Source organism: Rutidosis leptorrhynchoides, chromosome 3 (assembly GCF_046630445.1).
Source record: "Rutidosis leptorrhynchoides isolate AG116_Rl617_1_P2 chromosome 3, CSIRO_AGI_Rlap_v1, whole genome shotgun sequence".
Classification (NCBI taxonomy): Eukaryota; Viridiplantae; Streptophyta; class Magnoliopsida; order Asterales; family Asteraceae; genus Rutidosis; species Rutidosis leptorrhynchoides.
The window spans coordinates 615,152,224-615,224,312 of NC_092335.1; the positions used below are offsets into that span (position 1 = coordinate 615,152,224).

Consider the following 72,089-nt stretch of genomic DNA (forward strand, 5'->3'; position numbering starts at 1 on the left):
ATTCTAATTATATAGAGCAAAAGGTTTCGTAGATTACGGAGGAATTTACGAAATATGTCAGTCAAAGTTTACAGTAACAGATACGCTAAGATATGAATTAGCAGATACGCTAAGATATGAATTTTGTCTATACACCATTCATGCAATCAATGCAATAAGATGTGTCTAGACTAAGAATGATAAGCAGGTAATTTCTGACAAAAATGATGAGCAAAACTTTTGACATGCAAACACGGTCGAAGTCCAGAATCACTAATGCATCCTAACGACTATCAGTTAGACACACTAATGCAGACCTGGTTCGCTAAGACCACCGCTCTGATACCAACTGAAAGGACCCGTTCATATACATTATAAACGATTCACAATAGTTGATTACATCGCGAGGTATTTGACCTCTATATGATACGTTTTACAAACATTGCATTCGTTTTTAAAAGACAAACTTTCTTTACATCAAAAATTGACGGCATGCATACCATTTCATATTACATCCAACTATAATTGACTTAATATTAATCTTGATGAACTCAACGACTCGAATGCAACGTCTTTCAAAGTATGTCTTGAATGACTCCAAGTAATATCCTTAAAATGAGCTAATGCACAGCAGAAGATTTCTTTAATACCTGAGAATAAACATGCTTTAAAGTGTCAACCAAAAGGTTGGTGAGTTCATTAGTTTATCATAATCCATCATTTTCGTAATAGTAATAGACCACAAGATTTCAGTTTCTATAAATATCCGTACACTCGCAAGTGTATAAAAGTATTCTATAAGTTGTAGGCACCCGGTAACAAGCCTTAACGTTCATGTTTTACCCTCTGAAGTACACCAGATCAGGTGTGTTTAAAATAACCTCGAAGTACTAAAGCATCCCATAGTCAGGATGGGGTTTGTCAGACCCAATAGATCTATCTTTAGGATTCGCGCCTACCGTACATAGACAAGTAGTTTAATGTTACCAAGCTAAGGGTATATTTCTGGTTTAAACCCACATAGAATTAGTTTTAGTACTTGTGCCTATTTCGTAAAACATTTATAAATCAGCGCATGTATTCTCAGACCAAAAATATATATAAAAAGGGAGCAAATGAAACTCACAATACTGTATTTCGTAGCAATTATGTATATGACGGCACTAAACAAGTGCAGGGTTTGTCTCGGATTCACGAACGTATCAATATTGTGATTCAATATTGCAGGAAAGTACGTAGACGCAACAAAAATGATAAACGTTAGGTTGACCTCACGAGCAATACCCTCGATCAATACCCATAACCTTCATAGCTATAACCCATAATTTCCTTAGCTATATCCCATTTGAAAACTTATTTTGAAATCGTCTGAATATAACTCCGTCGTAGTATTTTATGTACACTAATAATATCTTGAAATAGTACTAAGTAAATATATATATATGTAATTCGATTGAGAGAGTTTAGAGAAATATATTTTCAAGTTTCTATGAAATAATGAAACCTATTGAATTCTATTTATAATAGATTTTTGAATTATTAAAGTGAATTATTAAAGTATGAATTATTAAAGTGAATTATTAAAGTATGAATTATTAAAGTGAATTATTAAAGTATGAATTATTAAAGTGAATTATTAAAGTATGAATTATTAAAGTTAAAGTAAAGTAAAAGTAAAGTAAAGGTAAAGTTAAAATATAGTAAAAGTATAAAACTATGTACGTATAATACGCGTATAAAAATATATAATATTAATTTAAATCGTTATATATATTTAATAAAATAAAATATAAATATCGTTATCTTTATCATACTGGTTAAGTAATGAGTTGTCAAAAAGAATAGATTTCTTAAATCACAGTGGACCTCATAACATAGGCCCGTAATCATATCATAATGTATCTGATAATTCAATCATTTGATATTATCTCTTAATTCTGTCGATAAATATATCGAAACAAATATGTTCATGTAAAGTATCATATATCTAATACTTTGTTAATGTTTTCAGTTAATATTATATATTATATATACATATCTATATACACATAATTGTTCGTGAATCGTCGAACACGGTCAAAGGGTAATTGATTACATGAATGTAGTTCCAAACTTTTTAAGATTCAACATTACAAATTCTGCTTATCGTGTCGAAAACATATAAAGGTTAAGTTTAAATTTGGTCGGAAATTTCCGGGTCGTCATAGCGAGCTTAACAGATTACAAGTACTTCAACTTCAGAACAACAATTTGTTTGGTGAGATCCCATACGAATTTGGCAATTTACGGATTCTGGAAAAACTGAATATGAGTTCGAATTCGTTGAATGGTTCCCTTCCATCGTCGCTTTCAAGGTTACGAAAGCTAACGAATCTTGAGTTACAATACAACGAGCTAATCGGTGAAATCCCTGATTCGTTTGCTGATATGAACTCGTTATTGGAGCTTCAACTTGGTAGCAATAAACTGGGGGGTGTTATAAGATTACTACCAACTAAGTTGCAGATTGCTTTAAATCTTAGTCACAACAACTTTTTCAGGTCGATACCGAATTCTCTAGCTAGATTACAAGATTTGGAAGTTTTGGATCTTTCGAACAATAAATTCTCGGGTGATATTCCGGGTTTTTTGGTTCAAATGAGAAGCTTGACGACTATAGTTCTTTCTAACAATTTGCTTACAGGGACAGTTCCACGATTTGATTCCAATGTTGTCGTGTCGACAGAAGGTAATAATGTGTCAAATGTGACCCAAAACTCTTTTAAACGCGACAAACCGAATATTCAAAAGCCCGTTTTTGTAGGAATTATTGTGGCTTCAACAGTAGCGGTTGTAGCGCTTACGATCGTTGGAGTTGTGGCCCTTGTTGTGAACCCAAAATCCTCTCAACTGCGAGTGATCAAAAGCAAATTGTTGACCCTAAGGGCCTGTTTACTTGTTATCTCATTAAGTCACGTATGGATAAAAATGGCAGAATGTATATAGAATGACCATATCCATTAATCAGTGAATGAATGATCATGTTTACTTTTTGTGCTGAATAAATCGTCTGAATGATAAAAAGGACTATTATACCCTCGGACAAAATAATTGGAGCATTAATTTAATTTTTAAATGCTATAAAAATGATTACAAATGTAATAACGTCACAGTTTGGTATCTTTTAATCAGCATAAATAAATATGTGTCCATATTCCATAATAATTACTCCGTATAAACAATGAAGCTCTTCCAAGAATCAATCTATTTTCATTTCTATACGGAACCATGTGAAGAAAAACAAGATCCAATTTCAATTTTCACAGCAAGAATCGCAAAAACAAGAATCACAAATCAATTTTCAAAACATCAAAACAGAACTAAAGATACACCAAATCACAAATCGACTGTTGCGTATTCTATGTGGACTGATGCGTATTCTTTAAGATTAATATGGTGAAGAAGATTATACCAGTAGATGATAATGATACATGTAAAAAATAAGGGATTTTAGTGATAGTTCAAACCCAGGACAGTCCTTAGCTGTTCAAAAAGCGAATGAACACCTTTATCACCGTTTTCATCTCCAATTTCTTCACTTTATTCTTCGTTTTCTTTTCTAACTGAGATTTGTCACGTTTTTCGGTAACCGCCGGTGACACATCCATCATCGGAAAACACTCGCCGATTTCGGTCATCGGTGTACTTTCATCTTCAAATTCCAGTTTTCTTAATCAAGTCGGAGTACTCATTCTTTTATGATTAACACGAACAAAAGATGAAAAAAGGATAGAAAAAAAAAGATGGAAAGAAGATAAAAGGGTAAAGGTGGGAACATGAGTGGCTGTATGGGGAGTACATGGGTTTTTGTGGTGTCCCAGACATCCCCTTGGCTAGTTAAAATTAATAATTAAGGTGAAAGTAAACACCTAAGATTTCTTACCGAATAATTTTTTCAACCAAATAAGTCCATTAAGTTATAAGTAAACAGGCCCTAAATGTGATTCATAGAACTTATCTTGACTTTACAAAGTCAGTCGAGGCTACGATTCATGCGTCTAATATTGTCTTGAAAACAAGGCTTTCGACGTATTATAAAGCTGCTATGCCGTCAGGTAGGATCTACTTTGTTAAAAAGGTTAACTGGAGGGACAAGATGGTCCAACTTGGTAGCCATTTGTTTGAACAAGAACTAGATATTATTGGAAGCTTGAGAAATTCAAGTATGATGATCCCTTTAGGGTATGCGTTAACTACCAATAGTGCGTATATGTTATATGAATATAGCGAAAAAGGAAATCTTTTTTATGCTCTTCATGGAAGTTTAGGTAGTGAATTGGATTGGACAAATCGGTACAGCATTGCAATTGGTATCGCTAACGGACTGGATTTTCTTCACGAAGTCCCGTCAGGTCCAATTATACTTCTTGATCTTTCAAGTAAAGTGATTATGTTGAAGTCGTTGAACGAGCCTTTGATTGGAGATATAGAGTTATCTAAAGTTATCGATCCTTCAAAGAGTACAGGCAACCTTACTGTTCTTGCTGGTTCTGTTGGTTATGTTCCTCCAGGTATCCTTTTTCTTGTTTTACTAAGGCAGTTGTGGTCATTTTGACCCAATTTAAGTACTGGGTTGGATTTGGTTTGGTTGTGTGCCTTTCATCTCAAAGAGGTCAAAGAAAAAAAATTAAACACTGAACTTGTCAAATGGGTTTCAAAATTTTCCCAAAGTGAAATATAATACATACAACTTTTTGTATATGTACGTCTGCTATTATGTCTAAAATTGTGACTGATGTTACGTCCAATATCACGTACGTATGAACACTTATCTTTTGAAGCTACTGCATAGTTTTTTAAAGTGTTCTAGTATAAGCTCTCTTTTTGTGCAATTATATCCTGCAATTGTGTTTTTGGGTTTCAGAGTACGCATACACAATGAGGGTGACGACGGCAGGAAATGTGTACAGTTTTGGTGTGATTTTACTTGAACTATTGACAGGAAAGACAGCACTTAGTGAAGGATCTGAATTAGCCAAGTGGGTGTGTAGCCACTTAGATAACGTGGACGAGGTACTTGACCCAACCGTAAGCCAGACATCAGAAGCTACAAGATCGATGATGTTGATGGTCCTAAAGGTTGCTTTAGCCTGTGTAGATGTCTCTCCTGACGCAAGACCCGAAATGAAGAGTGTGCTATGCATGCTACTCGATGCACGAAACTGAGCCCACCCTCAACAAATTTTGGCCATATTAGTTAGTATTTCAAACTTATTGTCTAGCCGAACGCTTGTGTTCTTTAGCGAAATACAACTATATATATGCACAAAGGCAATGAATATAAAGCATATACATGGATTCAATAACAAACTTCATAAATATCATGCTAATATAATTCGGTAATGTGAATACGCAATTATCAGAAAAGGTAACAGAGCCATTTTTCTGCATAAACAACAGAAGAAACACTACCATATCAACGTAAACACGTCGATGAATCACAGCTTCCACCAGTTCTGTTTCGTTAGCAATCAAAACAAGCAACTATTGAAATCAAATTCATAATGGGTAATATTATGTAAAGAAATTAGAAACAATTAGCGAACTTGTTGTTGTTAATTTACCTTTTCGGGAAGCTGAAACCATTACAGAAATAAAATTAGGGTTTCTTCCAATCATCGATAATTACTGGAAGCAGAACAAAGAAGATGAAAATTGAAAGAGGTAAGTGACGTTGATGGAAGCAGAACAATGAAATTGAAGATTGAAAGAGGTAATTGATGCCCTAAATTTAGGTAAGGAATCGACATGTAACAGGAGTGACGTTAATTAACAAATTAACCTTTTCGTTGTAATAATCTGAATAAAACGCGGGAACACGGAAATAGGTGCACCAAGGGAAGGTGGATGGTAGTTTTCATTTATTTACTTATCAACAAAAAATGGAAACTGTAACAAAATAGTAACCGAGACAGAAATAAAACTATCTAAATGGTGATGAGACAATGGCGTGTTGAGGGTTAAGGTGACGTGTTGAGGTCGTGTTAAAATATGAAATGTGAAAAAACATATAAAAATAAGAAATGATCAAACTGAAAATGATATGTGACAACCCGCCACATTTTTTTTTCGTGCCACTAACAAGTGCCACCAACACGCTGCACTAGAGGCCAATGGCGTGTAGCGACTGTAACGACCCGGAAATTTCCGATCAAATTTAAACCTTAATCTTTATATGATTCCGACACGATAAGCAAAATCTGTAATGTTGAGTCTCGAAAATTTTGAAATTTATATTCATAAAATCAGTTACCCTTTGACCATTCCCGACGATTCACGAGCCACTATTCATAAATAGATATATATATATATATATATATAGATCTTAATTTGGAGTTATAATTTAATTATGACTTAAATATTATTATTATTAATTCTATATTTATTATTATTAATTAATTATAATTATTAAATATTGTTATATAATTTCATACGTATCTTTACCAATTCACATTTGTTAAACATCTCAATTCAACTATTTTAAATTGGTACTTTCTGTCTCCAAGAATCTGTATTATAACAAACTTCAATTCAGATATAGCCAAAAACAGATTACTAGTCGATTTCTTCCTTTACTTTATTCATTTTTTTTTTTTTTTTTTTCTTTCTCTGATCATAATTTAACAAAGCTGTCAAAAATCCTTTGGCTATAAATGACTTCGTTCATGTAACTATCACACAACATTACTCTAGCGATTAACAATCACCTAAAACCCATAACCAAACTACCACCCTTACCACATCTCTCTCTTATCTTTCTCCTGGTAATCGAAACATATGAACAACCATCATCATCTTGTCTCCATTCGTCAACACCCAAAAGCAATCACCATAACCGTCCCACTCAAACACCATTAACGAACTACCTTAGTGACCTACTCCACTCGACAACTATCACCGCTTACATCAAACCTTGATTACCATTAGACCGAACGATAGTGTTATTGTTTCTGCCCGAAACCCAACTCAATACCATCCTTCTTGTTTTTCATACGCCCATCCTCAACAACACCCATTTCAACCACCATAACTGCTCTACAGTTTATTAACCTACACAAATATCCTCTTTGTCTTATCAATTACACGTATAGAGATAATCATATGAAACGGCTATCTTTCTACTGTGATTTCCTATACGGCTAATTAAAGTAAGGCATCTATCTTCGGTTATAACCCAAAACCTTTCTTGTTGGATTACTTGTTGTTTCGATCCTGTTCAAATCAAAAACCCATAATCGAATCCTTTAGAAAACTACTACCAATATACGTTCCTTTTATCTTTAACTTGATTCTTTTACGGGTAAACGATGATTAGGAGGAAAAAGATAAACAAGGACAAATTATGGTGATGATCTTGACATACCTGCTGCTGCTACGCTGTTACTCTCGTCTGCTACAAATGTTATATCATCAATCCCTTCGGTAATTATATTTATAAAAAAAAAACATTAAGATATGATTATGAATGAGTTATGTCGAAGTCCCTTTTTGCTACTGGTTAAAAATCGAAGTCCCCACACATTATCTTTTGATTGCCGACACAACTTATCGCAGCTGGATGTTATTTCAATGAGGGCCGAGATTTGTTTTATGTTTGGCCGAAATTCTGTTTTGATTTGTTGGGCCGTAACTGTTGGGCCGTAAGGGAAACTGGGCCAATTTATAATGAGGATACGGGTTATATAGATTAATCAGGGTATTAAAACAGATAACGGGAATTAGAGGAATGGTTAGGGCTGTTTGAGTTGAACAAGAGGTCTCGGGTTCGATCCCGGGCATAGATATTATTTTTGATCCTTTTCTTGAGGTAGTTTTACTTAATAATCTCATTAAGTATTAATATGTATTAGGTATTAGTTTTATTATTGTTATTATCATCATTATAAAACTTATCAATTTTATTAAAAACTATTATTATTATTAAAAATATCATTTTTATTAAATTAGCATTTTAAAAATTATTATTATTATTATTATTATTATTATTATTATTATTATTATTATTATTAAAGGCATTAAAACTATCATTTGTATTAAAATTTAACATTTTAAATAAGATTGCCCTTATTATTAAATCTATCATTTTTATTAAAAATTATTATTATTATTATCATCATTTTTATGACAAATAAATACTATGTACATAAACACATATATTTTTCATATAATTATATATTAACATATTTTATATAAAAGATACATATAACAAATTATATATTATATAATTAATAGATGAAGTTACCTGAGTACATTAGGTATATTTTAATTAAAACACTTTATATATATAATTAGATAACTAAATTATTTATTAATAATTATTAAAACTTGTTAATTGTTATTATATGTGTTAATATATATATACCTGATATAGGTTCGTGAATCCGAGGCCAACCCTATATGTGTTCAGTGATGTTATATGTATTTTTACTACAAAATACATTAGGTGAGTATATAGTCCCACTTTTAAACTCTAAATATTTCGGGATGAGAATACATGTATTTTATGTTTTACGATATGGACACAAGTAACTGAAAAATATATTCTACGTTGAGTTGTACCACTGGCATACTTCCCTGTAGCTTGGTAACTGTTATTTACAGCGGTATTGTAAACGCGAATCCTGTTGATAGATCTATCGGGCCTGACAACCCCAACCGGACTGGACGACCAGTATTCAACGGTTGCACAGTACTTCGTTTCGTGACTACACTTGGTACAGTGTAGTAAGATTTCATATTAAAGGGAATATGCGACGTGATTAAATGTTAAGTATGGTTACCAAGTGCTCAACCACTTAGAATATTTTTATTAAAATGTTTATATATAAAATCTTGTGTTCCATTGTTATAACGCTGCTAGCATCAAACCTATATATCTCACCAACTTTATGTTGACGTTTTAAAGCATGTTATTCTCAGGTACGAATTAAGTCTTCCGCTGTGCATTTGCTCATGTTAAGGACATATCTTGGAATCGATCATTGCAATGGAACCAAATGTTGATGACTTCGTCCAGGAGGATTAGGACGGGTCCTCACAGGTGGTATCAGAGCGTTGGTCTTAGTGAACCAGGTCTCCCATTAGTGTGTCTAACTGATAGTTGTTAGGATACATTAGCGAGTCTGGACTTTGACCGTGTCTGCCTGTCAAAAGTTTTGCTTATCATTTCTAGTCGGAAATCATCTGCTTATCATCCTTAGGAAATTGTCTGCCTATCATTCTCAAGTCTAGACACATCCTACTGCACTTAGTGCATCGATAGTGTATAGACGAAATTCATATCTTAGCGTATCTGATAATTCATATCTTAGTGCATCTGTAGATTTGCTTGTCACATGTCGTAAGATCCTCTGTAGGCTACAAAATCTTTATTATTATAGATATTCTATGAAGTTAGAATATCATTCTATATTCGAAAATCATTTCACGTTAAAGATTCTTCTCAAATTGCCCTTCTGGCGATGAACCTGAAAGCACTTACCGGCAAACCTGTTCGAGAAACCATTTACCCTCTCATTTCCAGAATATCCCGTCACGATTATATATTATCCTATATTTCGAATCTTACTCAGCCGCTCGTCTCAACCGTCAATCATGCCGTAGTACTAGAAGAAGTTAATGAACTACGCGCTCGTGTGACGACTTTGGAGAACCTGGTGCGAAGGTTACGAATACCAGCAGCAGCACCAGCAGCATAATCAGTACCACCATTATCGACGTCGACAGTACCCTTATTATCCCTAAACCATAATCGCGCCGTAACTCTCAACATCACAACCTATACCTCGAATATCAACATTTCACGCCTCAATATCACCATCTGTACTTCGAGTATGAACTTCGATCTACATCAATTATCTTCACTTTACGTATCATTTTACCTCATTTTTCCTCGTTCGACATGGTGATTATGTAATTTCTAAAGTTTTAGAGATTATGTAATCTAGTATTAACGATAAATTAAATTGTTTTTAACTCATTAAATTCATAATTACATCTGACGAAAATATATATGCAAGTATATTTTTATAAAGATTGTAATTAAAAATTCTTTTGTACAAACTGTTAATGATGAAAATATTTTAACGGGTGGGTAGTACCCGAGGAATATTTAGAATTCACATTAATAAGTTACACTGTACATTCTTCGAATCTGATTCAACGATCATTTACTATCCTATTTACAACTACCGATATACGTATCCGTTCACCACAAAATAACTATTTCTTTTCAAATTTCATATTTGGATTTTGACCTATCAGAATCCAACAAGTGGCATAACGAAGAAAACATTGGACAAAAATAAAAAGTGTTAGAAACAAACGAATTAATTAATTGGAATTGTGATAGGATTTCACGCTAACTGTTCCGGCTAACTGTTCCCAGCTAACTGATTAACATTTAATTTATCACAATTTACATTCTCGCAATTTTATTTATCGTCATTTAATTTCTGTTATTTACTTTTACGCACTTTAAATAACGGGACACGTATGCAAGGTTTCGACTTATCATATCGACCCATCTATATATATATTTCGGAACAACCGTAGACACTCTATATGTGAAGGTGGGAGTTGGCTATACAGGGTCGGAGTTGATTCCAAAATATATATATACTTTGAGTTGTGATCGATACTGAGACCGGTACACGGGTAACGATACGTATTAATTAATTTGAATATTATGTATTTAATTTATGAAATTATTGGACCATTGGACAATCGGACTATTAGACTGCTAACTTTGGACAAGTAAAATGAATTAAAATATTGATTATAACATATGAAACTAAACTAATCTTCAAGTTTGCCACTTGATTTCATCTTAAACCTCATTTGTACCTCGACAATTATAATCCTCGTTCAAATTTTTTTCATGATTCTTGAAAACACCTCGATCGAGAAGTTGAACTCGCCGCACCTCGTTTACGGAAGAAAGATTTATGCATACAGTTATACAACTGAAAAACTCTCGAACCTAAATTCTTAGTTCAACACGTACCCGTGTTGAATCCTTTACCATTCATTAGCAAAAACAACCTTATGATTCCTTTTCAAAGTCGCCAATTTTGTCACAGCTCCAGCAAGTTAACCTCGATTTCTCAGCAAGACTAGTCTTATTATAACCTCGACATATACGTTATCCTTTCGCCATCGTTACCAGGGAACCTTTCATATTCCGCGACATCGTTAACAGATGTACCAACAGCTCGTTATCTCTTTGGCAGAACCCGCAATCAGTATTTTGAAAATTAGCAGAACCTCTCTAGTTATACTTATAACATCTATCCCTAAGAATTTCATATTCCGAATGTGAAGTTTCTGAAAAACACCTTGAACTATGAAGTAGTTCTTGAAATGCTGACTTCATCATCATCTTATCTTAGATATTATAAAATATCTTCATATCTTCTGTTATACATATTCTCCATATTTCTGGAGATAATTTCACAACTATTCCTATCTGCGATCATTTATCTCTTCGTAATATCTGCGTTACAATATAAAAGAAGTTGTGTTAGTTTCTAAATTCTGAAACCTTCGAGTTTAAAATAGGAATGTTTTGAAGTAGTGTTGGGAATTGATACATGAACTAGTATAATATAATGAAACTTGATCAACTTCATTATATTACATTAAGCCATGTTGAGATTCTAATGAGGCATGATGATTCTCAGTACCGTCATCATGTGCCATGTTACACGGCTCTTACATTCTATTCAATCTTCAAACATATTAGGAATATATCATCTTGATAGTTCTATTTTTCTAGGGTATTTTGGTAATCTAACGAATCAAAATCGTACCAATACCATTTCTTTCTAAAGAGCATTAACTATGTTCATTTCAAATCTCATATCTACGAATTTCGGACCATTACAAAAGATGCTTAGTTGAAGAGGAGGAAAAGAAAAAGAATGAAGCTCTGAAATAAAAATTGTAGTAAAAATCGCAGCAACTAGGAAAGAACATTAACTGTGGATGACAATGATTACAGAAAATAAAAGCAAGGATATTGAAGTATAAGGAAAGATATAAACCCAACAACCACCCAGAATTTACAAACCATGTATATCGAAACAAATAGCAATATAAAGACACGGGAGAATTAGAAACACTATAAACACAAGAGTATAGTAGAAGTAAATAGATTCTTCTGGTGGTAAATGAAAAAGAAGAATAATAGAGGTGAAAATTTAGAGTATATCAAGGATCAGAATGGGGTGATACTCTAAGGTATGAATTGGGGATAGAAGATGTGGGAAGTAAGAAAGGGAAGGAGGTAAATTTATAGTGAAATATCCGACAAAGAAATCAAAACAGATTGCCGCGTTAAATCAAAGAAGATCCTGATCGCCGCAGAACCAAATCTTATTACATAAGATTTTCTTTAAAACCCTTAAATCCCGGAAATCAATCATAACCACGTCATCGGTTAGAACGAATCCATATTTACTCATTTCACTCTTTTATGATAACTTCATTCGTGCGATTCATAGGATCGAATCGTTTTATCCATATTTTCCAATAATGATAAAACTCTACTAATACCTCATATTCGTCATGAAAACATTCCTATTGTTATTTATGACAACCTCTACCAAATTTCGGGGACGAAATTTCTTTAACGGGGGGGTACTGTAACGACCCGGAAATTTCCGATCAAATTTAAACCTTAATCTTTATATGATTCCGACACGATAAGCAAAATCTGTAATGTTGAGTCTCGAAAATTTTGAAATTTATATTCATAAAATCAGTTACCCTTTGACCATTCCCGACGATTCACGAGCCACTATTCATAAATAGATATATATATATATATATATATATATATAGATCTTAATTTGGAGTTATAATTTAATTATGACTTAAATATTATTATTATTAATTCTATATTTATTATTATTAATTAATTATAATTATTAAATATTGTTATATAATTTCATACGTATCTTTACCAATTCACATTTGTTAAACATCTCAATTCAACTATTTTAAATTGGTACTTTCTGTCTCCAAGAATCTGTATTATAACAAACTTCAATTCAGATATAGCCAAAAACAGATTACTAGTCGATTTCTTCCTTTACTTTATTCATTTTTTTTTTTTTTTTTTTCTTTCTCTGATCATAATTTAACAAAGCTGTCAAAAATCCTTTGGCTATAAATGACTTCGTTCATGTAACTATCACACAACATTACTCTAGCGATTAACAATCACCTAAAACCCATAACCAAACTACCACCCTTACCACATCTCTCTCTTATCTTTCTCCTGGTAATCGAAACATATGAACAACCATCATCATCTTGTCTCCATTCGTCAACACCCAAAAGCAATCACCATAACCGTCCCACTCAAACACCATTAACGAACTACCTTAGTGACCTACTCCACTCGACAACTATCACCGCTTACATCAAACCTTGATTACCATTAGACCGAACGATAGTGTTATTGTTTCTGCCCGAAACCCAACTCAATACCATCCTTCTTGTTTTTCATACGCCCATCCTCAACAACACCCATTTCAACCACCATAACTGCTCTACAGTTTATTAACCTACACAAACATCCTCTTTGTCTTATCAATTACACGTATAGAGATAATCATATGAAACGGCTATCTTTCTACTGTGATTTCCTATACGGCTAATTAAAGTAAGGCATCTATCTTCGGTTATAACCCAAAACCTTTCTTGTTGGATTACTTGTTGTTTCGATCCTGTTCAAATCAAAAACCCATAATCGAATCCTTTAGAAAACTACTACCAATATACGTTCCTTTTATCTTTAACTTGATTCTTTTACGGGTAAACGATGATTAGGAGGAAAAAGATAAACAAGGACAAATTATGGTGATGATCTTGACATACCTGCTGCTGCTACGCTGTTACTCTCGTCTGCTACAAATGTTATATCATCAATCCCTTCGGTAATTATATTTATAAAAAAAAAACATTAAGATATGATTATGAATGAGTTATGTCGAAGTCCCTTTTTGCTACTGGTTAAAAATCGAAGTCCCCACACATTATCTTTTGATTGCCGACACAACTTATCGCAGCTGGATGTTATTTCAATGAGGGCCGAGATTTGTTTTATGTTTGGCCGAAATTCTGTTTTGATTTGTTGGGCCGTAACTGTTGGGCCGTAAGGGAAACTGGGCCAATTTATAATGAGGATACGGGTTATATAGATTAATCAGGGTATTAAAACAGATAACGGGAATTAGAGGAATGGTTAGGGCTGTTTGAGTTGAACAAGAGGTCTCGGGTTCGATCCCGGGCATAGATATTATTTTTGATCCTTTTCTTGAGGTAGTTTTACTTAATAATCTCATTAAGTATTAATATGTATTAGGTATTAGTTTTATTATTGTTATTATCATCATTATAAAACTTATCAATTTTATTAAAAACTATTATTATTATTAAAAATATCATTTTTATTAAATTAGCATTTTAAAAATTATTATTATTATTATTATTATTATTATTATTATTATTATTATTATTATTATTATTATTAAAGGCATTAAAACTATCATTTGTATTAAAATTTAACATTTTAAATAAGATTGCCCTTATTATTAAATATATCATTTTTATTAAAAATTATTATTATTATTATCATCATTTTTATGACAAATAAATACTATGTACATAAACACATATATTTTTCATATAATTATATATTAACATATTTTATATAAAAGATACATATAACAAATTATATATTATATAATTAATAGATGAAGTTACCTGAGTACATTAGGTATATTTTAATTAAAACACTTTATATATATAATTAGATAACTAAATTATTTATTAATAATTATTAAAACTTGTTAATTGTTATTATATGTGTTAATATATATATACCTGATATAGGTTCGTGAATCCGAGGCCAACCCTATATGTGTTCAGTGATGTTATATGTATTTTTACTACAAAATACATTAGGTGAGTATATAGTCCCACTTTTAAACTCTAAATATTTCGGGATGAGAATACATGTATTTTATGTTTTACGATATGGACACAAGTAACTGAAAAATATATTCTACGTTGAGTTGTACCACTGGCATACTTCCCTGTAGCTTGGTAACTGTTATTTACAGCGGTATTGTAAACGCGAATCCTGTTGATAGATCTATCGGGCCTGACAACCCCAACCGGACTGGACGACCAGTATTCAACGGTTGCACAGTACTTCGTTTCGTGACTACACTTGGTACAGTGTAGTAAGATTTCATATTAAAGGGAATATGCGACGTGATTAAATGTTAAGTATGGTTACCAAGTGCTCAACCACTTAGAATATTTTTATTAAAATGTTTATATATAAAATCTTGTGTTCCATTGTTATAACGCTGCTAGCATCAAACCTATATATCTCACCAACTTTATGTTGACGTTTTAAAGCATGTTATTCTCAGGTACGAATTAAGTCTTCCGCTGTGCATTTGCTCATGTTAAGGACATATCTTGGAATCGATCATTGCAATGGAACCAAATGTTGATGACTTCGTCCAGGAGGATTAGGACGGGTCCTCACAGCGACCCCGACAAATCGTCAAATGACGGCGTCATCTACGTATGGTCCCATTACATGGTCGTAAGTCTTTATAACAAAGTTTGACCGAAAAGTATGTCGCATTCATTTCATAAATAAGGGTGTTTCAAAGTTTACAAAAGTAGTTTCCATAACAAGTACATAACAATGTTTAAAGTTTGTATGAAACACATGCGACACGATTAAAAGTAGTCAAAAAGACGCTCCACGTATGCAAGTATACTCGACATCCAATGCAAGTATCAAATAGTATGAGCGGAAGCATGTATCACCTAAGTTCAAGGACCTGAGAAAAACATAGAGAATCTGTCAACGAAAACGTTGGTGAAATCATAGGTTTAAACAAGTAAATGAGTAATAGTAAGTTGAACCACAAGATTTGCAACATCGATAAAGCCATAGTACATTCTAAAAGTTAATATTCACGAGCACCCAATTATCAAAGCTTAACGTTCCGTCCGTTGAATACCCCATCAATTAGTGCTAGAACAACACTGTTCCCGAAAATATATTTCATTCGTAAACGGTAGCGAACCGTTTGAATGAGGGTTTGTCAAACCCATATGGCCATATAACATAAGTTCTCGCTTACACCATCTGATGTAACTAATGATAATCGGATTGAGGATTTTCGTTCTAAACTCGTATGTAGAATGTTTGTTTTCCCGTTCTTGTGTTCACTTAGTTCAAAAGAATCGTTTATGTTTTCTCATCCCAAAAGTAAGTTTAAAAGAGTAAAAGTGGGACTATGATCTCACCTTGTATGCACGAACCAAAAAGTACTTCGACAAGTAACGTGTGCAAAGAACAATGCTAGTCTTGACCTAAACAAATAGGTTGTATTAATAACGGTAAACACGATAGGTCAAAGATGTTCAATTAGTCCTATGGCTCGTTACGACTCGATTATTTAGCATGTGAAATCAAATTGTCAAGTTTCATGCAAGATACAAGTATATAAACAAGTTAGGAAGGTTGCAAAAATCATTTGGTTAAGTTTGACAAAAAGTCAAACTTTGGTCGGTCAAAGTCAACGAAAAAGTCAACACGCTCGGGTCGTGTCCCGAACTATTTTTCTGAGGTTTTTAATCATGTATGAGCATGCTAGGACAAGTTACATGTGAATCGGAGGTGCGTAGCATAGCAAACATTATTCGAAAATTGACCAAATTGGACAGACCCAATCGGCGCGCCGCGCGGGGGGTATGGCGCGCCGCGCCACCCTGCTGCTTCAGCTATTTTTCTGCTTTTTAAATGTGCACGAACCAAAACCAATTCTAACACAATTCTTGACCCGCAAACGCTTATAACGCCTATCATACATCGTTGGAAGGGTATTTTGACAAGGAATGCAACTAAACACATATCATCAATCAAGCTTGCACTTATGACAAACAAAACCGCATTTAATGTTCCATAATCAATGCATTCAAGTCAATATTGCAATTTAATGATTTGGCAACCAAATTACATGTACAATATGCCGTTTCGAAGGTAATTAAGCATACAACACAACCTAACACTTACAATTAACACCTCATGTCATTTAATGCATCAAAAATCCATTCCTAGTTCGTGAAACCCTGACCAAAAGTCACCAAATTTCATAATCAAGTTTAAGGGGTTTCTTGATCAATCTTTACATCATAATGGAGCTAGTAACACTAAGAACAAGATTAAAACATGAAGTCTTAGCATCTAACAACATATGAACACTTAAAACTCAAGATTAAGCATGTTAACTTTCCATATGAACTAGTTACACCAAAATGGCAAGAACAAGCATACAAATCACATAAACAAACTAGACTTGAGCCATAGACACTAATTAACAACCTTTTAACTCAAAAATCTCAAGAACACATAAAATTAGTGATTTTAGAAAGTTACCCAAATGTAATGAGGTTGGTATGGAATCGAAGAGGAGATCACGAGGAGTTCAAATACGTAATTTGTTTGGCAAGATAATCACTAGCTCGATTTAAGATGATGATTCTTTGATGGAGCAAATTTAAGGAAAATGTGAAAGTAGGAGAAATAAAGGAAAATGAAATGAAAATGTGAATGAGTGGATAGAAAGGGTGTTGACCACCACTTTGACCTAGTGGTTTCTTTGACACTTTGACAAGTTTAGTCCCTCATGTTTTAATCGGGTGCGTTAAGTTACCTAAACAAGATAATTTGAAACGCGTATCAACGAGACGTGTTATAAACATATAACGGAACATAAATAGTTAAACGGAAAAGTAAACGGAAAAAGGCGGGATGTTACATTACCTACACCTTAAAAGAAATTTCGTCCCGAAATTTAAGTAGGCGTAGTAGTCGTTGTTTCTTCCTCGAGATCTTGCGTTTCCGAATTCACGAATAGATGAGGATACTTCCTTTGCATTTGATCTTGTCTTTCCCAAGTAAACTCGGGTCCTCTTTTGGCATTCCAACGAACCTTGACAATCGGAATTCGGCTTTGTTTCAATGTCTTGACGGAGGTGTCTACAATTTCAACCGGTTCCTCCACAAAATGAAGTTTGTCATCGATAGTAAGTTCTTCGAGAGGGATGACGATATCGGGTTCGGCAAGACACTTTTTCAAGTTAGATACATGGAAGGTAGGATGAACGGAGTTCAATTGAGGCGGAAGATCTAAACGATAAGCAACGGTTCCAATACGCTCCAAGATTTCGAAAGGACCAATATACCGCGGATTTAGCTTCCCGCGTTTCCCAAAACGGATTACACCTTTCCAAGGCGCGACTTTTAACATTACTCGGTCACCGACTTGAAATTCCAGATCGTTGCGTCGTTTGTCGGTATAGCTCTTTTGACGACTTCGGGCCGTCCTAAGCCCATCTCGGATTTGAACGATTTTCTCGGTGGTTTCGTGAATGAGTTCGGGTCAGGTGATTTGCACGTCGCCTACCTCGGCCCAACAAAGAGGTGAACGACATTTGCGGCCATATAGCGCTTCAAAAGGTGCGGCTTTAATACTCGCGTGATAACTATTGTTGTAAGAGAACTCGGCGAGAGGTAAGTGCTTGTCCCAAGCTTTTCCGAAATCAACCACGCAAGCTCGTAACATGTCTTCTAAGGTTTGAATTGTACGTTCGCTTTGTCCATCGGTTTGAGGATGATATGCGGTGCTCATGTCTAAACGCGTTCCCAACGCTTCTTGCAATGTACGCCAAAATCTAGAAACGAAACGGCCATCTCGGTCGGAGATAATCGATAAAGGTACACCGTGTCGGGCTACGATCTCCTTAATGTAAAGTTGTGCAAGTTTCTCCATTTTGTCCGTTTCTTTCATGGCAAGGAAGTGTGCGGATTTGGTGAGACGGTCAACAATAACCCAAATGGTATCATAGCCGCCCGTCGTTTTTGGTAGCTTGGTGATAAAATCCATCGTTATCCTTTCCCACTTCCATTGCGGGATCTCGGGTTGTTGAAGTAGTCCGGACGGTCTTTGGTGTTCGGCTTTGACTTTGGAACATGTCAAACACTTGGAAACATAAGTAGCCACGTCCCTTTTGATGTTCGGCCACCAATATAGTTGTTTAAGGTCGTGGTACATCTTATTGGCACCGGGGTGAATCGAGTATCGTGACTTATGGGCTTCATCTAAAATAAGGCTTCGTAGGTCCCCATAACTAGGCACCCAAATCCTTCCGGCGTAATATCGGAGTCCGGTCTCCCTAATTTCGAATCGAGAGACGAGAATGTTCAAGAGCTCGTGTGAAAGGTTTTCATCCTTGAGAGCCTCATCTTGGGCTACCCGAATTTGGCTATTAAGGTTTGTGTGGATGGTGATGTTTAAGGCTCGGACACGAAGAGGCACCGCTCTTTCTTTTCGACTTAAAGCATCGGATACTACATTTGCCTTCCCAGGATGGTAACGAAGCTCGCAATCGTAATCGTTTAAGGTTTCAATCCACCTTCGTTGTCTCATGTTTAGTTGCTTTTGATCGAAAATGTGTTGAAGGCTTTTGTGATCGGTGAAGATAGTACTCTTGGTTCCATAAAGATAGTGTCTCCACATTTTAAGTGCAAAGACAACGGCTCCGAGTTCGAGATCATGTGTCGTATAGTTTCGTTCATGAATTTTGAGTTGTCGAGAAGCATAAGCAATGACTTTCGTTCGTTGCATCAATACACACCCAAAACCATGTTTTGAGGCATCGCAATATACAACAAAGTCATCATTGCCTTCGGGAAGTGACAAGATAGGAGCGGTGGTTAGCTTCGTTTTCAAGATTTGGAATGCGGATTCATGTTCGGTCGCCCAAATGAATTTCTTTCCCTTGTGAGTCAATGCGGTTAGAGGACGTGCAACCAAAGAGAAATTTTCGATGAATCTACGATAGTACCCGGCGAGACCCAAAAATTGACGAATGTGAGTAGGAGTAGTAGGAGTCTCCCATTTGCTAATGGCTTCGATTTTCGTTGGATCGACTTTAATACCTTGGTCACTTACAACATGACCAAGAAATTGAACTTCCTTTAACCAAAATTCACACTTGGAGAATTTGGCATAGAGTTGTTCTTGTCTTAAAAGTTCAAGCACAAGTCGGAGATGTTGTTCGTGCTCTTCTTCATTTTTAGAATAGATCAATATGTCATCAATGAACACAATAACGAATTTATCGAGATACGGTTTGCACACGCGGTTCATAAGATCCATGAACACCGCCGGTGCGTTAGTGAGACCAAATGGCATGACAAGGAATTCATAACTACCATAACGAGTTCGGAAAGCGGTTTTGGAGACATCTTCCCCCTTAACCCTCAATTGATGATAACCCGAGCGGAGATCGATTTTCGAATATACACAAGACCCTTGTAGTTGATCAAAGAGGTCATCGATGCGAGGAAGAGGATATCGGTTCTTAACCGTCAATTTATTTAGTTCACGATAATCAATGCACATTCGTAGGGATCCGTCTTTCTTTTTAACAAACAAAATCGGAGCGCCCCAAGGTGAATGGCTAGGTTGGATGAAACCACGATCAAGTAGTTCTTGGATTTGACTTTGCAATTCTTGCATTTCAGATGGAGCGAGTCTATATGGTGCACGCGCTACGGGTGCGGCTCCTGGAATAAGATCGATTTGAAATTCAACCGGTCGATGAGGTGGAAGACCCGGTAATTCGTCGGGAAATACATCGGAAAAGTCACTAACAATTGGCACATCTTCGATACGCTTTTCGTCGGCCTCGACTTTCTTAACGTGAGCAAGAATCGCGAAACAACCCTTGCGAAGTAGCTTTCGAACTTTAAGGCACGAAACGAAATTGAGTCCGGTGCAATTTTTGTCGCCATAGACAATCAATGGTTCACCATTCTCGATAGGAATTCGAATTGCGTGAAGATCGCAAAGAATGTGAGATTTATTTTTGACCATCCAATTCATACCGATTATTACATCAAAACTCCCTAATTCCATGGGTATCAAGTCAATTTCAAACTCTTTACCCAAAATGTTCAAAGTACACCCCCGGTAATATTTGTCGGCACTTAAGAGTTTTCCGTCGGCCACTTCGATGGAGTAAGTAGTATCTAAAAGGTGTGGTGGAGTGCAAAGGGTAGGAGCTAAAGTCTTGGACACAAAACATTTATCGGCACCCGAATCGAATAAGCAAGTAACATAAGAGTTGTTGAGAAGAAACGTACCCGTGACTAGTTCATTGTCATCTCGGGCTTCCTCGGTGTTGATGTTAAAGGCTCGGCCTCGGTTGTTGGGGTTGGTTTTCTTTTTCGGGCATTCGTTCTTATAATGGCCCGTTTGGCCACACTCGTAACAAGTGACCGTTTTTTGAGGATTGGGCCCCTTTCGAGCGACGGGGGCGGTGCTTGTGCAATTGTTGGCCCTATGACCAACTCCTTGGCAACGGTGACAAATTAGCTTGTTACATTCGCCGTAATGATGTTTGTGGCACTTGTTGCACAAAGGTAAGTTTCCGACATAACCCTTCTTGCCGTCGTTGTTGAAGGGCTTTTTGGTGAAGGTGTTGTTGTTGTAGTTAGTTGATGGAGTGGCTTCCCATTTCCTTTTGTTGCCACCCGACTTGTCCTCGGCCTTAGGAGCCGGCACTACGACTTCGTCAACCGTTTCGATTAATTGACGAGCCATGTTCATAGCGGCTTGATGAGTAGCGGGTTTGGATGACATCACCCCTTGTTTGATGCTTTTTGGAAGACCGAGCATGTAGAGCTCAATCCTTTGAGATTCGGGGTTAACAAGGTTAGGACACATTAAGGATAGTTCGGCGAAGCGTTGATTATAAGCCTTAAGATCGTTTCCGACCGCTTTCAAAGCTCTTAGTTCTTCCTCGAGCTTTCGGGTTTCTTCGCGCGGAAAGTATTCGACAATCATCTTTTCCTTCAAATCGGCCCAAGAGAGGGCATGAGCTTCATCGGTACCCACCGATTGAACATAGGTGTTCCACCAAGTGAGAGCAACACCGGAGAACGTGTGGGTGGAGTATTTGACCTTGTCTTGATCCCGACAACCGCTTATGCTAAAGACGGCCTCGGTTTGTTCAAACCAACGAGTAAGCACAACCGGTCCACCGGTTCCATCATAAGTGTGAGGTTTGCACCCCATGAAAGCTTTGTAGGAGCATCCCTCGTTTGAGTTACCGGCCCCATTGTTGTTGTTGTTGTTGTTGTTGTTGTTGTGGTTGTTGTTATTGTTATTGTTGTTGGAAGAGTGACCGGCCATGGCCGCATCTACGGCGGTAGCTATCATCCGTTCGAGAGCTTGTTCGGGAGTTTCATTGCGGCGTACACGACGAGGAGCCATTGTTCCTTCAAAACAAAATAATACCGTTGGTTAGTATTCTAAATAATACTAACCGTGATATGGGATAAAGATAGAGAGAAAATTATCCTTGACCCGCCTTAAATTCTTTATGTCATAATGTCGGTATGTTCATATGAGTCACCGTAATATAATTTCCGGGAATTATATTACCCTAATTCATATGTGCATTCGACATTACGTCATATAGTCAAGGTGGCGTGTCAATTAAATTATACAACGCAAGATTTAGATAGGATAAGAGTAGATATGAGTAAGAGAGTTCGAGTATAAATGCACAAATAGTCAAGTAATTCCTACGTCAAGTCTATATGCCGGTTGTAGTCTAGACTCACCAATGTACCCTAAGACTCGGGGTTGACACCAATGAACTCTAAATCCCTACAACCAAAGCTCTGATACCACTTGTAGCGACCCCGACAAATCGTCAAATGACGGCGTCATCTACGTATGGTCCCATTACATGGTCGTAAGTCTTTATAACAAAGTTTGACCGAAAAGTATGTCGCATTCATTTCATAAATAAGGGTGTTTCAAAGTTTACAAAAGTAGTTTCCATAACAAGTACATAACAATGTTTAAAGTTTGTATGAAACACATGCGACACGATTAAAAGTAGTCAAAAAGACGCTCCACGTATGCAAGTATACTCGACATCCAATGCAAGTATCAAATAGTATGAGCGGAAGCATGTATCACCTAAGTTCAAGGACCTGAGAAAAACATAGAGAATCTGTCAACGAAAACGTTGGTGAAATCATAGGTTTAAACAAGTAAATGAGTAATAGTAAGTTGAACCACAAGATTTGCAACATCGATAAAGCCATAGTACATTCTAAAAGTTAATATTCACGAGCACCCAATTATCAAAGCTTAACGTTCCGTCCGTTGAATACCCCATCAATTAGTGCTAGAACAACACTGTTCCCGAAAATATATTTCATTCGTAAACGGTAGCGAACCGTTTGAATGAGGGTTTGTCAAACCCATATGGCCATATAACATAAGTTCTCGCTTACACCATCTGATGTAACTAATGATAATCGGATTGAGGATTTTCGTTCTAAACTCGTATGTAGAATGTTTGTTTTCCCGTTCTTGTGTTCACTTAGTTCAAAAGAATCGTTTATGTTTTCTCATCCCAAAAGTAAGTTTAAAAGAGTAAAAGTGGGACTATGATCTCACCTTGTATGCACGAACCAAAAAGTACTTCGACAAGTAACGTGTGCAAAGAACAATGCTAGTCTTGACCTAAACAAATAGGTTGTATTAATAACGGTAAACACGATAGGTCAAAGATGTTCAATTAGTCCTATGGCTCGTTACGACTCGATTATTTAGCATGTGAAATCAAATTGTCAAGTTTCATGCAAGATACAAGTATATAAACAAGTTAGGAAGGTTGCAAAAATCATTTGGTTAAGTTTGACAAAAAGTCAAACTTTGGTCGGTCAAAGTCAACGAAAAAGTCAACACGCTCGGGTCGTGTCCCGAACTATTTTTCTGAGGTTTTTAATCATGTATGAGCATGCTAGGACAAGTTACATGTGAATCGGAGGTGCGTAGCATAGCAAACATTATTCGAAAATTGACCAAATTGGACAGACCCAATCGGCGCGCCGCGCGGGGGGTATGGCGCGCCGCGCCACCCTGCTGCTTCAGCTATTTTTCTGCTTTTTAAATGTGCACGAACCAAAACCAATTCTAACACAATTCTTGACCCGCAAACGCTTATAACGCCTATCATACATCGTTGGAAGGGTATTTTGACAAGGAATGCAACTAAACACATATCATCAATCAAGCTTGCACTTATGACAAACAAAACCGCATTTAATGTTCCATAATCAATGCATTCAAGTCAATATTGCAATTTAATGATTTGGCAACCAAATTACATGTACAATATGCCGTTTCGAAGGTAATTAAGCATACAACACAACCTAACACTTACAATTAACACCTCATGTCATTTAATGCATCAAAAATCCATTCCTAGTTCGTGAAACCCTGACCAAAAGTCACCAAATTTCATAATCAAGTTTAAGGGGTTTCTTGATCAATCTTTACATCATAATGGAGCTAGTAACACTAAGAACAAGATTAAAACATGAAGTCTTAGCATCTAACAACATATGAACACTTAAAACTCAAGATTAAGCATGTTAACTTTCCATATGAACTAGTTACACCAAAATGGCAAGAACAAGCATACAAATCACATAAACAAACTAGACTTGAGCCATAGACACTAATTAACAACCTTTTAACTCAAAAATCTCAAGAACACATAAAATTAGTGATTTTAGAAAGTTACCCAAATGTAATGAGGTTGGTATGGAATCGAAGAGGAGATCACGAGGAGTTTAAATACGTAATTTGTTTGGCAAGATAATCACTAGCTCGATTTAAGATGATGATTCTTTGATGGAGCAAATTTAAGGAAAATGTGAAAGTAGGAGAAATAAAGGAAAATGAAATGAAAATGTGAATGAGTGGATAGAAAGGGTGTTGACCACCACTTTGACCTAGTGGTTTCTTTGACACTTTGACAAGTTTAGTCCCTCATGTTTTAATCGGGTGCGTTAAGTTACCTAAACAAGATAATTTGAAACGCGTATCAACGAGACGTGTTATAAACATATAACGGAACATAAATAGTTAAACGGAAAAGTAAACGGAAAAAGGCGGGATGTTACATGGCGAAGCTTTGTTGGGGGCAGGGGAGGGCTCAAGCCCCCCCAAACTTTTGAGCTATATATTCATTTTATGGTTATTGTACATAAAAATAGTGTTGGATTAGTGGCTTTCAGAATAATTCCAAGAGTTTATATAATATTGTTGCTCAAGTTCAAATCTTTCCATCTTTATGTTTTTATATTAATTATGATCATAATAGACAAAATTACGCGGTTGATCCTTAAAGTTTGTCAAAAAATTGCATGGATGACCTTTTTCTTTAATTTTGACTTGAATGACATTGAACTTTGCAATTGCAACACGAATGACCTTGACACAGACGATCGTTAATGTTTTTCAGTTAAGTAGAATTGTGTGCATGACATGTGAGAGTATTTTCGTCAATTCACATGTTTTCATTCTTTCTCTTTCACTTTTATCTTCATCTTCTATTTTTCGATATTAATTATTAAACCAGGACTTCATCCTCAACCATCCATCAAAATACCCAAAAGATTTCAACACATTAAAAACTAAAATGAAAAAAACAAAATCATTAAAAATTAAAACAAATTTAAACGAAATCACTAAACTAACTTTTTTTCTTTGAACAGTTGGGAAACAAAACTAATACAGAGTATTAACATGACGATCGTATCGATTTTAGAAAACTAAATTACTTCATCTTCTGTACTTTATTCCTACTCAGATCACAACACAGAGATAATATTATGTACTTTTTCTAATCATCTATTGTCAAACCCAACAACCAACTCGTCACCGATTCATAGACATATCAATTTTCCTGTAATGTTAGCGATTCAACAACCAACCCTAGATCTGATTTCATTTAAAATGTTTAGCGATTACGGCGGCGGAAATTACCCAACAGCCAATTCGAAAAACCTAATAACCAACTCGTCGGAATTACAAGCAACTCATCGGAAAGGTGCCACTCCAGATCTGAAATCTGCAACGGCGGCGATGTTTATGAAGGGTTTGATGTAATGTCACTTCCGTCTCGTGTTAATGATTGCTAAATCAAATGCTTACATTACAGAAAAAGATGAAATCAAAAGTGCAAATTTGTAGTAAATGAAAGATTTGAGTACAAGTAATATTCGAATGTTAGAGTATTATAAGAGGTTTATTTAAGAAAGAGGTGATTCACTTGAAAATGAACGAGTAAAGATTCTTTTAATAATACTTTTATTATGAAATAAATATATTTAGCTTTAGAATTTGAAACAACCCAACCCGTATTCCATACGATAATTTTTTTTTTATAATAATAATACACATTTACGCGCCAATTAAATGTGTAAACCATTTCACACATTTCGTTGAAACATACATCAAGTTTAGTGTTTACAAAAGGCACGAAAGCCATTAATAAATGTGATACAAGTTTGACCTACTACAGATGATAGTTTATAATCCAAACGACACATGAGCATGGTTTGGGACTAAACTACCCAAAACGTTAGGCCAACATCAAAAAGCCAACACCACAAGCACTCCCCGACAACATAAGCGGGAGACCACTAGTCCAAACGTATGCCCTTACCCTTGTCCAAGCCGGAACCTATAAAATGGTAAACAACGAGAGGGTAAGCAAGGCTTAGTGAGTGCAACAATTATACATACATATATATAACCTACTTACTTGCAAACACTTACCAAATCCGCATACATACTAGTTACATAATTAGCATACCTTTCACATGTATAACGCTAAATACCACGACAACAAGGCTAGTATAACAATAGCATATAACACAACAATACAATATGCTATAATACAAGTATAACGATGATGTTCACAACATCTATAGTATTCAAAATCTCAAGGCTAGCCTAACGAATGGTATCGTCAACATCGAACTTAAAACCCATTCGCCTATAATAATGTGGTATCGTCAACACCGAACTTTAAACCCACATATGAGGTATCGTCAACATCGAACTTTAAACCCTCATCCAACGTCACTACTATAGTCGTATGGCATCGTCAACATCGAACTTAAATTCCATACGTTTATATTAATGTGGTATCGTCAACAACGAACTTTAAACCCACATATATACTCTAGGGTACGGTATCGTCAACAACGAACTTTAAACCCTTACCCCACAAATAAATAAATCATATATATACATATATAATTATTCCACTCACCTTGTCACAAGGATGATGACCTAGTACTTCCGAGCTTCAACGCAATGTACCTAAATCATTAAGTGCACATTCAATTTCACAACTAGTGGGATTAACCACAATACTCCCACTTGAGCATTTAATGACCCAAATTGCATTAAATGATTCAACTACTCACAACCGCCCATAAATGGCCAAGTCTCGACTTAAATCACTAAGACTAGTGAATCAAGGTCTATTAACTTCAATTAACACAAAACTTAGGGTAATCCATACCCATTTCATCTAATTAGGTCAACTAGTACATTTTGACCCATTTTACATTACTTAGACTCATAATCAAGTCAAACTTACCCATTTACACTTCTTTCATAAATCTTAGAGTGCATTAGTGACTAACACACCAATTGGCACTTACAACCTCAAATCACAAGGCCAAAACCCTAGATTATGGCTATTAGGGTTTCATTGCAACAACATAACCCAAACTCGCCCATTTTACCACCAACTGGGTCTTACAAATCTCTAGTACCCAAACCCTAGTCATTAACCAATTAAAACTCAAAACTTAGAGTTAGAACTTACCGAGACTATCTTCTTGTAGCTAGTAACAAGGAGAACAACTTTAAATCTCGCTCCTAGGTTCGATTCACAAATCTCCAACTTCAAATCTCAAGATCAAGCTAGGTGGGTTTTGTGTTTTGGGAGAGAAATAGGAAAGAAAATAGAAAAGAAAATGAAATAAATGAGTATGTGGTTGAGAGTTAAAGCTCCCATCAGATCCACATATGAATTTACCATCTTACCCCTTAAAATCCCTTAAATTGAGCTAAAATCCGAATCTGTCCAGCAGAATTGCCGCGGCGCGGCCCCAAATGTCGCGGCGCGACATATCGAAGGAAAATGAACCCTTCTTAACCCAACTTCTGATCTTGATTTGCTTTATGTGTCGCGGCGCGGCCTTCTATGCCGCGGCGCGGCATTTAACTAAGTTTTCGAGCTGTCTTAATACTTTTTCTGAAATTGGTTAGCGTTGTTTGTCGCGGCGCGACAAAGGCCTCCGCGGCGCGGCATTAGCCTCCACCTGACCACTTCGACTATGAAAAACCAAATATCGATTTATACGACTTTTAAGCTTCGTTCACGCTTATCTTATACACTAAACTCCAACTTTAAGCCCCACAAGACTTAATACCTCACCGAAACCATGTGTATACTCGTACACCTATACATTCTCATGCGTAATATAACAATTAACACTTTGAAGCGTTTAAACACATATACGAGCAATATATAATGTTCTAAATCAATAAAATAAGTACCTTAAGACACGTACGGGAAAACGGGATGTTACAACTCTCCCCCACTTGAATCGGAGCGCGTCCTCGCGATCCAAGCCGCGTGACAAGAAGGAAGATAAACCAACACAAACTCTTCGGGCTCCCAAGTGAACTCGGAACCCTTACTACGACGCCATTGAACTTTAAAAGTCCTTACCTCTTTATGTCTCAACCTTTTGACCTTCTCATCAAGTATGGCAATCGGTTCCTCAATATATTCTAACTTATTGTTTAGCTCGATCTCGTCTAAGGGCACCCAAGATGAATCATCCACAAGACACTTACGGAGGTGGGAAACTTGAAATGTATTATGGATCCCCGCAAGCTCTTCGGGTAATTCCAAACGATACGCGACTTCACCAACACGAGCTAAAACCTTAAACGGTCCAATAAACCGAGGAGCTAACTTTCCTCGTTTCTGGAATCGAATAATACCTTTCCATGGCGAAACCTTAAGCATCACCATGTCACCTTCTTGAAATTCGATCGTTCGTCTACGTTTGTCGGCATACGACTTTTGCCTATCTTGAGCCTTTTTCAAATGCTCTCGAATCACGGCAATCTTACTATTCGTCTCTAAGACCAAATCGGTACTCCCGATTTCCTTTGTCCCACTTCACCCCAACAAATCGGAGTTCGACACCTTCGCCCATAAAGCATCTCATACGGTGGCATCCCGATACTAGTATGATAACTATTATTGTACGAGAATTCCACCAAAGGTAAATGCTCGTCCCAACTACCACCGAAATCAATAATACATGCCCGTAACATATCTTCCAATGTTTGATTTGTACGTTCGGTTTGACCGTCCGTTTGAGGATGATATGCCGTGCTCAACTTCAATTGCGTACCCATATCTTCATGAAACTTTTCCCAAAACCGAGATGTAAAACGGGTATCTCGATCCGAAATAATAGATATGGGAACCCCATGTCGAGAGACCACTTCCTTGATAAACAACTTAGCCAAGGTCTCCGACGATATCGCTTCTTTAATGGGAAGAAACAAAGCGCTTTTTGTCAATCGGTCAACTATAACCCAAATCGAATCGAATTGGGTTCTCGCCGTTTTAGGTAACTTTGTAATGAAATCCATGATAATGTGCTCCCATTTCCATTTCGGGATTTCTAACGGTTGTAATTTACCATACGGCTTTTGGTGTTCGGCTTTTACTTGCAAACACGTGACGCATTGCTCAACATACTTTACAACATCACGCTTCATGCCCGGCCACCAATAATCTTTCTTCAAGTCAAGATACATTTTCGTCGCGCCCGGATGAATGGAGTATTTTGACTTATGTGCTTCATCAAGTAGCACTCGTCGGTAATCACCCATCTTAGGCACCCACACCCTTCCTTGGAAGGACAACAAACCACGCGGACCCATAGTAATAAACTCCGTTTGGCCCACGATTCGCTTCGTATGCTTGTTGTGAACATAAGCCTCTATTTGAATCTCACCAAGCTTTTCAAGAAAATCGTTGGTAATAATCAAACGTAACGACCCCACTTTTATCGCCGGATGTTGACTCTTTCGACTCAACGCATCCGCGACCACATTCGCCTTACCCGGATGATAAAGTATCTCACAATCGTAGTCTTTCACCACGTCCATCCACCTACGTTGGCGATAATTCAAATCTCGTTGATTAAAGAGATGTTTCAAACTCTTATGATCCGAATAAATCGTACACTTGACACCATACAAGTAATGGCGCCAAATTTTCAACGCATGCACTACCGCCGCCAACTCAAGATCATGAGTCGGATATCTCATTTCGTGTTCTTTTAATTGTCGAGAGACATAAGCGATGACCTTACCTCTTTGCATTAGAACACACCCGAGCCCATTTAAAGACGCATCACAATAGACCGTCATGTCTTCTACACCTTCCGGCAACACTAACACCGGAGCTTGACACAACTTCTCTTTTAACAATTGAAAAGCAATTTCTTGCTCGTTCTCCCAATTAAATCTCGTGTTCTTTCTCGTCAACTTCGTCAATGGAGAAGCAATCTTAGAAAAGTCTTGGATAAACCGACGATAATAACCGGCCAATCCGAGAAAACTTCGGATTTCCGTAGGCGTAGTCGGTCGTCCCCAACTCTTCACCATCTCGATCTTCCCCGGATCTACTTGAATACCATTCTCATTCACAATATGACCAAGGAATTGAACTTCCCTTAGCCAAAATTCACATTTGGAGAACTTTGCATACAACTTCTCCTTTCGTAGCGTCTTCAATACTTCACGCAAATGATGTTCATGTTCGTTCATACTTTTCGAGTAGACTAGTATGTCGTCAATGAACACTATTACCGACTTGTCCAACATAGGTTGGCACACTCGGTTAATAAGATCCATGAATGCCGCCGGTGCATTCGTAAGACCAAAGGGCATAACTACAAACTTGTAATGCCCGTAACGCGTTCGAAAAGCCGTCTTCTCTATGTCTTCCTCACGGACCCGCATTTGGTGATAGCCGGACCGTAGGTCGATCTTAGAGAAATACGTTGCACCTTGAAGTTGATCAAATAAATCGTCAATCCTAGGTAATGGATAACGATTCTTGATCGTCACTTTATTCAACTCACGGTAATCAATGCACATACGCATACTACCATCTTTCTTCTTCACAAATAACACCGGAGCGCCCCATGGCGAAGCACTCGGTCGAATAAAACCCTTCTCGAGCAACTCTTGGGTTTGATTTAACAACTCTTGCATTTTCGTTGGTGCTAAACGATAAGGAGTTTTAGCAATGGGAGTAGCTCCCGGAACCAACTCAATACGAAACTCAACCTGTCTTTCCGCCGGAACACCCGGTAATTCGTCCGGAAAAACGTCTTCGAATTCACTAACAACCGGAATTTCACGAATAGGTGGAGGCTCATCACGAGTATCAACAACATGGGCAAGAAAAGCCATGCCACCACTAACAAGAAAACGACGTGCCCGTGCAAAAGAACATATCGGCACAAGTCTTCTTCGTTTATCGCCGTAAATAACTAACTCTCCCCCACTTGGGGTCTTCACGCGGATAAATTTATCATGGCATGCAATATCGGCTCTATTTCGATCGAGCCAATCCATGCCAACAACGATATCAAAATCGCCCAACGTCATAGGGATAAGATCAATTTTAAAGTTTTCGGCACCAAAAACAACGTCACAGTTCTTGCACACATCAACCACTAGCACCGTCTTGCCGTCCGCTATTTCAACTTCTACCGGACGACTTAACTTAGCTAACGGTCTATCAAGTTTAGGCACAAATTTTGGAGATACAAATGACAAATTTGCACCGCTATCAAATAAAATCCTTGCTGGATTAGAGTTAACCATAAAAGTACCTGAGACAACATCGTGGGATTGCTTGGCTTCGTCATTCGTCATCAAATAGTTTCGCCCTCGAGCCGTACCCGCCGACTTCTCTAGCCTTTTAACATTATCGTTGTTCAAATCGGGACACTCTGACTTTCGGTGTCCTTCTTTGTTGCAATTAAAACAAGTGAGCTTGTTTGTTGAATTTGGCTTCGAACAATCTCGAGCCATATGTCCACGTACCCCACAATTGTAGCAAGTAGGGACAAAGTTCCCAAAACCACCGGTAGCGCCCTTCTTCACACTATTGACACTTTCGGAACCCTTTTTGTTCTTGTTCTTTTTATTTGAAAAATTCGAATGACTCGAACCTTCAAACTTTCTTTTTGAAAAAGTGAAATCGCTTTTTCTTGGAACCTCCGGCTCAAAACCCCGAGCCAACTCGTATAGCTCTTCAAAAGTCTTAGCCATCCCCCGACTAATCTTACCCTTGAACTCGTCATTCAAAGTACGATAAAAATCCTTCATTAGCTTGTGATCATCACCAACATATTCCGGGCAAAAACGAGTCTTTGCCAAGAAGGTAGACTTGAGAGTAACCAAGTCCATTGAACCTTGTTGCAAATTGTGCAACTCGTCCCGGATTCTATCGAGGTCGGAAGAAGTTCGGTATTCTTTGAAGAATTCCTTCTTAAACTCCTCCCACGTCAAGCTCATGCATTGTTCCTCACCATATAATTGGATTTTATCATCCCACCACAACTTCGCCTCTTCTCGTAACATGCTAGAACCATACATTGCCTTCTTCTCGGGAGGACATTCCGCGGTACGGAAAGCTCCCTCGATATCGGAAATCCAACATGTGCTTTTCAACGGATCTCGTAGTCCATTAAACATCGGAGGTTGAGCATCCTTGAAGTTTTTGTAGTGGAAATCTCGCCTTCCATGACCACCATTACCATAACCCCCTTCACCACGAGGATGAATGTTTCTAGCTTCTAATGCCTCCTCGATTGCGGCATTCATTCGCTCATTTATCATTTCGGTTACTTGCCCATCAACCGATTCTTGAAAAACCTTTCGGACATCCTCAAGGAATTCCGCTTTTTGCCTTTTAATAATGGCCTCAACCTTGGCCGTGAACCCGGCGTCTTCACTAGTACCTCCGCCGTTAATATCATGTCCGTTTCTCATCTTCATTCTATAAGATGGAAAAGATTAAACAACGAATCGATAGGACTTAACACATAAGTATATACATATACACCACACTACCCCATCTTGCTCAACAATCGTCGTACATCGCTTGTTTGACACGATTTGAACCCGTAACAATGGTAGCTAATCATTGTTACGCGAGCACGTCGCATTAACTTGCTAGTACAACGTCTATCTCGCTTGATGAATTGCTAAACACAACACAAAACAATTAGTGCAAGGTTAGTTCACATAAACCTAAGCACTAACCGATCCCCGGTCCGACCCGCCTCCTACAAGTCCCGCATAATGCGCATACACAATAAAGTCTAAGTCTAGGCACCTATCTCAAGTCGCCTAAATCCCTTAGACCATGCTCTGATACCACTTGAAACAACCCAACCCGTATTCCATACGATAATTTTTTTTTTTATAATAATAATACACGTTTACGCGCCAATTAAATGTGTAAACCATTTCACACGTTTCGTTGAAACATACATCAAGTTTAGTGTTTACAAAAGGCACGAAGGCCATTAATAAATGTGATACAAGTTTGACCTACTACAGATGATAGTTTATAATCCAAACGACACATGAGCATGGTTTGGGACTAAACTACCCAAAATGTTAGGCCAACATCAAAAAGCCAACACCACAAGCACTCCCCGACAACATAAGCGGGAGACCACTAGTCCAAACGTATGCCCTTACCCTTGTCCAAGCCGGAACCTATAAAATGGTAAACAACGAGAGGGTAAGCAAGGCTTAGTGAGTGCAACAATTATACATACATATATATAACCTACTTACTTGCAAACACTTACCAAATCCGCATACATACTAGTTACATAATTAGCATACCTTTCACATGTATAACGCTAAATACCACGACAACAAGGCTAGTATAACAATAGCATATAACACAACAATACAATATGCTATAATACAAGTATAACGATGATGTTCACAACATCTATAGTATTCAAAATCTCAAGGCTAGCCTAACGAATGGTATCGTCAACATCGAACTTAAAACCCATTCGCCTATAATAATGTGGTATCGTCAACACCGAACTTTAAACCCACATATGAGGTATCGTCAACATCGAACTTTAAACCCTCATCCAACGTCACTACTATAGTCGTATGGCATCGTCAACATCGAACTTAAATTCCATACGTTTATATTAATGTGGTATCGTCAACAACGAACTTTAAACCCACATATATACTCTAGGGTACGGTATCGTCAACAACGAACTTTAAACCCTTACCCCACAAATAAATAAATCATATATATACATATATAATTATTCCACTCACCTTGTCACAAGGATGATGACCTAGTACTTCCGAGCTTCAACGCAATGTACCTAAATCATTAAGTGCACATTCAATTTCACAACTAGTGGGATTAACCACAATACTCCCACTTGAGCATTTAATGACCCAAATTGCATTAAATGATTCAACTACTCACAACCGCCCATAAATGGCCAAGTCTCGACTTAAATCACTAAGACTAGTGAATCAAGGTCTATTAACTTCAATTAACACAAAACTTAGGGTAATCCATACCCATTTCATCTAATTAGGTCAACTAGTACATTTTGACCCATTTTACATTACTTAGACTCATAATCAAGTCAAACTTACCCATTTACACTTCTTTCATAAATCTTAGAGTGCATTAGTGACTAACACACCAATTGGCACTTACAACCTCAAATCACAAGGCCAAAACCCTAGATTATGGCTATTAGGGTTTCATTGCAACAACATAACCCAAACTCGCCCATTTTACCACCAAATGGGTCTTACAAATCTCTAGTACCCAAACCCTAGTCATTAACCAATTAAAACTCAAAACTTAGAGTTAGAACTTACCGAGACTATCTTCTTGTAGCTAGTAACAAGGAGAACAACTTTAAATCTCGCTCCTAGGTTCGATTCACAAATCTCCAACTTCAAATCTCAAGATCAAGCTAGGTGGGTTTTGTGTTTTGGGAGAGAAATAGGAAAGAAAATAGAAAAGAAAATGAAATAAATGAGTATGTGGTTGAGAGTTAAAGCTCCCATCAGATCCACATATGAATTTACCATCTTACCCCTTAAAATCCCTTAAATTGAGCTAAAATCTGAATCTGTCCAGCAGAATTGCCGCGGCGCGGCCCCAAATGTCGCGGCGCGACATATCGAAGGAAAATTAACCCTTCTAAACCCAACTTCTGATCTTGATTTGCTTTATGTGTCGCGGCGCGGCCTTCTATGCCGCGGCGCGGCATTTAACTAAGTTTTCGAGCTGTCTTAATACTTTTTCTGAAATTGGTTAGCGTTGTTTGTCGCGGCGCGACAAAGGCCTCCGCGGCGCGGCATTAGCCGTCACCTGACCACTTCGACTATGAAAAACCAAATATCGATTTATACGACTTTTAAGCTTCGTTCACGCTTATCTTATACACTAAACTCCAACTTTAAGCCCCACAAGACTTAATACCTCACCGAAACCATGTGTATACTCGTACACCTATACATTCTCATGCGTAATATAACAATTAACACTTTGAAGCGTTTAAACACATATACGAGCAATATATAATGTTCTAAATCAATAAAATAAGTACCTTAAGACACGTACGGGAAAACGGGATGTTACAGAATTATACACGGTAGTTTAATTTAAGCTTTTGTGATGGAGATGAAAATAACATGAAGATAAAACTGAAAGAATGAAAACATGTGAATTGACGAAAATACCCTTACATGTTATGCACATGATTTCACTTAACAAAAAACATTAACGATCGTCAGTGTCAAGGTCATTCGTGTTGCAATTGCAAAGTTCAAGGTCATCCAAACCAAAATTTAAGAAAAAGGTCATCCATGCAATTTTTGTCAAACTTTAAGGATCAACCGCGTGATTTTGTCATCATAATATGATATTAAATGATAAAGAATCAAGTTAATGTAGGATGTACCTAAACACTTTTAAATGGTATTTTAAATTTAGAGTAGCTGAAGACCCGCGGATTCGCGGGTTCGTCAATAAAGTTTTATAATAAATTAAATTATGTTTTGTTTCATGTAAAAATAAACTCGAATCATGTATATATGTACTCTATTTAGATCATAAAGTACAAAAATATACATAATGGACAGTTATGCATCTACTAACATAAATATACTTAAAAATTCTATTAGATAAGGATACAATTCATTCAGTTGATCACTCAATCAATTGATCACGGTATAGAATTAAGATAATACATCACTGATTAGTACTTGAACACAGTTTGCTAAAAATATCTATAAAGTTCATCACTTTTAAACATTTACGATATTCAAATCACCCAAAATAGGTGATTTTTCAAAATTAACATGATAGGCTCATTAAACAGAGGCTAAACAAAGCAAAAGTGTTACCCAATTCTATCATTTTTAACATCGACTTACATAAATGTATCTAGCTGCTTCATAAGCTAATTTAGTTCAGGCTCAAGTGCAGTAAGTGGATAAAAGTAGTGATCCACCATGTCATGTGATGTCTTCTATGATATGGAGGGTCGTACTGCAATGTTGGAAATCAAAGACTTAAATACATCTACTACACAACAATTTATAAAACAGACTGTAATTGCTTTTGATAACATTATGTACAGATCACCAAACATTACTATGTTATGTCGAAAAGAATGTTCACAAAGGTTTAAACATACATTGAGTAAAAGACGCATGATAATCCTCCATTATTTAATAACATTATATCAATATACTCTTTCGATTCTATCGTTATTACCTGAATTTTAGATTCACATCTCAGTCCAATGTCCTGGCTTTGTTGTATATATGTAGCAGGTAAGATGTGTGCCACTTACCACCACATCTCATGTTAGAGATCCCATGAAATATTGCTACAGAAGGGGTTTGATTTATTTTTGGAACACATTTCTACAAAGGAGCTGCTTTTGGAATATGCTCATCAACATTATTGTAGCCCTTGGTAGGTGGGTCCAGATTGCTGATAACTGCAAGGGGAAAGGAAATACATAACCATATTCACATCGTAGGTGCTTTATGATGTAGTGAAGTTCAAAAGTTTTTAAAGTAACTTGGTAGAGATATAATGTTCGACTCACTAGCGTCAGAAAGTGTAAATTTTCGGCTTACGTTCTCTAATGGGTCAAACGGGTACTAAAGAGTGGAACATTTGAACCGACCCGCCCATTTTGACAAGTAAATATTCAACCATAAGTGTCAAACACTTTACAAGTATATAAACTTAAGTACCATAATGAATAAATGAACAAACCTTCAACGTTTTTCTTAAAGATGCCTCCTCATTGTCTCTATGCCCTCTATGCCCTCTCTTCTTTGAAATATAGAGATTATATTAATGTATTTCTTGTTTAGAAACCTCAAACCCTTGTCTTTCATCTTCTAGCTGATTATACAATTATAATGATATAATCAGAAGTCGTTATACATTTTAATGACAATTTAGATTTTAGAGGTGGGAAATTAGACCCATTTACTTATGAAATGGGTTACTCAAGGATTATATTTTACCTCTATTAGATCAAATAGGTATGACTATGAAACTTAATAAAAGATAAATGGGTCAAGAGCTGACAAACTGTAAGTTTTAATAGCTTAAATAATCCAACTTAATAAACTGAGCCATTTACGTATTGTAAGTTAAAGTGTTTAACTTATGCTTGAAAAAAGTCCACATCACTAACCTTTGTAGTTCCACAATTAGCACCCGTGTTGTTCAGGACCACAAGTGCTTACATATTTATGCCACAGAGTAACTATATATAGTCTTCGTAACCTTAAATAAAAAAAATTGTTCGAGTTAGTAAAACAGAAGAGATTATCTTAAAAGCAAACGGGTCAAATCGGGTTAAAAGCTTCCGAATAGAACTTTTAATAAACCTTCTGAACCATAATATCAAGAAATTCGATTATTATTGAAATTATATATCTTGGTAATCATATTTGTGTATTTAACACATTAATTATCCACAATCAACCCAAACCATTGCTAGATTAAAATTACCCATTTCTTGCCCGTATATGTTGTATTATCCACCCGAATATGTTTTATGCTATCCACGAACCTACCAGACAACCCATTTTTTACTTAAGGTAGCTGATTTAGAGGAAGTTGGCATACCCAAATCGAAAATTGGTCTTGGATCTAATATTGCAGTTGCATTTACAACACCACTAGCCATGTTAGAGGGTGTTGCTGAAAACTGGTTTAAATCAGGATTAGTTTCACACCCAGTTCGTCTCTAAAACCACTAAGTGGTGAGCCTATTCCCGTGAATGGTGAAAATGACACAATCATGGCTGCAGCTAAAAGAGAAAAAATCTGCCCGAAATGGCAAGTCCATTCTCTCTCAAACCTGAGATTAAGAATGACCAAAAGTCTGTAAAATAACCAAATGGAAGTGACAATGAAAGATAATGCATTCAGTAGGGTTCAACAACTTTCAGATGATAATTAGAGACCAAAAGTTGTAGTTGTATTTTTTTTTTTCCACTCAAATTAGTTCAGATACTTAACGTAGTACTCCAAATAATTATATGTCTTCTATCTAAAATCACTCTAAGATATTAATCTAAAATCACTTAACGTAGTACTCCACATAGGGGGAGCTAAGAAGGCACAGTTCAAAAGGAGTGTGTACTCAACCAGAGGCGGCATTTGACCCTATTATTCCAAATGGTCCAGTCAGTACGTCTAAAACTCACTTATTATAGCATCTGGTGCAATTTATGATGTTGGATAAAAATACTTGTCTGCAAAAACTATGGCCCCTGCCATTTTTGTAGTACATAAGTAATACCAACTTAAAACCCATTGCTGTGTGGCGCACCATCGTGTCTGCAAGCAATAACATTTAATAATTCATGAGGAAATGATATAATCTAGTATGCACATAGCTACTGAAACAAAAGGTTTGTGGTATTCATTATTATTAATATTATATTATTTTTATACTGTCTACTTCTTATGAGCATGTTTTTTAAATGGGGTTTCATTTATAATAAAACTACAGTGTTTGTCATATTCTTCATGATAACGGCATAAATTTTAGTTAGTTAGACCACCTCCAAGTATAATTGCTACACTACACTTTTCAAATACTCACACACCCTTGTTATATTTTAGAATATTTTTCACTCGACCTTTTAAGTGTTTGGAATACAAACCAGAGTGGTTATAAGGCAATCTAATTATGCTTATGCAACCCGTTGGCTCTGCAAAACACCGCTAGAAACTGATGACGAACGAAATACATAGTAGACAAAACTTAATGCTGATTAATTAACATAATCTCCAAACTGAATCGAACATATTACATAGTATACATTCACCTATACACAATAGAACCCTAAAACATATAAATCATAAGAAAATTATTTGAACAACTAACCTTCGTTTCTCAAATAACGATTATGCTACAACAACGATTGATCAACGAATTCGACCCGCAAACCTTGTTAGATACTGATTACTGCGTATAATTGGTGAAGACGATGCATGTCTAAGGCAGCGATCGAAGATAGGTAGCCGAAATGGGTGTTGAGCGAAAATGGCAGCGACCGAAATGGGTGTTGAGCGAAGATGGCAGCGATCGATCGATTTTCAATGCCTGACTACTCGAATCTCGAGGGAATTTTCCGGTACTCGGCACCAGCGAAAGATTATTAGAATTCAACACCAATTGATCACTTCTACCATTAAAACTCCTACTACCGAAACACGATGGGGATCAATTTTATAGAAATAATATAAGTCACGAGTAAAAATTGTCAATATAAAGAAGACCTGTTTAAGGACCGAGGCGTCTTTTGAACCAGAGGTGAAAACTTGCATAAGTTTTACTGACAACGGAGGAGCTGAAGACCTTAGCACCGTTTTCACACTGACCTGTAAGAAAATTAATATCAAAAAATTACAATCTGGAACCATATACCACAAGAGAAAAGATCGATATAAATTAATCAGATAATTATCCCCTAGTACAACATATCATATTTTAGAAAATATTCAATGAATTTTAGAAATTATATTAGCATTACTTAAACCCTGATTAGTCAATTGAAACCCTAATTTTCTCCACAAATGTAACCACCGAAATCATACCGACGATCGAAACCCTAATTCCTGCCAATCTTACGAATTATGTAGATATTAGTTTCTGAATTTTAGAGTTGAATTACGAAGATTTCGAGTTCGATAGTGTATCAAGCGAAAGTAGTATCCGATTGAAATTGTAATTGGTATTAGAGACCGTGTCTAGCTCCGTATAACTATATGAAAAAGCTAGTGATCTAAGCACAATATCAGAAATACTCACCCGCAAGACAATTGATTTCTGCTACAATAACAAATGAGGGATTGATCGAAACACAATATGAATCATTATAGATGCCAAAAATCTAAACAAAGAGATGAAATACTAACCCGTGCGATTGATTCGTGTCGATTGAATCTGTGGTATGAGGCGATTTCAGCGATGTTTTCTATCGCAATTTAGCATGGACTGTTTTTAGGGTTTGCAAACTGAATCAGTGTTTTCAATTTTACATAGCGCCCGTGTTTTTTTTGGTGAGGGTTATATTGGTCATAAAACTGATATGGGATGACTTATTGAGTTATATTTAGATCTATGGTGAGATTAAGGGGTAGATTAGTGTAAAATTAGTGATCTAATGGTTGAAATTAGTGGAACTTTTTTAATGTATCTCAATTATGACTTTACTTTTGATATGGGATTACTTCATCTTCTGTACTTTATTCCTACTCAGATCACAACACAGAGATAATATTATGTACTTTTTCTAATCATCTATTGTCAAACCCAACAACCAACTCGTCACCGATTCATAGACATATCAATTTTCCTGTAATGTTAGCGATTCAACAACCAACCCTAGATCTGATTTCATTTAAAATGTTTAGTGATTACGGCGGCGGAAATTACCCAACAGCCAATTCGAAAAACCTAATAACCAACTCGTCGGAATTACAAGCAACTCGTTGGAAAGGTGCCACTCCAGATCTGAAATCTGCAACGGCGGCGATGTTTATGAAGGGTTTGATGTAATGTCACTTTCGTCTCGTGTTAATGATTGCTAAATCAAATGCTTACATTACAGGAAAAGATGAAATCAACAGTGCAAATTTGTAGTAAATGAAAGATTTGAGTACAAGTAATATTCGAATGTTAGAGTATTATAAGAGGTTTATATAAGAAAGAGGTGATTCACTTGAAAATGAACGAGTAAAGATTCTTTTAATAATACTTTTATTATGAAATAAATATATTTAGCTTTAGAATTATACACGGTAGTTTAATTTCAGCTTTTGTGATGAAGATGAAGATAACATGAAGATAAAACTGAAAGAATGAAAACATGTGAATTGATGAAAATACCCTTACATGTTATGCACATGATTTCACTTAACGAAAAACATTAACGATCGTCAGTGTCAAGGTCATTCGTGTTGCAATTGCAAAGTTCAAGGTCATCCAAACCAAAATTTAAAAAAAAGGTCATCCATGCAATTTTTGTCAAACTTTAAGGATCAACCGCGTGATTTTGTCATCATAATATGATATTAAATGATAAAGAATCAAGTTAATGTAGGATGTACCTAAACACTTTTAAATGGTATTTTAAATTTAGACTAGCTTAAGACCCGCGGATTCGCGGGTTCGTCAATAAAGTTTTATAATAAATTAAATTATGTTTTGTTTCATGTAAAAATAAACTCGAATCATGTATATATGTACTCTATTTAGATCATAAAGTACAAAAATATACATAATAGACAGTTATGCATCTACTAACATAAATATACTTAAAATTTCTATTAGATAAGGATAAAATTCATTCAGTTGATCACTCAATCAATTGATCACGGAATAGAATTAAGATAATACATCACTGATTAGTACTTGAACACAGTTTGCTAAAAATATCTATAAAGTTCATCACTTTTAAACATTTACGATATTCAAATCACCCAAAATAGGTGATTTTTCAAAATTAACATGATAGGCTCATTAAACAGAGGCTAAACAAAGCAAAAGTGTTACCCAATTCTATCATTTTTAACATCGACTTACATAAATGTATCTAGCTGCTTCATAAGCTAATTTAGTTCAGGCTCAAGTGCAGTAAGTGGATAAAAGTAGTGATCCACCATGTCATGTGATGTCTTCTATGATATGGAGGGTCGTACTGCAATGTTGGAAATCAAAGACTTAAATATATCTACTACACAACAATTTATAAAACAGACTGTAATTGCTTTTGATAACATTATGTACAGATTACCAAACATTACTATGTTATGTCGAAAAGAATGTTCACAAAGGTTTAAACATACATTGAGTAAAAGACGCATGATAATCCTCCATTATTTAATAACATTATATCAATATACTCTTTCGATTCTATCGTTATTACCTGAATTTTAGATTCACATCTCAGTCCAATGTTCTGGCTTTGTTGTATATATGTAGCAGGTAAGATGAGTGCCACCTACCACCATATCTCATGTTAGAGATCCCATGAAATATTGCTACAGAAGGGGTTTGATTTATTTTTGGAACACATTTCTACAAAGGAACTGCTTCTGGAATATGCTCATCAACATTATTGTAGCCCTTGGTAGGTGGGTCCAGATTGCTGATAACTGCAAGGGGAAAGGAAATACATAACCATATTCACATCGTAGGTGCTTTATGATGTAGTGAAGTTCAAAAGTTTTTAAAGTAACTTGGTAGAGATATAATGTTCGACTCACTAGCGTCAGAAAGTGTAAATTTTCGGCTTACGTTCTCTAATGGGTCAAACGGGTACTAAAGAGTGGAACATTTGAACCGACCCGCCCATTTTGACAAGTAAATATTCAACCATAAGTGTCAAACACTTTACAAGTATATAAACTTAAGTACCATAATGAATAAATGAACAAACCTTAAATGTTTTTCTTAAAGATGCCTCCTCATTGTCTCTATGCCCTCTATGCCCTCTCTTCTTTGAAATATAGAGATTATATTAATGTACTTCTTGTTTAGAAACCTCAAACTTTTGTCTTTCATCTTCTAGCTGATTATACAATTATAATGATATAATCAGAAGTCGTTATATATTTTAAAGACAATTTAGATTTTAGAGGTGGGAAATTAGACCCATTTACTTATAAAATGGGTTACTCAAGGATTATATTTTACCTCTATTAGATCAAATAGGTATGACTATGAAACTTAATAAAAGATAAATGGGTCAAGAGCTGACAAACTGTAAGTTTTAATAGCTTAAATAATCCAATTTAATAAACTGAGCCATTTACGTATTGTAAGTTAAAGTGTTTAACTTATGCTTGAAAAAAGTCCACATCACTAACCTTTGTGGTTCCACAATTAGTACCCGTGTTGTTCAGGACCACAAGTGCTTACATATTTTTGCCACAGAGTAACTATATATAGTCTTCGTAACCTTAAATAAAAAAAATTGTTCGAGTTAGTAAAACAGAAGAGATTATCTTAAAAGCAAACGGGTCAAATCGGGTTAAAAGCTTCCGAATAGAACTTTTAATAAACCTTCTGAACCATAATATCAAGAAATTCGATTATTATTGAAATTATATATCTTGGTAATCATATTTGTGTATTTAACACATTAATTATCCACAATCAACCCAAACCATTGCTAGATTAAAATTACCCATTTCTTGCCCGTATATGTTGTATTATCCACCCGGATATGTTTTATGCTATCCACGAACCCACCAGACAACCCAATTTTTACTTAAGGTAGCTGATTTAGAGGAAGTTGGCATACCCAAATCGAAAATTGGTCTTGGATCTAATGTTGCAGTTGCATTTACAACACCACTAGCCATGTCAGAGGGTGTTACTGAAAACTGGTTTAAATCAGGATTAGTTTCACACCCAGTTCTTCTCTAAAACCACTAAGTGGTGAGCCTATTCCCGTGAATGGTGAAAATGACACAATCATGGCTGCAGCTAAAAGAGAAAAAATCTGCCCGGAATGGCAAGCCCATTCTCTCTCAAACCTGAGATTAAGAATGACCAAAAGTCTGTAAAATAACCAAATGGAAGTGACAATGAAAGATAATGCATTCAGTAGGGTTCAACAACTTTCAGATGATAATTAGAGACCAAAAGTTGTAGTTGTATTTTTTTTTCACTCAAATTAGTTCAGATACTTAACGTAGTACTCCAAATAATTATATGTCTTCTATCTAAAATCACTCTAAGATATTAATCTAAAATCACTTAACGTAGTACTCCACATAGGGGGAGCTAAGAAGGCACGGTTCAAAAGGAGTGTGTACTCAACCAGAGTCGGCATTTGACCCTATTATTCCAAATGGTCCAGTCAGTACGTCTAAAACTCACTTATTATAGCATCTGGTGCAATTTATGATGTTGGATAAAAATACCTGTGTAAAAACTATGGCCCCTGCCATTTTTTTAGTACATAAGTAATACCAACTTAAAACCCATTGCTGTGTGGCGCACCATCGTGTCTGCAAGCAATAACATTTAATAATTCATGAGGAAATGATATAATCTAGTATGCACATAGCTACTGAAACAAAGGGTTTGTGGTATTCATTATTATTAATATTATATTATTTTTATACTGTCTACTTCTTATGAGCATGTTTTTTAAATGGGGTTTCATTTATAATAAAACTACAATGTTTGTCATATTCTTCATGATAACGGCATAAATTTTAGTTACTTAGACCACCTCCAAGTATAATTGCTACACTACACTTTTCAAATACTCACACACCCTTGTTATATTTTAGAATATTTTTCACTCGACCTTTTAAGTGTTTGGAATACAAACCAGAGTGGTTATAAGGCAATCTAATTATGCTTATGCAACCCGTTGGCTCTGCAAAACACCGCTAGAAACTGATGACGAACGAAATACATAGTAGACAAAACTTAATGCTGATTAATTAACATAATCTCCAAACTGAATCGAACATATTACATAGTATACATTCACCAATACACAATAGAACCCTAAAACATATAAATCATAAGAAAATTATTTGAACAACTAACCTTCGTTTCTCAAATAACGATTATGCTACAACAACGATTGATCAACTAATTCGACCCGCAAACCTTGTTAGATACTGATTACTGCGTATAATTGGTGAAGACGATGCATGTCTAAGGCAGCGATCGAAGATAGGTAGCCGAAATGGGTGTTGAGCGAAAATGGCAGCGACCGAAATGGGTGTTGAGCGAAGATGGCAGCGATCGATCGATTTTCAATGCCTGACTACTCGAAACTCGAGGGAATTTTCCGGTACTCGGCACCAGCGAAAGATTATTAGAATTCAACACCAATTGATCACTTCTACCATTAAAACTCCTACTATCGAAACACGATGGGGATCAATTTTATAGAAATAATATAAGTCACGAGTAAAAATTGTCAATATAAAGAAGACCTGTTTAAGGACCGAGGCGTCTTTTGAACCAGATGTGAAAACTTGCATAAGTTTTACTGACAACGGAGGAGCTGAAGACCCTAGCACCGTTTTCACACTGACCTGTAAGAAAATCAATATCAAAAAATTACAATCTGGAACCATATACCACAAGAGAAAAGATCGATATAAATTAATCAGATAATTATCCCCTAGTACAACATATCATATTTTAGAAAATATTCAATGCATTTTAGCAATTATATTAGCATTACTTAAACCCTGATTAGTCAATTGAAACCCTAATTTTCTCCACAAATGTAACCACCGAAATCATACCGACGATCGAAACCCTAATTCCTGCCAATCTTACGAATTATGTAGATATTAGTTTCTGAATTTTGGGGTTGAATTACGAAGATTTCGAGTTCGATAGTGTATCAGGCGAAAGTAGTATCCGATTGAAATTGTAATTGGTATTAGAGACCGTGTCTAGCTCCGTATGACTATATGAAAAAGCTAGTGATCTAAGCACAATATCAGAAATACTGATAATGCTAAAAACGAACATATATTTCATAGCATTATTCCTCAAGAAAGACAAGCTTTTAGTTGCAATTGTTCTATTTAAAAGTTATATTCGTTTAAATAATAAAAGGTGAAGACAAAAGACAGATTCGACGAATTGAAGACGCAAACGACCAAAAAGCTCAAAAGTACAAAATACAATCAATGAGGTTCCAATTATTGATAAGAAACGTCTCAAAATTACAAGAGTACAAGATTCAAAACGCAAAGTACAAGATATTAAATTATTCGCAAGGACGTTCGAAAATCCGGAACCGGGACCAGAGTCAACTCTCAACGCTCGACGCAACGGACTAAAAATTACAAGTCAACTATGCACATGAATATAATATAATATATAAATAATTCTTAAAAATTATATATATATTATATTAATATTTAAAATCGTCGGCAAGAAAGAAGCCAAAGCTGGTGAGCTGGAATTTCAAACTCCGCGACTCACGGAGTTTGAAGGCAAAAAATGCCGCGAGTCGCGGAGATTCCCTGGACTCAAATCCCTATAAAACCCAACGAATTCTGATCATTTTTATCATCCATAATCTATCTCTCTCTCAATATATACGTAAATATATATATATATATAATTTATATTTTAATTTTAATTTTAATTTTAAATCCTAATAATAAGGGTATGTTAGCGAATGTTGTAAGGGTGTAAGTCAAAATTCTGTCCGTGTAACGCTACGCTATTTTTAATCATTGTAAGTTATGTTCAACCTTTTTACATTAATGTCTCGTAGCTAAGTTATTATTATGCTTATTTAATCCGAAGTAATCATGATGTTGGGCTAATTACTAAAATTGGGTAATTGGGCTTTGTACCATAATTGGGGTTTGGACAAAAGAACGACACTTGTGGAAATTAGACTATGGGCTATTAATGGGCTTTATATTTGTTTAACTAAATGATAGTTTGTTAATTTTAATATAAAGATTTACAATTGGACGTCCCTATAAATAACCATATACACTCAATCGGACACGATGGGCGGGGTATTTATATGTACGAATAATCGTTCATTTAACCGGACACGGGAATGGATTAATAGCCACTAGAATTATTAAAACAGGGGTAAAATTATGTACAAGGACACTTGGCATAATTGTTAACAAAGTATTAAAATCTTGGGTTACACTCAGTCGACATCCTGGTGTAATTATTAAACAAAGTATTAAAATTTTGTTACAGTTTAAGTCCCCAATTAGTTAGAATATTTGACTTCGGGTATAAGGATAATTTGACGAGGACACTCGCACTTTATATTTATGACTGATGGACTGTTATGGACAAAAATCAGACGGACATATTAAATAATCCAGGACAAAGGACAATTAACCCATGGGCATAAAACTAAAATCAACACGTCAAACATCATGATTACGGAAGTTTAAATAAGCATAATTCTTTTATTTCATATTTAATTTCCTTTATTTTATATTTAATTGCACTTCTAATTATCGCATTTTTATTTATTGTTATTGTATTTAATTGCACTTTTAATTATCGTACTTTTTAATTATGGCAAGTTTATTTTATCGCACTTTCATTATTCGCAATTTCATTATCGTTATTTACTTTACGCTTTAAATTAAGTCTTTTATTTATTTAATATTTTACATTTGGTTTTAACTGCGACTAAAGTTTTAAAATCGACAAACCGGTCATTAAACGGTAAAAACCCCCCCTTTATAATAATAATATTACTTATATATATATTTGTATTTTTATAAATTTAAGCTAATATAGCGTTAAGCTTTGTGAAAAAGATTTTTCCTGTGGAACGAACCGGACTTACTAAAAACTACACTACTGTACGATTAGGTACACTGCCTATAATTGTTGTAGCAAGGTTTAAGTATATCCATTCTCTAAATAAATAAATATCTTGTGTAAAATTGTATCGTATTTAATAGTATTTTCTTGTAAAATTTAATAGTATTTTATACCCCTTAGCTTTAAACATCAAATACTCACCCGCAAGACAATTGATTTCTGCTACAATAACAAATGAGGGATTGATCGAAACACAATATGAATCATTATAGATGCCAAAAATCTAAACAAAAAGATGAAATATTAACCCGTGCGATTGATTCGTGTCGATTGAATCTGTGGTATGAGGCGATTTCAGCGATGTTTTCTATCGCAATTTAGCAGGGACTGTTTTTAGGGTTTGCAAACTGAATCAGTGTTTTCAATTTTACATAGCGCCCGTGTTTTTTTTTTTGGTGAGGGTTATATTGGTCATAAAATTGATATGGGTGTTATAATTCAGTAGGCTTATAACTACCTTTAGTGGTTTGATTCTTGATGTTATAATTCAGTAGGCTTATAACTACCTTTAGTGGTTTGATTCTTGATTTAGAATACTAATAATGAAGTGTAAGAACAAAGATGATAATGGAGATAAAGAAAGAAACACTTTGTAAGTGTGAGAAATGGTGCAAGTTTAATGCTTGCATTCATGAGTATTTATAGCCTAAAATCTCAATATAAAAATACATACTTTGTGTACCAAAATTGACTATATGTATACACCAAAATTGACTATCCATATCTATATTATTATTATTATTATAACACTCCCCCTTGGATAGCAATTTTATTTTGTTGAAGATCAACTATAAATTACTGCCTCGTTAAAAACCTTGCTAAAGAAAACCCAGTGGGAAAAAACTTTAGCTAAGGGAAAAAGAGTGCAGCATGGAGTTGACTCCCCCTCAAGTAGACATCGCTTCAGCTGTTACATCTTTTGAACATGTCTCATGCCAATGTTATGAACGTGTGTTCTGAAAATAGCAGTTGGAAGTGCTTTCGTGAAAAGATCAGCAGAGTTTTTGCTAGATTGCACATATCTCATTTCAATCTGGTTGTCCTTAATGAGATTTTGAGTGTATGAGAAGAATCTAGGTGGTATGTGTTTTGTTCGATCACTTTTGATATACCCTTCTTTCATCTGTGCTATGCAAGCTGCATTATCTTCAAAGATAGTTGTTGGACTTTTATCACGTTCTAGTCCACAAGAATCAGTAATGAGTTGTGTCATTGATCTCAACCAAAAACATTCTCGAGTAGCTTCATGTAATGCAATCACTTCGGCATGATTTGACGATGTAGCAACAAGTGTTTGTTTTTGAGAACGCCATGATATTGCAGTACCTCCATTTAGGAATACATATCCAGTTTGAGATTTAGCTTTATGTGGATCAGATAAATAACCTGCATCTGCATAACCAACCAAATCTTGTTTTGATTCGTTAGAATAAAATAATCCTAAATCAGTAGTTCCTCGAAGGTATCGAAATATGTGTTTGATCCCATTCCAGTGTCTTTTGGTAGGAGCAGAGCTGAACCTTGCCAACAAATTAACTGCAAAAGAAATGTCAGGTCTTGTACAATTTGTAAGATACATAAGAGCTCCAATTGCACTAAGATATGGTACTTCTGGTCCAAGAATGTCTTCTTGATCTTCACATGGACGAAATGGATCAGCTTCAACATTGAGTGATCTAACAACCATAGGAGTACTTAATGGTTTTGCCTTGTCCATATTGAAACGTTTCAAAATCTTTTCAGTATATGTTGTTTGATGTACAAGTAAACCATTAGGCATATGCTCAATTTGTAAACCAAGGCAATACTTGGTTTTTCCGAGATCTTTCATTTCAAATTCTTTCTTTAGAAGTTGAATGGCTTCATGGATCTCTTTATTTGTACCTATGATGTTAAGATCATCAACATAAACAGCTATGATCACATATCCGGATGTTGTTTTCTTAATGAAAACACAAGGGCAAGTAAGATTATTTGTATACCCTTTGCTTATCAAGTAATCACTTAATCGGTTATACCACATACGTCCCGATTGTTTTAACCCATATAAAGATCTTTGTAATTTAATCGAATACATTTCTTTGGGTTTTGCATTTGATGCTTCTGGTACCTTAAATCCTTCAGGTATCTTCATATATATATCACTATCAAGTGATCCATATAGATAAGCAGTCACAACATCCATGAGATGCATTTCTAAATTTTTAGAAACTGCCAGACTGATTAAGTACCTAAAAGTAATTGCATCCATAACAGGAGAATAAGTTTCTTCATAATCAATTCCCGGTCTTTGAGAAAAACCTTGAGCTACAAGTCTAGCTTTATACCTTGTAACTTCATTTTTCTCATTTCTTTTTCGGACAAAAATCCATCTGTATCCTACAGGTTTCACATCTTTAGGAGTGAGAATGATGGATCCGAAAACTTTTCTTTTATTGAGTGATTCTAATTCAGCTCGTATTGCTTCTTTCCATTGAGCCCAATCATGTCTATTTTGACATTCAACCATAGATGTTGGTTCTGGATCATCATCATTATTCATGATGTCATATGCAACATTAAATGAAAATTTCTCATCAAGATTTTTCATTTCATTTCGGTTCCATAATATTTTTGAATATGCATAATTGATTGCAATTTCTGTATTGACATCATCAATCTCCTCTGCAGTAGGAGTACTGATTTGTGGTTCTTCTTGAACACTTTCTTTTACTTCATTATCAGCTGATTTTCTTTTTCGAGGATTTTTATCCTTTGAACCGATTGGTCTTCCACGTTTCTGACGTGGCAAAGATTCATGAGTGACGTTATTGCCAGCTTTTGGAATTTCAATTCGAGCTGGAGTATTTACTGCTGGTATATATGATTTTGTCACCGTTTTTGTATCTGTAAATGCATCAGGCAATTGATTTGCAAGTTCTTGTATATGCATTATCTTTTGAACTTCTGTCTCGCATTCTTTTGTGCGAGGATCAAGATACTTTAATTGAGGTTCACACCATGAAACATCATTTTCTTTATTTTTCATTTCTCCCCCTAATCTAGGGAACAATGTTTCATTAAAATGACAATCAGCAAAACGTGCTGTAAAAACGTCACCTGTCATAGGTTCAATATACCTTAATATTGAAGATGTTTCATATCCAACATATATTCCCAACCTCCTTTGAGGACCCATTTTTGTACGTTGTGGTGTCGCAATTGGAACATACACTGCACAACCAAATGTTCTAAGATGGGAAATATTTGGCTCTTGACCAAAAGCAAGTTGTAGGGGGGAATATTTATGACTTGCACTTGGTCTGATGCGAATCAATGCAGCAGCATGTAAAATTGCATGACCCCATATAGATACAGGGAGTTTTGTTCTCATTATCAATGGTCTAGCGATTAACTGTAAACGTTTAATCAATGACTCGGCTAAACCATTTTGTGTATGCACATGAGCAACAGAATGTTCAACAACAATTCCTATAGACATGCAATAGTCATTAAATGCTTGAGATGTAAATTCACCAGCATTATCAAGTCTCACCCTTTTAATGGTGTAATCAGGAAAATGAGCTCTCAATTTAATAATTTGGGCAAGAAATTTTGCAAATGCCACATTACGGCTTGATAACAGACAAACATGAGACCATCTGCTAGATGCGTCTATTAGAACCATGAAATATCTAAATGGTCCACATGGTGGATGAATTGGTCCACATATATCACCTTGAATTCTTTCAAGAAACATTGGTGATTCTTTCTCAACCTTAAGTGGTGAGGGTCTAGTTATCAATTTTCCAAGAGAGCAAGATGTACATGGAACCATTGTATCATGATGGATTTTTCTATCCTTTAGTGGATGTCCATGAGTACATTCAATAATCCTTTTCATCATTGTTGATCCTGGATGGCCTAATCTGTTATGCCATAAACTGAATACACCAGGATCAATATATTTTTCGTTAACTACCATATGTATTTCTGGTACATTTATATGTGTATAATGTAATCCAGAACTAAGTCTTGGCAGTTTTTCAACCACATGACTCTTGTCAGTGATACTTAAATATTTCTCATTTTCTGTTGTCACTGACTGATAATCATACCCGTTAAGGTATATGTCGGAGAAACTCAATAAATTTCTGCTTGACTTGGGAGAAAATAAGGCATCATTTATTAAAAATTTTGTACCATTTGGTAGTATGAAATTTGCCTTTCCTATCCCTTTTATCAAGTTAGCAGGTCCTGATATTGTATGTATAGTTCCTTCCGTTGGTTTTAGATCAATAAAATATTTCTCGGATTTAAGTATAGTGTGTGTAGTTCCACTGTCTGCTATACAGAGATCTCCACCACTTGATTGATGTTGTATTCCAGCAAAATTCATATTGAACTTCATATATAAGAAATAAATAGTGAGTACATTAATATTACACAATATTTTAAACGCAAATAGATAGTACTGAAACATTTAGCAAACATAATGACAAAGACAGACGATATTAAATCGTTTATTTTTCAAAAAACACACAACTTAAACATTCAAGAAATCTTCATATAAATCAGATGGTTTCTCAGTGACTGTTGGATCAATATTATCCACAAAATTTACTTCCTTTTCTTTACCTTTCAGCGAATCCTGATACATCTTAACAAGATGTTTAGATGTTCGGCAAGTATTAGCCCAGTGGCCCATTCTACCACATCTGTAGCAAGATTCTTCAGAATTTTTAGAAGAATTTTCTTCAACATCTTGTTTAATGGGCTTGTTTTGTGGTTGATATTTATATTTTCGTGGATTACTATTTCTTTGACCACCACGGCCACGACCACGACCACGTCCACGCCCATTACCATTACCATAAGGATGGTTTCTACCATAGTTATGGCTTTTGGCATGATGATGGTGATGGTTATTATAACCACGACCTTGCCCGCGTCCTTGTCCCTGTTTATAATTATTTGCAGTATTTGCTTCAGGGATTGCAAGTGTACCAGTAGGACGGGATTGCTGATTTTTCATTAATAGCTCATCATTTTGCTCTGCAACTAAGAGATATGAATTAAGTTCAGGATATGTTTTGAACTTTAGCATTCTCAAATTTCTTTGCACTGTGATGTTTGCAGCATTCATTGTGGAGAAAGTTTTCTCCATCATGTCTGCATCACTAATTTCATGTCCACAGAATTTAAGTTGTGAACATGTATTATACAGAGCTGAGCTGTATTCATTTACTTTCTTAAAGTCTTGGAACCTTAATGTTCTCCATTGTTCCATTGCAGCTGGAAGTAAAATTTCTCTTTGATTATTGAATCTGCTTTTGAGACCTTCCCATAAAACATGGGGATCTTCTACAGTCACATAATTATTTTGTAAGCATTCACCAATATGTTGATGAATAAAGCAACATGCCGTAGCTTGTTCTTTTTCAGAACAAGTGTTGTTTTCATTTATGGTTTCAAGAATGCCCATTGATTTAAGATGCATTTTTACTTTTATAACCCATGGCATGTAGTTGTTTCCAGTTGATTCTAAAGGAGTAAATTTAAGCTTTTTCAGATTCGACATTTTCTATTATCAAAAATTAAAACAAACATCATGATAAATTAGAGTCAATTTATATTCATAAGTATATAAACATTAAACATAAATTTAATATAACATAAATGATAAGTAGGTGACAGTGTCGACCATGTGTAAGCAATCATAAATAAATGTTATATAACAAAAATATAAATATTAGTAAACATAAATGATAATTTGGCGACAGTGTCGACCATATATTTTTTCAGGTGGTATAACCGACCTATATCATTCTGGTGGTATAACCGACCATATATCATTTTGGTGGTATAACCGACCATATATCATTTTGGTGGCAGAGCCAACCATATTTAGTATTAAGATTATCGTGCTGATAACGTGTTATAATTCAGTAGGCTTATAACTACCTTTAGTGGTTTGATTCTTGATGTTATAATTCAGTAGGCTTATAACTACCTTTAGTGGTTTGATTCTTGATTTAGAATACTAATAATGAAGTGTAAGAACAAAGATGATAATGGAGAGAAAGAAAAAAACACTTTGTAAGTGTGAGAAATGGTGCAAGTTTAATGCTTGCATTCATGAGTATTTATAGCCTAAAATCTCAATATAAAAATACATACTTTGTGTACCAAAATTGACTATATGTATACACCAAAATTGACTATCCATATCTATATTATTATTATTATTATAACAATGGGATGACTTATTGAGTTATAATTAGATCTATGGTGAGATTAAGGGGTAGATTAGTGTAAAATTAGTGATCTAATGGTTGAAATTAGTGGAACTTTTTTATTGTATCTCAATTATGACTTTACGTTAATGTATAGAAGAGATAAAATTTTCCAATAGCTGTAATACTTGATATATAGACAAATACTAGGTATATGATAAAATATTTTTTTCCATAAAAATGATGATGCTTACTGATCTTATTGTTGAGTAAAGATGTATGAACAAATGATTTAGTCTCTCAGTAACATTGCTAATTGCGAACAATTATACATAATTTAATAATGTAAAACATGTAAACAACATTTTACAATAACATATTATCACCCCTCCAAGAAACAAGCTCAAGCTTCGCCACTGCTAGAGGCGTGTTGCGTCCAAAATGGGGTGAGCACGCCTAGATATGGTCGGAATTAGAAGACGAGATCATCGGAAAAAACAGCCTTAGATGGTGGCTCATGCACCTTCACGCGTTGGCGTGTGAGTAGCCAATGACGAAAGAAGGCGGCGCGTGAGACAACGTGCGATGGTCGGAAATTTTACGTACTCACATGGTAGACTAATCGAGGCCTTCTAAAACGACTAGAGATGGTGGTGAGACACGAAAATCACTCTTCCTAGGTGATTTCAATGGACAACAACGGTGGTGACTTTTGTACTCATGCGGTGCAATAGCAAACTGTTAAATAGGTGATATCTTGCTGTACATATAAGATAGCATTCTCAGTTTATAATTCGTTCCTGATACAAGTTAAGAGAGGAAAGATATCTAGACATAAATATATTGGAAGCCCCTAGAACAATATATATACGGATGTTTCAATGAATTTATCAATTAAATTAATTTGGAAAGATCAATCAATCAAATCCCAAATTAAAAAATTTAGTATTTGGTTATAAATACTCCGTAAAACCTTATTCTTTCTAACCCTAATTACTGTCCTGGACGCTTTTTCATCTTCTTCTCAACTTACATCCGAAACACAAAAACCAAAATCTTAAATGGCCGACGATGATTATGATATGGAAACCGGAGGGTAAATTAATTTAAATGTCACTTGTATCATTACCGATTATTACTTATTACTTGATCTTTATCTTCACATATGATTTCTTAAGCTAATAATTGTGTTTTTTTGCTTTAAATAGATACGACGATGAGCCATTGGAACCTGAACTCGATGTAAGTCAATCTGTTTGTTAATTTTTCCTCCTGTTTCTTTAATTAAACTGCAAAGGAGTTAATATTTTCTCTAGTTCGAGCCCTAATTCGTGCTAAAAGCTTTGACTTAGATGTGTGTATACTATATATACAATTTTAATTTGCAAGTTATAAATTATATTATATTATCGTTGAATTGAATTCTAATATTGCTAGAAGACAATTTCTACTAGGTTGTTGACTATGTGCGCACGTCTTATTTTAATATTCATTATACATGCTTCCAATGATTTTTGCTTTTATTAATCTTATCTTCTAAATTTAAAAAATCAGGTTTTTCAGTTTTTTTTTTTTTTTTTTTTTTTTTTAAAATCGTTTGCTGCCTTAGTTTTATGTTACTATTTATATTGAATAAATAATGCAGGAAGGTGATGAGGAAGAAATTGATGGAGATAAACAAGAAGATGAAGATGTTCCTGATCCACTTTTAGGTGATAATAATGAAGATAAAAAGGAAGAAGCTAAGGCTGTTGAAAAACCCAGGAAAACTAGCAGATATATGACTAAATATGAAAGAGCTAGAATTTTGGGTAGTCGTGCTTTAATGATCAGGTTAGCATACATAACATGGTTGCTTAATTTAGGTATGTTTACATTTACATAATGAATGATAATGATTCATTTGCATTGCAAGTAAACTGTATGTTGCATGTTTGGGTTGTTTCTAATGGTTTTGTTTGTTTGGCAAATGTTCAGCATGAATGCTCCCCCGCAAATTGAGTTGGAGGGTGAAACTGACCCCCTTGAGGTATGTAATACGTGTCATATATTTCCCTCCATGAGTAGTCGGAATATGGAAAACCTTACCAGTTTATGATCTCTTCACTTTATGTATTGAATCTTTTGTATTTATACTTAATCCAGTTTTCATTATCTATTTAAATATATTAGATTGCTTTGAAGGAGCTTAGACAAGGAAAGCTACCTTTCACCATTCGTCGAACCCTACCGGATGGAAGGTAATTTTTGTTTCCAATTCACAGCCCTCGTTATAAGTGGCAAAATGCACGGGCTGGGTGAGTTGGGTGACATCAGAATGTGTGGTTATTTTTATTATGGTTCGGATTGGACATTTAGCACTCAGTTTTCTTTTAATGGTGGACACTGCTCGTAATGTTGTTTTGTAGCTACGAAGACTGGGGTGTTGATGAGCTAATCATTGAGGACTCTTGGAAGAGACAGTTTGGTGGCTACTAATATGTCTATGGTTTAAGGATACTCTCTTCAGCCATCGTATTTAAATTCGAGTAATTGTGGACGTGGATTCAGATGATCAACTTGTTACCAGCTTTGTCATTGATGCTTTAAATGTCTTTTTGACTAAGTATTCAATTGTGATGGTCTGCAACTTGTTAAGATGGTTTTAGACGACTCTTATCCATGACACCTGTTATGGAACTACACTGTTGTCACATCAACGTCACCTCAACAGTTTCTTCTAACTACATTCTCAACCACATTCACTAACATTCATCACACTCACCCCCACCACATTGACCCCCACTTCCAATATTAATTATTTTTTTATTCTTATTTATTATTATTATTATTATTATTATTATTATTATTATTATTATAAACTTAAAAGTATTAAAACTTAAAAAAAAATTAGTGGGGAGCCTAGAGACAATCTGGGCCCCCACACCTCTAGCAATAGCAAAACCTATCCTAGTAAAAATATGAGCAGCAGCACCGGCACCAATATCTTGCGCCATCGAACTCTTCTGAACCCGCTTTAGCAAAGAAACAGCATCCTTTTCTAATTCCCCAAGGGAAGAAAATGAGAAAGGAATGAAACCATAACCAATCGTCTGACAGCTAGATTCGTACTTGACCCGCTTCCGACGAGCCGCATCAACCACAGCACGTCCAGGGACAAAGTCAGAAAGCCCAGACTGTGTCAAAGGAGAAGACCCTGTCAAGTCAACACAAACATCGCGACCACAATCCCAGGAATAAAGTAACACATCTGCAGGTCTGAGGGCCCTGTCGTTCCCTCCAGACAACCCAATGTCAACCTCCTTTCTCGCTGAAATCCCAGATCGATAACAAACATCAACAAGGGAATCCCGAACAACATTATGTCGATGCTAAATACCCACCATACCAGCACAAGACACCGCGTGATCCCCGAAAATATCCCCAGTAAAAACCCTTGAACAGGCAGAGCATGCCGTAGAGATAGAGAACAATGGAACACCCAACCGGTAGCACAACACACATCGGTAAGTCTTTGCGTTCATCGTCTGACCCAACCCCAAAATAGGGACTGCCCTTAGCCAAGCTGAGGTGTGATCACCCTGCTGCAATTTCCATAAGGCCGATTGTCGGGGAGATAACGAAAAAGTGGATTCTGCAGAAGCGGTAACCTTTGTGAAATAAACATCTGCCAATTTCTTCATGAGTATTGGGGCAGCGACCTCACTAGGATTACCTAAAATATCAAACCCAACTGTTTTATTAAACAGACCCAATGCATCTTCAAAAGCACGACCAAGACCAACAATACTCGCATGACGAAGTAGCTTGGTCTGCAATCCAGCAGACTGTAATCGAGAAGCCAGAAAAGCATAATGACGAACATCTCCCGCAGAATAAACACCAAGCCCTCCAAATGCAAATGGCAAGGTGGCAAGCCGCCACTGCCAATCACCAAACCCAGGCCCTGAAGCAGTAACAATACGCTCCAAGGAAGATCGAAGGGCTCCATCGAAAGCGCGTTGAGCCGCCTCAAATATACTAGGAGGACAAGTACGCAAGGAAAAGTAGAGTTTAGAAACTCCCGTACATGCCCTAAGCAACAACAACTCACACTGAGGATCATCAAGCTTAGCAACCTTATCCATAAGCGCAATGGACTTGGTCACCCTTTGCATCACCAGTTCACTACTAAAACCAGGATCGGAACTTGCGGGGGCCCCAAGCAACTTAACACCATTTAAAGGCCGAGCAATATTAGGAGGAAAGACACCTACTTGCCTGCTGCGAGGGTCCTCCGTAGGCCAGAAAATTTCTGTTTTTTCAACGTTGAGATGCAGCCCAAAACGAGGCCCATCCTCCATAATCAAATGCAAAACCTTCCCCACCACCAAAGTGTCCCCAATAATAGTACCATCATCCAAATACCACGCCTGAAGACAAACCTCAAAATTATCTCTGATTTTAGAAACCAAGGGTTGTAGGACCAAAGCAAAAAGCAGCGGACCAAGGGGATCACCCTGTTGCACCCCCTGAGAAGACCATAATGTGTGGTTCCCATAATACAATCTGGCTGGATTAGAGTAGCAAAATTCAACCCACCGAGAAAGGCTCGGACAAAGGCGGCGAACTTCACGTAACATGACCGTACGATCAACTAGATTGAAGGCATTTTGAAAATCAACTAATAACATAGAGAGGCCAACATCAGAGCCACGATCCTCAATCAGCCGATTCACAGCATAAAGAATAGCCTCACCACCTGAAGAAACACCAACACCAAACTGAAGACCATCGAAGTAACTTCCCAAAGACTGGCCAACCATAGCAGCGCCAACCTTCGAAACAAGACGTCGCCAAACAGTACCCACAGCTATAGGACGAAGACCACCGCCGGGCTTGACAAGCGGTGTGAGGGGAGCACTAGCAATATACTCTCCTAATTCCATAGGGCACCTTCCAGCTAGAAAGAGATTAACGACTCCGGTAATAGAGCCAACCAACTCATCCGAGACTGCCACAGCAGCACCACTCAAGCAATCCATAAGGTGTTGTGCACGTAAACCATCCCTACCACATGAAGTGCCCCGAGGAAAACTTTTAATCTGGCCCAAAACAACAGCAGAAGTCGTAACGAGGTGAAGGTGATCAACCGTCATATCAGGCAAGGATGGAGCGATAGAAGAAGGGTGCTTAGACAGCAAGTCCGCCAGTGTGGCGTCATTATAAGGAGCAACGCCTGATGAAGAAAGAACACGAGCTGCAGCGGTGTAATGGCCATCACAAATCTTCCTACGACACTGCTTAATATTACGCTCTTCCAAATCAAGGACCTCATCATCAACCACTGACAACATAGGAGAATCCTCTGCCAAATACTCCCTCACAAGCTGTAAACTCCCACCCGCTGTCCCCCAAGAGCAAATAGCACGGGAAATATTCTCTTCCTGATGCCGACGCTTTATCGAAGACCTAGACTCACGACTACTCCGTGGCCGACGCTTTATTATTATTATTATTATTATTATATTTGTTTATTATTCTTTTTTTTAAACGTCTTTTATGATTATTATTATTTTAAATATAAATATAAATATATAATATATATAATTGTTCTTAAAGGCTTATAAGTAGGATATATACACAGTAAATAAATATACTCCGTAATACTCGTCCCCTTCTCCCTTTTTATTCGCTCTAGCCCTAAAATTCCCAATCTTCAATTCATCAAATTCTGGAGCGGTGGATGCAATGGCCTTCATCTGTAAGTTAATTACCATCCTACTTTTTTTTAAATTCAATCGGGCCCCACCACACCGTCCTCCCAAATGTCGTTGCACCGCATTTTGTACCACGGTGACTACAACCGTGGCCCAACCGCGGCCACTAACATTGGCGTCGTACAACGGCGGGCTCAACGGCATTTGGGTGGTCTTAAAGCTATTGTTTCTATGATTTGAAACGAAGCTTAATATACTACAAATATAATACGGAGTATAATGCTTGATGTTTTCGACAACTGAATCGTTATCAATGGTGAATGGCAATATAGCTAATCGTTATCAATGGTGAATGGCAATATAGCTAAACTGGGATGACTTAGTTCTATACAATACAAGGTATTATTAAATTAAATCAAATAATAATAATTGTGTCATAAAGAGAACAAAAGAGGGTAAGCAGATTCCACCTGTTTAGTCGGAGATTATTCAGAGATAGAGGTGCACATTTCAGAGAAAAAAATCGGATCTCGACAAAAAGAAAACCTATTTTTTTCCGGTTCCGGTTCTCGGCGTCGGTTTTTTCGGATTTTTCTCGGAATCGGTTTCCCTTGTCGGATTATTTTTCGGAATAGGATGTGATTTTACCGGTTCGAATTTTTTAACGTTTGAACAACAATAATATAATCAATATAAACAAAAGTTATAACAGGATGAAGTCAATGAGCGGTAACGATTAAAGAAGAATTTCGCGTTCCGTGTGGTGCTCTGCAAACATCACAAGTTATAGATACACTATGTTTATATGTTCGAAAGCCTTCAATATCATTTCTAGCTTTTTTCATAGAGTAATTTAAAAGCGTCACAGATGCTCTCGTTGAATGACAAACTTTGACAGATCTTGCCAAAGAGCTTCGACATTGTATACAAAAAGCGAACCATCCCGACCAAGTGTTTGTTGTGTTGGGTCTTCGTTTCCTTAACAACTTTTTTCAAGATGTTTTTCTTAACGTACTATTACCCGAAAAAACCTAGGAACTTCGAACATTATGTACAACGAGCTCTTTCGTTACCATCTTTCATCACGCACAATTCGACTTTTGACCGAACGTCACCTTTTCGGCTCATATTTTTAATGCGCTCAATCTCTTTGATGGTGTAACGTTGTGAAGACGTTCTAATCGAAGCAGAGCCAATAGTGAAAGCTTGTGAATTATCTATTTTAGGATTATTAAGTAGAGTTTAGAGACCAATTATATAGTGTAATTAGAGAGTATTTAGAGATTGAAATCCATGGAAATTTGATTTTACTATTTTCATGGCGTCTCAATTTTATTTATTTTTTTTTAAAGTTTTTTTCCTACTTATTGGTCGGAGGTCCATTCGGAAGCAATATCTTTATCCGTCAAATAGAGAGAGTGATGTCTTTCTCTACTTTTGCGAGTGTTTTCACTCTGAGTGGTGAAATTACTCGTCTTTACTCTCGGATAGGGGAAAGATTGTCTACATCTCACCTCCCTCATATACCAATTATGTGGTATTGAGTTTTGTTGTTGTTGTTAGGGGGTGTTTGGATTTGCGTTTTGAAAACTGATTATACGTTTTAGATAATTATAATTAAATAATCAGATGTATCAAAACTTGGGTTAAATAAATGGTGTTTGAATTTGATTATCCTTTTTGATAATGCAATAATTAAATAATTAGTTATTGAGTGTTTTAAAAAATGGGATTATATAATAACTTTACTTGTAAAATTACCAAAAAGGCCATTGTATTAAAATAAATCTTGTATGTCATAATACATATTTTTATAAATTGTACAAACTACTAGTAAATCTAGCTTAATAAATTTTTCAACATATCTTGAGTAAAAGATTTAGTTTTACCTAATACAATTAAATTATGAAGTATAGAAACCAAAAACTTAAGCACACTAAAAAAAAAAATTCGATCCACGTATGAAGAAGTTGACACTGTAAGCATTTGAGTTAGTCACGTAATATTGCTAACGTCACTGTTAAAAGTTTGGTGTGGAAAAGAGTGGTATTTATTTACCTATCTACTAAATCCAGCCAATTTTTCCGTCTTCTCACATATTACAATGTGCGTTTTCATCAAGGAAGAAAAAGGTAAAATAACCCAAATATAAGGGGTAAAAGCCGTAACTAGCCAATTTTTTTGTGGTTTCACATATTAGAATGTGCGTTTTTATCAAGGAAGAAAAAGGTAAAGCAAGACAAATATAAGGGGTAAAAGACGTAACTATTTGGTGGTAAATGAAGTATATAAATAGTAACTTTAGGGGGTTAAAATGTAACTTCTTAATTTAAGATATAATCAATAAATAAAACTCACCCGCATTTTTAACGGGATTTATCTCTTTTTTCACCGCGAGTTAGTTTTCACCGTCCTCACTGTTCAACTCGAAATAATTTTACGAACAAAATGCAACTAATTATATTCGAAACGGAGTTTGTTCTAAGGAAAACATTTTGTACAACTTATATATATATATATATATATATATATATATATATATATATATATATATATATATATATATATATATATATATATAAATAAGCAAACTCAACTAATTATATCACGTGGATGGCTAGAGGAAGTGGTAAGTTTATTAGTTTGTGATGGAAAAGATCTGGGTTTGAGTCCTCCTGCTCCATTTTTTTCCCCGCATTTTTTTCTTAGTTCTCGCTCAACATTAAATTCATAAAAGGCGTTAAAATGCTCTAACGCAACGCGCGGACCATTAGGTATATTTGTTTTCCTTGGGGAGAGTTAAAGAAAACACTATAATGCATCATGATGTCATTATTTAGTTTTGATAAAAATAAAGAAGAGAAAGAATCGGCAAAAGAACGATACTTTCAGAAATACGTATGCATGTTAAAAATAAATATCGTCTGATGTTATAATTAGGTACCAAAAAACATATATCGAAATGCAATCGCTGCCCAAATGCAACCGCCGCAACGCGCGGTCCAACTATTTCTAGTTTAGACTATTATACATTGTCTAAAACGGCATTTATCATACTACATGTCTAAATGATAGATTTTGCGCCAGGTAATAAAAATCTGAGTAGAGAATAATAGTGAACTCTTTGATTATTGGTTAGTAGTTAATTTTTAATTTGTGTTAGTTTAATTAATTATTAATTACTTCGGGTCAGCGTGGCCTTCAAGCATCCGAAATACACCGAGCTTGTAAATGACATAGCCTTCCTAAATGACGACTCCTTTAGAAAAACGAAGTTCTTCAAGTTCTTTAGAATTGAGAACTTATAACCGTCATTAAAAATGTTTCTACAATTTAATAACCGTCATTAAAAAATCAACAGTAAGTCCATCTTTATCCCTGAAGGGCGTTTTGGCGTGTTGCTGGGTGGGGGTGGGTGCTTGATGAGCGTGCTGCCAGACTGCTGTGTAATGGGGTAGAGTGTTAAATGGAGTGTTGGATGATGTGTTAAAATTTGATTGGCAGTTGGGTGAAATAGTGAATAAAAAATAATTAAATATAAAAATTGAACCAATCAAAAGGAACATAAATTGGAGCACACATAATTTTGCTCCGTGCCAGGTTGATGCACGCCACGAGCACACACCCCAATACGCCCCATTATCCATGTGCTGGTATTATGTGTGCTCCAATTTATATTCCTTTTTATTGATTCAATTTTTATATTTAATTATTTTTATCTACTATTTCACTCAACTTTCAATTAGATTTTAACACATCACCCCAACATACACCCCAACACGCTTGCGTTAACGAAGGTCTACCCTTAATGTACAAACATTTTCTGCATATTACTTGTTCTTAACAAAATCAGATAGGGAATAAGCTAACAAAATTTTTATATCACAAATTAATGAAGTTGTTATTAACGGATATATGCTATTAAGAAGGTTTATTAAAAAGAACTTTTGTAACTATAATCTTTAGGGTTGTTAAAAAAATAAAAAAATAAAACATGCATTATTTTGTTGTATATTTGAAATAATTGCACATTCTCTTAAATTAACCAACAAAAAGTATCACTGTTTTTTGTAGAATTTAGTTTATTAAAGATAAACTTAAGGATTGTTATTAGATTTGTTATGAAAAAATGTAAAGAGAAAGGAATTATATATAGCATAACATTTTTATAGTTTTCAAGTTTTGATAAATTAAACACAATTTTTTTTTTCCACGGGATAAAAGCATTTATAATTTCTTTTATGAAAAAATTATGCCGTTGGTACATGTGGTTTGTTCACTTTTTCATCACAACACCTAAATTTCAAATTTTGCGTCGTTGGTACCTATTGTTTGCTTTAATTACATGGTTGATACCTCATATTAACTGTCGTTATGTATTAATCCTTAACCCCTCACATGTGCAACGCATGTGAGGGTAATTTCGTCAGATCCAAAAAAAGTCAACCTACTTCATCATCTCTTTTGACCTCTCTCTATAATAAATAACCCCCTTTATTTTCTCTTTGATATCCTACGGAGTATTTTATTTTATTTTTTTCTTACGATAAATCTGCTACGAATATTTATACCATAAATCTGCTACGGAAACAACGTCTTCGTCGCTGTCGTTATCGTCTAGGTCAACGAACTTGTCTTCGTTGTTATCTCCCTTGAATGCAGGAGAAGAACGAAGTGTTTCAAATGGTATACAATTTTGCGGTTTAGGTATAGTAGCTCCGACACCGATGTTTTCCAATCGGAAACCGCCGCTTCGTCATCACATCGGAAACGTTGCCGCACCGAACGTCCATCTGTTTCTTTGCAAGGATCGAGTAACAGAGGTTGTCATTGTTTGTAATGGAAGGTGTGTGTGATAACTACGCTTACCGTGATTTTAAGTAAATCTTCTGCTATTGTATGTCTTTTATGCTAATCAATTAAATTACTAAATATTTTTGTTTGTTTGATATCCATTTAGGATAATAGCATCCAAACGGCATTCCGGCCGATAATTATTCGTGGAAGAAGTATGGGGAGAAGAGAATTGATGGATCAAATTACCCTAGGTGATTAATTTAACAAATTATCTAGTTAATTTTTAATTATGTGTTTTATTAGATAGATAGGATTATATCAATATCTAATTGGAAAAAGGGTATTCATGGAAAATAAAGAAGGGAATCAAAATCCCGTTTTCCAGCATTAAGTCCCCCCTTACGTTTACAATTTCACGTTTTAAACTCCCCAAAACGTAATCAATTGATTTATGCTACTAATTTGCCAAACATGATTATTTAACTATTTACGATTTATAAATGTGATAATCAAAAAATCAACTTCTAAACGCTACCCCAAACACCTCCTTAGAGATTTGGAAAGAATGAGATGGTGTGTTTTCTTTCAAATCAACACCATCTATTTATAGTACACTACTTGGGGGTAAAATGGTCTAAACACACCAAAAAACTCAAAAAAAAAAAAAACAAAAAAAAAAAACAATGGCTCCGATCGGCTATATCTTTGAAAAAAAATCGAACAGAACCAATGTCGCGGTCGCGAGGTCCCGGTCGCGATCGGATCCGGATTTTTTCCGATTCTAATAAAATCCGATTTTTATCCGGTTGACAACAGCTAGTTGGATCCGGATCAGATCCCGAATCGGATTAGATCTCGAATCGGGATCAAATCCCTCCAGTTATAAGATTACTACCAATTAAGTTGTAGATTGCTCTGAATCTTAGTCACAACAACTTTTTCGGGTCGATACCGAATTCTCTAGCTACATTACAAGATCTTGAAGTTTTGGATCTTTCGAACAATAAATTCTCGAGCGCTATTCCGGGCTTTTTTGGTTCACATGAGAAGCTTGATGACTATAGTTCTTTCGAACAATTTGCTTACAGGAACAGTTCCACAATTCAGTTCCAATGTTGTCGTGTCAACAGAAGGTAATAATGTGTCAAATGTGACCAATAACAATTTTAAACGTGGCAAACCGAATATTCAAAAGCCCTTTTTTGTAGGAATTATTGTGGCTTCAACAGTAGCGGTTGTAGCGTTTACAATCGTTGGAGTTGTGGCCCTTGTTGTGGACCCAAAATCCTCTCAGCTGCGAGTAATCAAAAGAAAATTGTTGACCCTAAATGTGATTCATAGAACTTATCTTGACTGCACCAAGTCAGTCGAGGCTACGATTCATGCGTCTAATATTGTCTTGAAAACAAGGCTTTCGACGTATTATAAAGCTGTTATGCCGTCGGGTAAGATCTACTTTGTTAAAAAGGTTAACTAGAGGGACAAAATGGTCCAACTTAGTAGCCATGATTTGTTTGAACAAGAACTAGATATTATTGGAAGCTTGAGAAATTCAAGTGTGATGATCCTTCTAGGGTATGCGTTAACCACCAATAGTGCGTATTTGTTATACGAATACAGCGAAAAAGTGAATCTTTTTGATGCTCAACATGGAAGTTCAGCAAGCGATTTGGATTGGACAAATCGGTACAACATTGCAATTGGTATCGCTAATGGGCTGGCTTTTCTTCATGCAGTCCCGTCGGGTCCAATTATACTTTTAGATCTTTCAAGTAAATCGATTATGTTGAAGTCATTAAACGAGCCTCTAATTGGAGATATAGAGCTTTCTAAAGTCATTGATCCTTCAAAGAGTACAGGCAACCTTTCTGTTCTTGCTGGTTCTGTTGGTTATGTTCCTCCAGGTATCCTTTTTCTTGTTTTACTAAGGTAGTTGCGGTCATTTTGTCCCATTTTTAAGTAGTGGGTTGGATTTGGTTCGGTTTTGTGCCTTTCATCTTAAAGGGGTCAAAGAAAAAAAAAATCTAAACACTGAACTTGTCAAATGGATTTTAAACTTTTCCCAAAGTGTGGTATAAGGTCTGGGTTGAATCTGAGTCCTAGTTCGCGCAGATTCGAATCTAAGGGAGGTTTTCTTAAGGATCTGCTGTGGTGAATAAAGGTGTATGCCCTAAGCCGCTCGGTTTAATCCAAAGCACACCGGGTACTCAATGCGGCGATGGTGTATGAAGAGTTTTCTCCTAACGCGTGTGTGGGTGACAAATGAGAGCATTCGATGTCGAAATAGTCTTTCTAAAAAAAGACATACATCCTTTTGTATATGTACGTCTACAATTATGGCTAATATTGTGGATGATGTTACGGCCGATATCACGTACGTTTGCAATTAGTTACTCCCTCCATCTCAAATTTATTGTCTCGGACAAAAAACACACAGTTTTAAAAAAATACCTTTCACATTTACCTTTTTGTTAGTTTTCAAGTTTTACCCCTTACTTTTTACCTACATGAATAATGTAGTGGCACAAAAGACTTTTATCACATTATTCTTTTGTGTTTATGGAAGTGGACAATTAATTTGAGACATTCCAAAATGTAATAGTGGACAATAAATATGAGAAGGAGGGAGTATTAGGTATTTTTTTTTTACTCTAAAAAACACTTATCGTTTGAAGCTACTGCATAGTTTTTGAAAGTGTTATAGTACAAGCTTTTTTTTTGTTCAATTATATCCTACAATTGTGTTTTTGGGTTTCAGAGTACGCACAGTGGTGTCTTTGAGCATAGGCAAGATAGGCAACCGCCTAGGGCCCAAAATTTAGAAAGGCCTAAAATTTTGAATATATAAATATTTTTCTCAATATATATTTAATTAAATCAAATAAAAAATTGTCATTTAAAGTTAAAATACCTTGTTTTTAGTAGTTAAATACAATGTAAGTAAATAAATAGATAAATTGAAGTATTATATTTTTATGCGTAATAAAAAAATTTAACGTATATGTGGGCCCATTTTTATTTTCGTCTAGGGCCTTTAAATTGTTGAGACGGCCCTGAGTACGCATACACACTGAAGGTGACGACAGCAGGAAATGTGTACAGTTTTGGTGTGATTTTGCTTGAACTATTGATAGGAAAGACAGCAGTTAGTGAAGGATCTGAATTATGTAAGATTAAGTAAGGAAATTACAAACAATAAAATTGGGGTTTCTTCCAAATATTGATAATAATAGGCCGTGTAATTGGAATGTAATTTAGGTGATGAATTATTGGAAGCAGGACAAAGAAGATGAAGATTGAAAGAGGTAATTGACGTTGATGAATTGATGGAAGCAGAACAATGAAATTGATAGTTGAAAGATGTAATTGATGCCCTAAATTTAGGTAAGGAATCGACATGTAACAGGAGTGACGTTAATTAACAAATTAACCTTTTCGTTGTAATAATCTGAATAAAACGCGGGAACGCGGAAAGGGTACACCAAGAAAGATGGAAGATGGACGATAAGATTTTCAGCAAAAAAAAAAAAATTGAAATTGTAACTAAATAGTAATCGAGACAGAAATAAAATTACGTAAATGGTGATGGGAAAATGGGGTGTTGAGTGGTGTGTTAAAATATAATTAGAAGTTAATTTAAAAATGATATGTGACAACACACCACATTTTCATCTCGTGCCACTAGCAAGTGCCACCAACACGCTACACTAGAGGCGTGTTGGGTTCAAAATGTAGTGAGCACGCCTCGGTATGGTCGGAATTAGAAGACGAGATCACCGAAAAAACAGCCTTAGATGGTGGCTCATGCGCCTTCACGTGCCAGCGCATGAGTAGAAGATGACGAAAGAAGGTGGCGCATGGGACGACTAGCGATGGTCGAAAATTTTACGTACTCACATGGTAGACTATTAAGGCCTTTGATGTGTGTTTTATACTCTAAAAATAACTAGCAAATACTACCTAATAATTATCACACAATACAGGCAACTAATCCCGATTGTGCAGTAATTTATAAGCAAAATTGACCAGTTCGTCCACATGGAGCAGTTTTATCAGAAACTTTAACTTGTAATTATTCTAGTAAAAATGGGGTTGTTTTGTTTAGAAAGTAAACGCATAATAAGTTTAAATTAAATTCAATAAAGATAAAGGTATCCAGTTAGAATCAATTCCCTCGGATCAGGATTGCTGTTAAGTTCATTTTAAACAATTGTATTGGTGGTAACACTATGATTATCTCTCGATTCTCATAGATTATCAACTAAATCATTAGCTTAACTCTCGTTGATCCTAATTCTCTAATCTAGTTACCAAAGTATTAATCAATATATTAATCTGGCTTGAATTACTTAAGTCTCCCTAGTAATTCCACAATTGTCAAGTTTTATCACTGTTTAATCACTAATAATTAATCAGTTATATCGGTCTCCCTTATATAATCAACCGAAGGCCTAAGCTATTCACGTTCAATAACCTAGTAAAAATCAACACTTATTCAACTCTCGTTGACTAGTGAATGATCCCCACAACTTCAACTAATGATAAACCACAGTAACAGTCGTTCTTAGCCAAACAATACATGAAATAATAAGATCTGATTGTTCAAATCATAAAGATAGCAATCTTTCACCTTAGTTCAATCATCTAAGTAGATACAACTAGTTTAGCTACTCATATTAAAATAAAGAACACAAAAGCATGAAAAGTAAACCATTGAATCCATTAAATTAAATGTGAATAAAAGTAATAGCAAGATAAACTAACCACAATTGTTGCAATGATGTAAAGATGATGAAAAATTGATAGAAAAGCTAAGAAATTCGTAACCTAATGGCTGGAGCATAAAAATTCGTAAGTAAAAAGCTGATTACCCTAAAAAGGTTTAAAAACACGTATTTATACTAAACCCAAAAACTGAAGTCGGCCAGCTAATCTCGTGGCCGCATTAGGCAAATCGCGACCGCGAGTATTCTATAAAATCGCGACCGCATTTCTTCAAATCGCGACCGCGAGAGTTTACTTCTCAGATTCCTGAACTTCTGTTAACAAATTGCGAACGCGAGAATTTTATCACGGGCAAAGACCAAACTCGCAGCCGCATCAAGGTATCTCGCGACCACGAGATTCACCATTCTGATCAGTATTTTTCTGTTTCAATTTAATACTTTGACACTTCGTTTCGGCTTGCAATTTATTCTCGAAAACACTCAAACCTTTGACCAAATATCTTCCAAAACGTAATAACTCTTCGAATCATCTCGTAGGAACACAAAAACTCAAATTTTAACATTTCCTTCACTCATTTCTTCAATTTATAACAAAAAACCAAATAAAAACTAACCGATATTGCGAGTAAGAATATGTATAAATGATGCAATATCAAAATCCCTCACACTTGAACCTTGCTTGTCCTCAAGCAAGTCTATCTTCAAATAATATTAACTCGAACAAAGGTAAAAAAAACTTGAACAAATCTTCAATAGTAATAGAATCAAAACATACCGATATCGTCTTCAAAGATCATTAACTCCATATCGTGTAGTCTTTAACAAAATCACTGCAAGGCTCAAGTCTTCAATCAAATACTATCAACATTCAACCATGATTCAAGCCTAAGTCTACCCAAAATAACCATTCCCCGATCAAAGTCAACTCCATCTTCTACAGGTCATCAATCATCATGTATATAATTTTGATAACTCAAACTTTGACCTCCTTGACTTTGACCAATTACGTAGGATTCGCGGGATTGCCATCAACTCACCAAAATACCAATCAAAATAATCCTCAAGATCGTTAACAATTTACTCAATTTCACCAAAATAAGTTCAAGGTGTCAATAAATATATACCATAAGTTAAAATCACCATGGAAATCATAAAAAACTAACCAAAATGAGTAAGACCATAAACCTCATAAAAATTACCATCCGCCAAGGAGTCTATTTCGTAATAAGTGTATGCCTTCAAAAGTATGCTCCTCTAATCAACCCGTGTTGGCTATCCCTCTTTCACCTCCATGCCCCCAAAACACCAATAGTCGTCAATTCCAAATATAATCGTCAATTCCAAATTTGGGTTAAGGTGGGTGCGCCAAAGCTAGGGGATTGGGTACCCCTATCTTTATTGGTCAATCCGGACTCAGGATGACCGGCACTCATCAAGCTTTCTATCACAACTCTATGGTTTCTCTCATAGTAGGGCGAAAGCATTGACGGAGGTTCGTGGAATTAGGGCCCCACGTGGCTAAATAAGAGGTCCATCAATTCCAAAATTTGGCGGATTTTGAATTCCTTGACGAGCAGTTGTGAGCCACTCTGGAGTGTAAAGATGAAACCTTCAACACCTGGCTAGAAAGACTTTACTTCCTAAAAAGAATCACACTTAACTTGTAAGACTTTACTTACAAGCTTGAAACACAATAAGATTTGGAAGACTTTACTTCCAAGTTTGGTATTTTGAAACTCAACTCAACTTGCAAGACTTTACTTACAAGTTTCAGAAGACTTTACTTCTTAAAAACAACATGGGAGGACTCGATTCTATGGCTCAAGTCTAACATGAGTATGTTATTTATATGCTCGATCTTGTTATTTTAAGTAACTAGCACGAACTTGATAATTGGGTGTGTTTGATCTTGAGATTTAGTTGCTTAAATGTTGTTAGATGTTAAAAGTGCATGTATTAAATGTGTTACTAGCGTCACTAGCTTCAATTTGGTGTGTAGGTTGACATGGAAAAGCTTCATGAACATAATTGTTAAATTTATGATTTTGAGTTAGGGTTTGATAGAAGTAAAATGAACTTTTGATGCATTGAATGCTTTGCAATGTTGTTTGTAAGTGTTTAGTTGTATTGTATGCATAATTACCTACGAAATGGCGTATTATATATGTGCATTTAATTCCCGAATCATCAATATGCATTTATGAACTTGAAGCATTTATGATGAGGATTAATTGATCATTCAACTTGAAATTCGATTATTGCAAATGATGAATTTGGTTGATGAAATGTGTTTGGTTGTATTCCTCGTTAAATTACCTTTCCAACGACATAAGATACGTGTTTTAAGTGTTTACGGTTCGTTAATTGTGTTTGAATGAAATTGGGTTTGATACTTAGACATTTGAAACGACCCAGGCACCAGCTCACGTTGAGTGTGGCGGCGCAGCCCTCCCCAGTCGCGGCGCGGCATTAGGCGTGTTTGGGGACTGATCAACTTTACAATTATACGAAAAATTCTAACTATACTACGCACCTCCGATTAACATGTAACTTGTTCTAACATGCTTATATATGAATAATTAGCTCAGAAAAA

The 72,089-nt window shown here is 35.7% G+C and overlaps 2 protein-coding genes and 2 long non-coding RNA genes across 10 annotated transcripts; 2 read left to right on the forward strand and 2 right to left on the reverse strand.

Annotated features, from left to right (window-relative positions):
• The first annotated feature begins 3,956 nt into the window (after positions 1-3,956).
• Positions 3,957-5,724, forward strand: LOC139898914 (leucine-rich repeat receptor-like tyrosine-protein kinase PXC3). The gene is made up of 2 exons (XM_071881716.1): positions 3,957-4,529; positions 4,883-5,724. The coding sequence occupies exons 1-2, from the start codon at positions 4,064-4,066 to the stop codon at positions 5,182-5,184; spliced, it is 768 nt and encodes a 255-aa protein (XP_071737817.1). The 5' UTR covers positions 3,957-4,063; the 3' UTR covers positions 5,185-5,724.
• A 30,650-nt stretch (positions 5,725-36,374) lies between these two features.
• LOC139898915 (uncharacterized) lies at positions 36,375-40,055 on the reverse strand. Of its 4 annotated transcripts, none has more exons than XR_011777209.1 (6): positions 38,886-40,055; positions 38,302-38,536; positions 37,865-37,956; positions 37,435-37,566; positions 36,922-37,150; positions 36,375-36,693 (listed from the first exon to the last, which is right to left on the reverse strand). It is a non-coding gene; the product is annotated as an uncharacterized lncRNA (long non-coding RNA). The 4 variants fall into 4 exon arrangements; XR_011777208.1 differs by having other exon boundaries at positions 38,768-40,055; XR_011777206.1 differs by having other exon boundaries at positions 38,302-40,055.
• A 2,021-nt stretch (positions 40,056-42,076) lies between these two features.
• Positions 42,077-48,434, reverse strand: LOC139898916 (uncharacterized). Of its 4 annotated transcripts, none has more exons than XR_011777211.1 (7): positions 48,307-48,434; positions 45,658-45,759; positions 43,998-45,578; positions 43,561-43,652; positions 43,131-43,262; positions 42,618-42,846; positions 42,077-42,389 (listed from the first exon to the last, which is right to left on the reverse strand). It is a non-coding gene; the product is annotated as an uncharacterized lncRNA (long non-coding RNA). The 4 variants fall into 4 exon arrangements; XR_011777213.1 differs by having other exon boundaries at positions 43,998-45,581; XR_011777212.1 differs by having other exon boundaries at positions 43,998-44,232; positions 45,263-45,759.
• Positions 48,435-55,190: 6,756 nt separating this feature from the next.
• Positions 55,191-56,944, forward strand: LOC139898917 (DNA-directed RNA polymerases II and V subunit 6B-like). The gene is made up of 6 exons (XM_071881717.1): positions 55,191-55,369; positions 55,482-55,515; positions 55,919-56,106; positions 56,251-56,302; positions 56,446-56,513; positions 56,682-56,944. Exons 1-6 carry the CDS (start codon positions 55,335-55,337, stop codon positions 56,749-56,751), a joined length of 447 nt encoding a protein of 148 aa, XP_071737818.1. The 5' UTR covers positions 55,191-55,334; the 3' UTR covers positions 56,752-56,944.
• The last annotated feature ends 15,145 nt before the right edge of the window (positions 56,945-72,089 follow it).

Excerpts from the sequence above, each read along its gene's own strand:
- LOC139898914 (XM_071881716.1), top strand. The coding sequence starts at position 4,064 with ATGCCGTCAGGTAGGATCTACTTTGTTAAAAAGGTTAACTGGAGGGAC. Across the intron at positions 4,530-4,882 it reads TGTTGGTTATGTTCCTCCAG|AGTACGCATACACAATGAGG; the intron begins GTATCCTTTTTC and ends TTTGGGTTTCAG.
- LOC139898917 (XM_071881717.1), top strand. The coding sequence starts at position 55,335 with ATGGCCGACGATGATTATGATATGGAAACCGGAGG. Across the intron at positions 55,516-55,918 it reads CATTGGAACCTGAACTCGAT|GAAGGTGATGAGGAAGAAAT; the intron begins GTAAGTCAATCT and ends TAAATAATGCAG. Across the intron at positions 56,514-56,681 it reads CGAACCCTACCGGATGGAAG|CTACGAAGACTGGGGTGTTG; the intron begins GTAATTTTTGTT and ends GTTGTTTTGTAG.